Source organism: Gossypium arboreum, chromosome 10 (genome assembly GCF_025698485.1).
Source record: "Gossypium arboreum isolate Shixiya-1 chromosome 10, ASM2569848v2, whole genome shotgun sequence".
NCBI lineage: Eukaryota > Viridiplantae > Streptophyta > Magnoliopsida > Malvales > Malvaceae > Gossypium > Gossypium arboreum.
Window position 1 is genome coordinate 71,834,170 of NC_069079.1, and position 72,089 is coordinate 71,906,258.

A 72,089-nucleotide genomic window follows, 5' to 3' on the forward strand; every position below is an offset into this window, starting at 1 on the left:
TTAGAAGTCATTCTTTATATATACAGATTCGTTATTGAGTCTAGTTTTAATAGAAACAAACCTTGTAGTTATTGAAATTCTGTATGGAGAGATATCTGATTCGTAATACACAGATGTCAGAGCAGTTGAACCCTTAAATAGGGGAGACTTTAACTAATAAACTGTACTAATTGGCCCAACTAAAAATTCTAGAAAAAAACTAGTAAATAGATATATGAGTCTAGATTTAGGAAAAATTTACATATCTTGATTTTGAGTTTCGTAACTCTAGATATGATTTTTCTTGTAACTATGATGCAGGTAGCTAGAAAGCTGTGAATGTAGAAACAAATGATTTGAAGTTCTTAATTTGATAAATTATGTTCGGTAACCCCTCAAGCTCGACTCCGGCGATGGTTTCAGCATGGGGGCGTTACATTTGGTGGTATCAGAGCAGGTTTAGTCGGTTCTCGGACTACGTGTTGTATGTACGGATTTTGCTAAACATGCCATATGTATGAATTGTGATAGTGTGACGACTTCTGACCTTTTTAAATGATTTTATATAGTACATGGATCTGATCCAGCTATGGCAGATGAAGTAGAGAGTAATGCGCCAGCCCAAATGAAGGGCGCACGACTAAAACCCACCCCTACTTGTTGGTCGGGGAGGAGGAGAAAGGGATCGGAAGCCTTTCTCCAAATGATGAGTGCATGGTACATCGAGTTCGTTTCAGACGAACCCAAATGTACGACCTCCCCACCTCCCCAATTCCTCAACCTATGCCTCCGATGCCTCGGGGAGTGGATATGATAAAATTTCACGAACCCCGTTGATAGAATTAAGTAAACAAGGGGTGAAGAATTTAGAGCAAATATTGATGATGATGCGAGAAAGCGAGTTTCGGCTTGAAAATTCTATCCGGTATTTGATGAATTATCTTGTACACCGAAGAATGTTTGAAATGTGCTACATCTTTGTTGAGAGATTCAACCTATAATTGGTGGAAGACTTTGATTTGGTGGTACCGAAAGAGAGGGTAACACAGGAATTCTTTCAAGAAGAGTTTCAAAGAAATATATTAGTGAAAGATTTATTGATCGAAATGTAAAGAGTTTCTTGAGTGAAGTAAGGTAATATGACAGTCTCGAATATGAAAGAGAGTTTGTTCGATTGAGTAAGTATGCAAGGGAATATGTTCCTACAGAAGCCAAGATGTGCCGACGATTTGAAGACGGGCTTAACGAAGACATTAAGTTATTTGTTGGGGTCCTTGAACTAAAAGAAATGGTGGTACTTACCGATCGAGCTTGCAAGGCTGAAGAATTACTGAAGGAAAAGAAAAAGGTAGAATCTGAAACACGAAATTGGAATAAAAGACCAATGAGTAATGTACCCTCACAGCAAACCGGAAAGTCAAGAAATATGAATCCTCGTTCCCAAGTTTTAGCTGGGAAATCATATGGAAATTTTAAGAAGCGAAATGTGGGTCCTAAATCTTAGACTACTTCTGCGGCTGATACGAACCGTCTCGGGAAGAGTCGAGTCGTATGTAGATTGCCCGATCGTCTACGAGAAGTTACGTTAGGATTAGTTGAGTTGAAGGTATAGTCAGAGTAGAAAGAGGGGTACGAATGGAATGGTAGGAACGAAAGGGTAGGAACAAAATGGTATGAACAAATTGGTCGGTTTAGGTTCGATTAGGTAAAGAAGAAAGAACGGGTTTGAACTACTAAAGGTACTTTCAAGAACCAAATATCGAAATGGTATCGACCCATTGATTTAGCCTTTTGAGTTCGGTTATAGGTTTGGTAAGGGAAACCTCGACCCACTATCTAACAAGATAGGAACCTCGGTATGTTGAACGCCACACTACGATTAGTGATAAGTTCGGGTACGACAAAGAACACGGTTGACACAACTAGAACACTAGGAACGCCAAACGAATCTTTGAACGAAATATAAGAAAAGTTTGCCTCACGATTTTGGCAGCATAACATTAACAAAAGTTTCAAAAGTCCTTTACATGGAAATTGAACAAGTATTTATAGGCCTAAGTCTAGGTAGCTGATTGGCCTTTCATGCTTACACATTAATTAAAGAAAATTCTAGAAAAATGATCCTTAATGTGCATGTCTAGATTCGGCTATGGTAATAGGAAATGAATGAATCTTCATGCTTAAGAAAACTCAAAATGAATGCATGATGTCCAATGGTCACTTGTAGGTTCGGCCAACCTTGTTAAATGAAGCAATGTTTGGCCAAAAAGTGTGAATTAATTGTGGACACTCCAAGGGCCATCATGTGTGTGAAACCGAATGTTGAAGAGTCTTCTAGTGTGAACAAGGTGAACCGAACAGTCTTCCCATGTGAACATAGGTGTGAACAAATTAAGGAGAGTCATGGGGAAGCTAATTGGCCAAGCTATCTTCATGCATGTGTGAGTGCCCTTTGGCCTAATGGTCACCTTGGAGAATGAAGAGATAGCACACTATACATGAATGGAAACATTCATGAACCTTAAAGACATTGAATATGGTCAAACATGCACTTGGCCGAACATGCACCTAAGAGATTCAAGCCCCCCAACCGTCCATGCACCTTCAAAATTCATGCTTGCTTTTAATCTCCATATGTCCATTGCGTACCTACAAGAAATGTGAACATAATTAATTCAAACTAATGTGAACACAAATATCAACATTAAATTCGGTTATGACAAATTTAATTATCATCAATAAACACTTTTAAGACATACTTAATATAACTAATGTGAACTAAATTTAATATGTAGGATATTAATTAACTAATTATTGAACTTATTAATTAAAAAGTCAATAGTAGTCAAATGAATTCAAAGTGAACTCCATGAGCTGATGGTTAATTCATGAGTTAAACCAGAGCTGGGCCTCAACTCGTGAGCTGATAATGAGCTGGTGTGGAGCTACATGGGAGCTAACTTGAACTGAAGGTGAGCTCGGTGAGCTGAAATGAACTTGTAGAAAAGTTCGGCATGGATTTCCAAAATGGCCACTAACTGGTTCGATAGGTCTAGCATTGACATCATCCCACATCTTTGAACTAAAGCTATAATGACTTCTTTAAATTGTTTTGCACGAGCCCTTGTGATCGGCCCTTGAGGTAGCACCATCGGATCTCGGCTTGGACTTGGCTTATGGGAAGCCGTGATCGTATCAGCGGCTAGTGTGGGAAATACAAGATTTGTTAAACCCGAGTGCCAGTGGTGTGGTAGAAATCATTTTGGTCCGTGCAGAGCAAATGAATGTTTTCAATGTGGTTCTCCGGATCATTTTATTAGAGACTGCCCAGAGAGAGCTGAAAAAGAAAAATTTTAAAATGTAAAAGCTAGTGGTGCAGACTCGAGGGGAAGGTATTCAAGAAAAGCTGGAAGTGAAACAAGCAGTAAGAATGTAGCCAGAGATGCAGCAGTTAGATCTGAAGGAAGAGCTCCAGCTAGAACTTATGCTATTAAAGCGCGTGAAGATGCCTCCTCACCCGATGTGATTACCGGTACATTTTCTCTTTATGATACTAATGTTATTGCTTTGATTGATCCCGATTCTACTCATTCATATGTATGCATGAAACTGGTGTCTAGTATGAATATACCTGTTGAGAACACAAAATTTATGATTAGAGTGTCGAATCCACTAGGCAAATGTGTGATAGTTGATAAAGTATGCAAGAAATGCCCTTTAATGATTCGGGGTCATTACTTTCCGGCCGACTTGATGTTGTTGCCGTTTGATGAATTTGATGTTATTTTGGGTATGGATTGGTTGACATTGCATGATGCTATAGTAAATTGCAAAGAAAAGGTTATAGAATTAAAATGTGAAAGTGGTGAAATCTTGCGGGTTGAACCAGACAAATCAGAGGCAATATTTAGTATGATTTCCTCGATGTCGGCTCAGAGATATTTGAGAAAGGGTTATGAAGCTTATTTGGCATATGTAATTAATACAAAAGAAGTTGAAAAGAAAGTTGAATCAGTGCCGGTTGTGTGTGAATTTGCGGATGTATTTCCAGAAGAATTGTCGGGTTTGCCTCCAGTCAGGGAAGTAGAATTTGATATAGATTTGATATCGGAACAGCTCCGATCTCGATTGCTCCATATAGAATGGCACCAATAGAGTTGAAAGAATTAAAGTCGCAGTTGCAAGAGTTGACTGATAAAGGCTTTGTGAAACCAAGTTTTTCACCTTGGGGTGCTCCCGTGTTATTTGTGAAAAAGAAGGATGGTTCTATGAGATTATGTGTTGATTATCGGCAGTTAAACAAGGTGACAATCAAAAACAAGTATCCATTGCCGAGAATTGATGATTTGTTTGATTAGCTAAAAGGAGCGACATGGTTTTCAAAGATTAACTTGAGATCTGGGTATTATCAGCTGTGAGTGAAAGAGTCAAATGTGCCTAAAACTGCTTTTAGAACAAGGTACAGTCATTATGAATTTTTAGTTATGCCATTCGGGTTGACAAATGCTCCTGCTGTGTTTATGGACTTAATGAATCGCATATTTCGGCCATACCTGGACAAATTTGTTGTGGTGTTTATAGATGATATTTTAATTTATTCAAAGGATGAGACAGAGCATGCTGAGCATTTGAGGATAGTTTTGCAAACTTTGAGAGATAAGCAGCTGTATGCTAAGTTTAGTAAAAGTGAATTTTGGCTCCGGGAAGTTGGATTTTTGGGTCATATTGTTTCAGGTGATGGTATACGGGTTGATCCTAATAAAATTTCAGCCATTGTTGATTGGAAACCACCGAAAAATGTAATTGAAGTTAGGAGTTTCTTGGGGCTAGCTGGGTATTATCGGCGGTTTGTAAATGGATTTTCTATAATTGCGGCTCCTATGACTAGACTACTCCGAAAGGATGTTAAATTTGAATGGACGGAAGAATGTCAATAGAGTTTCGAAGAATTGAAAAAGTTATTAACTGAAGCACCAGTGTTGATACAACCCGAATCAGGTAAAGAATTTGTGGTGTATAGTGATGCTTCTCTAAATGGTTTGGGGTGTGTACTCATGCAAGAAGGAAAAGTGGTGGCTTATGCTTCGAGGTAGTTAAAACCTCATGAGAGGAATTATCCTACTCACGATTTGGAATTGGCTGCAGTGGTGTTTGCTTTGAAAATTTGGCGACATTATTTGTATAGTGAAAAGTGCCGACTATATACTGATCACAAAAGTCTTAAATACTTGATGTCACAAAAAGACTTGACTTTGAGACAGCGAAGATGGTTAGAGTTATTGAAAGATTACGAGCTTGTTATTGATTATCATCCGGGAAAAGCGAATGTGGTTGCCAATGCTTTAAGTAGAAAGTTGTTGTTTGCTTTGAGAGTTATGAACACTCAGTTGAAAATGTCAGATGACGGTTCGATTCTAGCAGAGTTAAGAGCAAGACTGATGTTTTTACAAGAGATTTTTGAAGCTCAGAAAAATGATCAAGATTTGCTAGCCAAGAGAAAACAGTGTGAAGCTGATATGGGATCAGATTTCAGAATCGGTTCTGATGGTTGTTTGATGTTTAAAAATTGGATTTGTGTACCGAAAAATGATGAGTTGATTCAAAAGATTTTGCATGAAGCACATAATGGTTGTTTGGCGGTTCATCCGGCGATCTGAAAATGTATAATGACTTAAAGAAAATGTACTGGTGGAGTGGAATGAAAAGAGATATTTCCGATTTTGTATCAAAGTGCTTAGTTTGTCAACAAGTGAAAGCTGAACACCAAGTACCTTCAGGATTACTTCAGCCTATTATGGTTCCTAAATGAAAATGGGATCGGATTACTATGGATTTTATATCAGGGTTGCTGATGTGATCCGGCCCGGGTAGATGAGTCGAATTCACGTAGTTGCCCGATCGTAGTTCGAGAGAGTCGTTCGTGACTCGGATTTTAGTAATAAAAGTAAAATAATGGATTAGAATAAGCGGAAGGTTTCAAGAAGGGTAAGTTTAGTAATAGGTTCAGTTATGTGTAGCAAAGATGGGTGATGGATAAATGGGTCAATTTGGTTACAAGAAAATAATTTGAAGGATGGGAATGGAAAACGAACTTAACGTCAGGAATGATTCAACACTAAGAAGTGTCACCCCGGTTCCTATATTGTTAAGGTGAAAAGATGGATAGATGGATAGGTGAACGCCACACCAAGATTGGTGATAAGTTCAAACAAGACGATTGACGCCACTAGCACAAGCCAGATAAGTCTTTCGAAACTTGTACGAGATATGAGAGGAAGCAACCTCACAAGAACAAATGTTCATTAACAATTTTGGCAAAAAGTTCCTTACAATTGAAAGAAAACAAATACTTATAGGCACATAGATGACCATTCAAATTTGGCATCTAGGTGTTCACACAATAATAAAAACATTCACACTAATGTATTAAAATAGTTCATAAATTCAGCAGATTCATGAACTAGTTGAATGGACACTTTCTTCCCCCTAAGTGTGTGCATGAATGCTTAATCATAAAGAAAGGCTTCAAGTGACTTGTATGTGCACCAAAGGTTGCATTCATCTCCTTGGGACGTTCATGCACTTGTATGGAATATGTATCCTCATAATTAAACTCTTTAATAGCATGTAGGTTCATAAATGGCAGCATGAACCTAGTAAATTCGTTCTCCCCTTTGTGCATACACTTAATTCAATCAATGTGTTGAATTATTGAGTTAATTCCTTCCTTTGGACGTTCTCGAACCCATCCATGCATGTGTAGTAGCTTATAGGTCAATTCAAAGTGTGAACAGCTACTTCTTGGCCGAATAAGTGCCTTGGAAAGTTAGGAGACAGCCACCATACATGCACTTAAGCCATTCATGCATTCTATCATCCCATGCATTTGATCCATTCATGGACCAGCCTTTAATGTCCATACATGCATTCGACACATGCATGAATTTGTAGAAACCTTGCATCTAGACGTACATGCACCAGCATTTAATACTTCTTCATTCATGAGTGTGGAATGCCCAAAAGAGATGTTTCTTCATCCATACATTGTACCGTCCAAAGGGATGTACCTACATGAAATAAACAAGTCATTAAGATATCTCATGGACACTCATAAATTCGGCATGATGTGAACACATTAATGTCATGCATTAATTCAGCTATGTGAACATAATCAATTTATGTAATGACTATGGCATATTAATAACAAATATTAATATAAGACAAGTTTAATGCTTCAATAAATATGTGCAAATTTTTATTTAATGCATTAAAGACAAAACCAAGTTTAAACTAAAATGAGCTAAGCTTTAGCTCGTGAGCTAAAGTTGAGCTAAGGCTAAACTCCTAAGCTGAAGTTGAGCTAAGGTTTAGCTCGTGAGTTGAAAGTGAGCTAGGAGTGAGCTCGGTTTAGCTCAGGCAAGATGGATTGAGCTCGAATAAGCTGGATTTGAGCTGGACGGAGCTCGTGGAGCTGGAAACGAGCTTGGATCAGCTTGCCAACATGTCATTGCTTGGCTTGACAGACTTGCTCGATAAAGTTCGCGGGGCGTGCTCGTATCATTTCCCCCCTCTTTTAGGCGACTTGTCCTCAAGTCAAGCTGTTTATCCATGGGAAAACTTTGACTCGTGCATGGTTTTCCTCAATCAAATGGGATGGAAGATGTCACACAAACCTGAAAAATTCTTACCATATCCGGTAAAAAGAAACTCAAAGGAGTCAAATTCAAATGTGTTCGATAGTTCATAAAATATTCATTCAATCGAACATATGCCAAAAATCTCAATTGGACAACGCAAGCATACATAAATTTATCAAAGAGTTTCGTTAGACCATCGTTATAAACATGAAAACTAAGTTGGATCAAGGGATAATTGGTTGAAAATGATGGTAGGCACTTAAACACATTATTCCTCATCCAAAACATTTTAATTTCTTTAATCGAATATAGTAACTCATTTGGTCCCTTGTCATGCAAGGTATGCCATGGCCAAAGGTATGCTAACTCTTCCTTTCGTTTTTGAACAACATGAGGGGAGTCTCCAAATTCTAACGTAATAATCACATCATCACAATGCCAAAAGGAAAAATCCATCACATCAAAGTATAAATAATTTCCAAACAACCAATCAATGGAATTTTCAACTTCAATCGAATTGAGCAAAGATATTTGAAAATTTTCAGATGACTTACCTTGACGAATATGAAGAGAAGACAATTGAGGATTGGATTTACCTTTCTCGGTCAAAATGAATCTTCTCTCTTTGGATAGATAACGTAAGACAAACCTATTACTCCGATAAATTTGAATAGGTGGTGATGCACCATGACATGTCTTGCTCCTCGAGGGGTGGAATTCACAAAAATAAGACTGGTTAGTATTATCGAAAACTATGGACTTAAATGGAAAAGGAAAGTTACCATGGAAATTTGATTCAATTCCAAAAACATAGGTTGGCCTTACCTTCTCAAAATGAAACGAAAATTTCAGATGTGGCCAAACAAGGTGATTAATAAATGAATCAAAATTGAAACCCAAATCATTGAATTCTACCTTCTTATCAAAAGTTCAAACATCAAGCAAACATAATTTGAATGTAAATGATGCAAAGCGCTTAATGTTTCCATAAAATGAATTCATGTAGCAAATACCAGGCTTGAACACACGAACTTGATCATTTGATTTAGTAGGCAACATGTTAAATAAGGAAAATATAATCAACTCATCGCATGATTCAAATTTCACTCGTTCAATCAGACTTGAAAAATTGGCACAACCAAGAATATTCATTTTATCACCAAAGAAATGATGCAACATGTTATCATGCAAGTAAATCAAAGGAAACTTAAACATGCAAATACTCGAACAATTTTGCATCGTAATTTCTACTCGAACAGATAGATCAAAGCATGGAAATCTTGCACAAAATTTTAGAGATTTATCTTGAAGAACAAAGTCAAACAGATCAATTACTTCATGCAAAAATCTTTTAACGCATATATCGAGCAAAGAAGTTGTGTTCATGCAACCTTTCAGAAATTCAAATCCATCACAAATCATTTGAATAGGTACGTTTAAACAGAAAGATGAATTCAAAGAATTTTTATAATCAAACAAATCAAAACGTGAAAAATTGCTATCACACACATTCACAATTTGCACAGGATGAACCAATCCAACAGAATCAACAAAATTGTTGTTATAAAACATGTCATAGGAAGGAATCTTCATGACATCTTTTGAAACAACATCGTTAACATTAGTATGTGAACAGTAATTAACCAAATCAAAAGATGGAAGATTTTCAAAAATAAGGCCATAAAAATCTATTTGAGCAACTTTGTATTCAAACGACCTCGAATCAATAAATAAGGAATCCTTACCTTTCTTACCTTCAATTGCAAGGGGGTGGCTGTCATTCGTGAACTTACCTTTTTCGAACAACCTAAAACACCTCTCATTTGGAAGGTAATGTAGATGGAATTGGTCGCACAAACTTCTAGGAACCTGAAAAGTTAATTCACAAGAAGATCGAACAGGTGGGTTAGTAGAAATAATCCTCACTTGCTCACTTGTTTTCTCACTCAATTCTTTTGTTTCAATTTCTTTTTCATCTTCTTTTTCACTCTCAGATTTCTTTTCGTTCTCTTTTTCAATCTCATTTTCTTTTTCATTTTCTTTTTGCTTTTCAAAGGCTTTTTCAAAGGCTTTTTCAAGTTCTCTCAAGATTCACTCATTTTCTCTCTTACTTGCCTCTTGCCTCTCTTTTCTTTTTATTTCGTTTTCTTTTTCTTCTATTGCTTTTTCTTTTCTTTTCTTTGTTTTCTCTTTACAAAAATGTACAAAAGAATGATGAGAATACAAATCTTGTTCGAAAGATGAAGAACTATTTGCGTATGATTCACAATCAAAACTCTGTGAAGAATACTCCGAGTAAGATTTCTTTGAAGATCTAGTAGGAGTATGTCTTTCTCTTCGAACGCCATCTTGGAATGAATCAAAATCGTAATCGGCTTCTCGTCTTCTCGAATTTCTTGATGAAAAGGACTTTCGATCAAGTCACTTCTAATTCATTGATGAATATGAGTCATAGTATGAATCTCTTTGTCTCGAAGTAGATGACGAAAAGGAATCACGATTGGAACTTTTTTTCAGGTAGTAGTCAGGGGTATATCTCCGTGGGGTTCTTGGTTCCGTTTTACGACTTGAAGAAACTCGATCACTTTGGTCTCATTTAGTTGCCATTCTTCGCATTTCTTGAACCAAGTATTGGTATTCCGATTCGGTGAACTCTTCGCGTGACATGATTTTTGTTGCTAAAAAGAAAATGTTAGATCACAAAACAAAATAAATAAAAAAATTAAGCACCTCACCACAAACCTCACAATTTCGCTCGGAAAGAAGAAGAAAAAAGGTGTCATTCCCGCTCGTGTTTACACTCGTTTGGCTTTTACCTCCACTCGAATGATCTTACTCGCTCTAGCCTTTTACCACTCAAGCTTGCTCTCGTAACCTCATATTTTGTTTCTTTCGACTTGTCTTGGTGCCTTGGGGTCGGTTTCAAGATGGTTACAAAGGTTAGAATGTCACGGTGTACGGGTAGGCTAAAAGAAAAATAGTCTTTGGTGTAGTGTGGCGTTTTGGGAATGGGGTGCAAAGTTGATGACAAGAACACTTTGTCGATCGGGTCAAAATATAAACAACAGAAGAACTTGATCACTTCACTTTTTTTTGTCTTTTTTTTAATACTTCACAATATCACTATTACAAGAGAGAGAACGAAAATTACAACTTGAATTTTTTTTAATTCAATTTTTTTTCACAACGAACCTAGTTCGATCTTGATACGAACGTCGGCGCCTCTCGATTTACAAGCTCTGATACCAAATGATGTGATCTGGCCCGGGTAGATGAGTCAAATTCACATAGTTGCCCAATCGTAGTTCGAGAGAGTCGTTCGTGCCTCGAATTTTAGTAATAAAAGTAAAATAATGGATTAGAATAAGCGGAAGGTTTCAAGAAGGGTAAGTTTAGTAATAGGTTCGGTTATGTGTAGCAAAGATGGGTGATGGATAAATGGGTCGGTTTGGTTACAAGAAAATAATTCGAAGGATGGGAATGGAAAACGAACTTAACGTCAGGAATGATTCAACACTAAGAAGTGTCACCCCGGTTCCTATATTGTTAAGGTGAAAAGATGGATAGATGGATAGGTGAACGCCACACCAAGATTGGTGATAAGTTCAAACAAGATGATTGACGCCACTAGCACAAGCCAGATAAGTCTTTCGAAACTTGTACGAGATATGAGAGGAAGCAACCTCACAAGAACAAATGTTCATTAACAATTTTGGCAAAAAGTTCCTTACAATTGAAAGAAAACAAATACTTATAGGCACATAGATGACCATTCAAATTCGGCATCTAGGTGTTCACACAATAATAAAAACGTTCACACTAATGTATTAAAATAGTTCATAAATTCGGCAGATTCATGAACTAGTTGAATGGACACTTTCTTCCCCATAAGTGTGTGCATGAATGCTTAATCATAAAGAAAGGCTTCAAGTGACTTGTATGTGCACCAAAGGTTGCATTCATCTCCTTGGGACGTTCATGCACTTGTATGGAATATGTATCCTCATAATTAAACTCTTTAATAGCATGTAGGTTCATAAATGGCAGCATGAACCTAGTAAATTCGTTCTCCCCTTTGTGCATACACTTAATTCAATCAATGTGTTGAATTATTGAGTTAATTCCTTCCTTTGGATGTTCTCGAACCCATCCATGCATGTGTAGTAGCTTATAGGTCAATTCAAAGTGTGAACAGCTACTTCTTGGCCGAATAAGTGCCTTGGAAAGTTAGGAGACAGCCACCATACATGCACTTAAGCCATTCATGCATTCTATCATCCCATGCATTTGATCCATTCATGGACCAGCCTTTAATGTCCATACATGCATTCGACACATGCATGAATTTGTAGAAACCTTGCATCTAGACGTACATGCACCAGCATTTAATACTTCTTCATTCATGAGTGTGGAATGCCCAAAAGAGATGTTTCTTCATCCATACATTGTACCGTCCAAAGGGATGTACCTACATGAAATAAACAAGTCATTAAGATATCTCATGGACACTCATAAATTCGGCATGATGTGAACACATTAATGTCATGCATTAATTCAGCTATGTGAACATAATCAATTTATGTAATGACTATGGCATATTAATAACAAATATTAATATAAGACAAGTTTAATGCTTAAATAAATATGTGCAAATTTTTATTTAATGCATTAAAGACAAAATCGAGTTTAAACTAAAATGAGCTAAGCTTTAGCTCGTGAGCTAAAGTTGAGCTGAGGCTAAACTCCTAAGCTGAAGTTGAGCTAAGGTTTAGCTCGTGAGTTGAGAGCTAGGAGTGAGCTTGATTTAGCTCAGGCAAGATGGATTGAGCTCGAATAAGCTAGATTTGAGCTGGACGGAGCTCGTGGAGCTAGAAACGAGCTTGGATCAGCTTGCCAACATGTCATTGCTCGGCTTGATAGACTTGCTCGATAAAGTTCGCGGGGCGTGCTCGTATCAGTTGCCGTTAACTCCAGGGAAGAAAAATACCATCTGGGCAATAGTTGACAGACTGACTAAATCGGTTCATTTTATTCCGAAGACGCATGATTATTCTCTTAATAAGTTGGCTGAATTGTATATCCGAGAGATTGTTAGACTTCATGGGATACCTTTGTCAATCATTTCGGATAGAGATCCAAGGTTTACCTCACGATTTTGGCAAAAGTTGCAAGAGGCATTAGGTACAAAGTTAAATTTCAGCACTACCTTTCATCCACAAACTGATGGACAATCAGAGAGAGTAATTCAGATTCTTGAAGACATGCTCAGATGTTGCGTATTGGAATTTCAAGATAGTTGGGAAAGGTACTTACCATTGGTAGAATTTGCTTATAATAATAGTTATCAGACGAGTTTGAAGATGGCACCTTATGAAGCTTATGGTCGTAAATGTCAGACGCCATTGTATTGGACTGAACTCAAGGAAAATTAGATTTATGGAGTTGATTTAATAAAAGAAACCGAAGAAAAGGTGAAAGTGATTCGAGATTGTTTGAAAGTCGCTTCAGATAGAGTAAATCTTATGCGATTTGAAACGAAAAGAAATGGAGTTTCAAGTTGGTGATAAGGTATTTTTGAAAGTGTCTCCATGGAAGAAAGTCCTTAGATTTGGACGAAAGGGCAAGTTAAGTCTACGTTTTATTGGACTGTATGAAATAATTGAAAAAGTTGGACCGGTAGCATATCGGCTAGCGCTACCACCTGAATTAGAGAAGATTCATGATGTGTTTCACGTATCTATGTTACGTCAGTATCGTTTAGATCCTTCACATATAATTTCACCGACAGAAGTTGAACTACGACCGGATATGACTTATGAAGAAGAACCGATTAAGATTTTAGCTCGAGAAGTCAAACAACTAAGAAATAAAAGTGTTGCACTTGTGAAAGTGTTGTGGCAAAAGCATGGGGTAGAAGAGACTACATGGGAACCTGAAGAAACTATGAAAACCAATACCCACACATTTTACGGTAAGATTTTTGAGGACGAAAATCCTTAAAAGGGGGGAGAGTTGTAATATCCTGAATTAGGGCTTAATCGGAATAGTGGTTTCGTGACCACAAATCCGAGATAGAAATAATTATTTTATAATTATTTTGATGAATATGATATTATTGCATGATTGTGTGAAAATTTCGTGATGAAATTTTATGCCTAAAGTGCTTAAATTGAAAGTAGGGACTAAATCGAATAAGTTGCAAAATTTGCATTCTAGAAGTTTTTAGTATGAAATTGCATTGAAATATTAATTAGGAGGTCTTAAATAACAATTTGACCAATTTCTAAGTCTATGGAAAAAATTGGACATGGATGGAATTTTGGAAAGTTTAGTAGTAAGGGCATTTTGGTCATTTAGTTATTAAAATGAATTAAAACAAAACTAAAAGCCAATTTTGTCCATCTTCTTCATTAGGCTGAAATTTCAAGGGTTCTCCATAGTTAGGGTTTGTTGCAAGCTTCCAAGCTCCATAGTAAGTGATTCCAAGCCCGCTTTTAATGTTCTTTACGCTTTTGGAATCCTGTAGCTCGATTAAGCTTATGTTAGCAATAATTCAACCTAGGGTTTATATTTGGAAAAATACCCATAGGTGAAATTTGTGTATTTTGATGTTTTATGATAGAATATGGGGTTTTAAATTATGTTAGACAACTTGTGCTACTCGGTTTTGAGTGAAAACGAGTAAAAGGGCTTAATCGGCAAAAATACCTAATAGTCACAAGTATATGTTAGAGTAAGAATTTGATGTTGCCATAGGAGGGAAAAATGATCAGCATGTTATAAAACATAAGAATAAGGAATAAATTTTAATTCCCGAGCCTAGGGGCAAAAGTGTAATTATGCAAAAGTTTAGGGGCAAAAGTGTAATTTTTCCAAAGTTCGTATTAAATGCTGTTTTGATGAATGTATGTATTAAATAAGATTAATTTGGCATTATAGATCAAGAGAAACGAGATTCAAGTCGCGATCGAGGAAAAGAAAAGATTGTGGACTAAATTGCAAAATCTTTATATTTTGGTACCAAGGTAAGTTCATGTGTAAATAATGTAGTATAATTGTTATTTTTAAGTTATTGATGTTAATTATATGATATGCTGATTTTTATTATGAAATATATGCTTTGTGGTTATTTTCAAATAAAATGCAAATTATGTGTATTAATTGTTAAATATAAAGTACTACCGAGTATTGGTTTTGGTATTTTACGGAAGATGGCAAGGATATGTGTTCGAGGAAAATCCCGTTTGAACCTTAGGAATAGATTAGGATACAAGTGACATGTCACTAGTGATACGATCCGCCTCAGGGTGACGAAGCACCATGACAGCTCGTGCTTTTTAAAGGGTTACATTCGCAAAAATGTAAAAGGTTAGTTTCAATAGGAGGTATGGACAGAAAAGAAAAAAATAAATCATCATTGAAATTTGATTCAAGTCCCAAAGCATAAGTCGATCTTACCTTCTCAAAATGGAACGAAAATTTTAGATGTGGCCAAACAAGGTAATTAGTAAACGAATCAAAATTGAAACCCAAATCATTGAATTTCACCTTCTTATTAAAAGGTCGAACATCAAGCAAACATAATTTGAATGCAAATGATGCAAAGTGCTTAATGTTTCCATAAAATGAATTCATGTAGCAGATACCAGGCTTGAACACACGAACTTGGTCATTTGATTTAGCAGGCAACATGTTAAATAAGGAAAATATAATCAACTCATCGCATGATTCAAATTTCACTCGTTCAATTAGACTTGAAAAATTGGCACAACGAAGCATATTCATTTTATCACCAAAGAAACGATGCAACATGTTATCATGGAAGTAAATCAAAGGAAACTTAAACATGCAAATACTCGAACAATCTTGCATCATAATTTCTACTTGAACAGATAGATTAAAGCATGGAAATCTCGCACAAAATTTCAGAGATTTATCTTGAAGAACAAAGTCAAACAGATCAATTATTTCATGCAAAAAACTTTTAACGCATATATCGAGCAAAGAAGTTGTGATCATGCGACCTTTTAAAAATTCAAATCCATTACAAATCATTTGAATAGGCACGTTTAAACAGAAAAATGAATTCAAAGAATTTTTATAATCAAACAAATCAAAACGTGAAAAACTACTATCACACACATTCACAATTTGCACAGGATGAACCAATCCAACAGAATCAACAGAATTGTCGTTATAAAACATGTCATAAGACGGAATCTTCATGGCATCTTTTGAATCAACATCGTTAACATTAATATATGAACAACAATTAGCCAAATCAAAAGATGGAAATTTTTCAAAAGTTTAAAACCTTTATGAGTAATTTTTAAATCAGGCGGCCTTGACTCGATAAACAAAGATTCCTTACCTTCCTTACCTTCGATTCCAATGGGTGGTGGTCGTCCACGAACTTACCTTTTTCAAACAACTGAAAATGCCTCTCATTTTGAAGGTATCGGAGTTGGATTTGGTCGCACGGACTTTTAGGAACCTGAAAAAAAAGATCACAAAAAGATCGAGCAGAAGTGTTAGTAGAAAGAATCCTCGCTTGCTCACTAACATCGTTTTCACTCGATTCTATTTCTTCTGAATCACTCGTTTCTTTTATCTCAATTTCTTTTTCCACTCTTTTTTCTTGTTCACATTCTTTCTCTTTTTCACTTCTCTCGATTTCTTTTAGAATCCAATCATTTTCTCTCATGATCATCTTTTGCCTCTCTTTTCTTTCACTCTCTTTTTGTTCTTTTTCTTTTTCAACGGCTTTTTCAATGACTTTCTCAATCTCTTTCAAGAATCTCTCATTTTCTCTCTTACTCGCCTCTTGCCTCTCTTTCATTTCTTTGTCTCTCATTCTTTCTTTACAACTTGAAGATAATACAAGTGAATCAGCATGATAAGTATTTTGTTCGAAAGATGTGAAATCATTTAGATAGAGTTCACGATCAATTCTTCAAGAATGAGTCTTCGTGGATGCATACGAAGAGTTACTTGGGCTCCCTCGTTCGTTATCTTGAAAGACCTTAGACTCGAAGCTTTCTTTCTTTCTACTCGAATTTCTTGTCGAATAGGTATCACGATAGAAATCTCTTCTCTTGTAGTCATCAGATGTGTGTCTCCGTGATGTTCTTGACTCCTTTTTCTGACTTGGAACAATTTGCTTTCGTTGAACTCTTGCTCGATGGTCTAGCTTTTCTTGGACAGGCTTGATTTTTCGATCGAGCATGCACTCCATCTCTTTCAACAAATATTAAAATTCAAAGGCTGAAAACTCTTCTCGAGACATGATTAATAGATGAAAAGAAAATGAATAAAACAAACAGAAAATGAATACCTTACCACAAACCTCACTAGTCACTCACAATAAAATTTGAATGGCACTCACACTCGTGTTTGCACTCAAGATCGGCTTTTCAACACTCTAATGCTCTCACAACACTCGTGCCTTTTACCTCTCTTTACCTTTCTCGTGATTTCGTAAGTAGATTCGCCAAGGCTTAACCTTAGTCTAGGTGGTCGGTTTCAAATGGGTAACAAGGGATGATGTGATTTACAACTGGGTAGGCTTACAAGAAAGAGAATAATTCGGGTATAGTGTGGCGAAAAGGTCAAGGATGGAAGTGGATGAGAGGGTAAAGGTTTCAGGATTGAAAAATGGAGAAGAAGTAAAACTATGTTCAAATTTTCAGATTTTGTTTTTTTTTTCAGAATTTTTGTTTGAATTTTTTTTTTGTTTTTTTAAAACTTACTTGATGAGTCACAAACTATTCCTGGAGTAATTTTGAATACTCGTACTCCTTATTTTTGTAGCTCTGATACCAAATGATACGATTTGCCTCGGGGTGAGTCGAGTCGTATGTGCGTTTGCCCAATCGTCTACGAAGAAATAGGGTTCGATTTGTTCAAAAGGATGTTTTAACGTAAATAATGGCGAAAACTATGTAAAAGGATTCAAAGATGGGTTTATAGATATGAAGTTTATGTAGATGGATTTATGGATATAAAGTTTTTGTAGGTTTGGTTATAATGAAATGAAAAGATGGATTGGAATGGAAATGAAAATGATCTCGAAAACAGACACAAACCAATATTAGAAAATATTGACCCAAATGTTTATAAGTTTTCAAGGTGGTCGAATGGAGAATATGAGAACCTCAACCCTCTACTTAGCAAAGTAGGAACCTTGGTATGTTTGAACGCCACACTACGAGTAGTGATAAGTTCAGTTTTCAACAAAGAAAATGGATGACACAACTAGAACACTAGGTAGCCAACAAATCTTTGAACGAAAACAGAGAAAAGTTTGCCTCACAAATTTGGCAGAATATCATTCAAAATGTCCAAAAGTAGTGTCCCAAAAGGCTTGGTTACAAGAATTTATAAGGCTAAAATGAGCTAGCTGAATGGTCACATAGTAAAGTGCTATTAAAGGGCTAATTATAAATTAAAGACTTTTGAAATTCTAGAGTCAATAACTCCTCTCTTCAACTAGCTGAATTAATGTCCTTAAAGGCTTGAAAATGACTCTTGATTTTCCCTTTGGCTAGTTGAATAGACTCCAGCCACTTTAATGAAATTTGCAATGCATAAATTGTCCATTAAGTAGCAAAAAAATGTTGGGGTATTTGAACAATCTGCTACCAGATTTTAAAGGACATGAAATGCTCCTTTAAACTCTCTTTAATGATGCTTAATGCTTCCTTTATAACAGCCCCTCTTTTGTAACCAAAATAACTTGAAAAGTCTCCTTTATTGAATGCGTAACACCTTTGTGAATTGAAAAGTCACCTGCAATTAAAACATATGTAACCATCACATTTATTCAATTATTAAGCTTTAAACAAATTAACAACTACGTAAATAAATGAACACACACTTATGCATCATTTATTCCAACAACTAGTTAATTAAAAGAAGTATTTAATGAACTTTAACTCATGCACCAATAAATTAACCTAGTAACTAGATTAATTAAAGAAGCAACTCATTAAATTAAATTCATCAAATAAACTCATTTAATTAAACTAAGATGAGTTGTATTAATGACCAGCAACTCATTTATTAAACTAAGAGGCTTAAATGCAAGTATTAAAATGCAAACTAAATGCAAAGCTAAAAGAAATAAATAAAAGTTCAATTTAGTTGGAGCGGGTTCAAGGAGCGGAAATTGAGCTGAAATTAGTTTGCAAAATGTTGCAAGGACACTTTATTAAGCTGGTCCCAACTCGATCTATTTCTCCAACCAAAGCCTCGCCCCAAACTTGATTAACTAAGGCGAAATGGCCTCCTTGAATTGCTTAGCTCGAGCTCGTGTAATTGGTCCTTGAGGCAGCACCATTGAGTCCTTGCTCGAACTTGATGCACTCCAGTCGCGATCGTATCATTCCCCCTCTTTTAGGCGACTTGTCCTCAAGTCGAGCCGTTTATCCATGGGAGAACTTTGACTCATGCATGGTTTTCCTCGGTCAAATGGGATGGAAGATGTCACACAAACCTGAAAAATTCTTACCACACCAATAAAAAGAAACTCAAAGAGTCGATTCAAATGTGTTCGATAGTTCATAAAAATTCATTCAATCGAACATATGCCAAAAATCTCAATTGGTCAAAGCAAGCATACGTAAATTTATCAAAGAGTTTCGTTAGACCAACGTTGCAAACATGAAGACTAAGTTGGATCAAGGTATAATTGGTTGTAAGCGATGGCGAGCACTTAAACTCATTATTCCTCATCCAAAACATTTCAATATGTTTATTCAAAATAACAATTCATGGGAATGTACACATAAAGTGTACCATGGCCAATTGAAACTAAATCACTCTTTCGCTTATTAACAACATGATTTGTGTAATCACTTTCCAATACAAACGGATCACTACTAGGCCAAAGACAACAATCAATCACAACAAGGTACAAACAATTTCCAAACATCAAACCATCAAAAGATTTTCAACAACATTGAATAGAGTAAAGGTATTTGAAAATTTTGTAAACTTTACCTTGTCGATCTTGAAGAGAAGAAAATTTATGTTCAGTTTTACCTTTTTCAAACAAAATGAATCTTCTCTCTTGCACAGATAATGTAAAACAAACCTTTATCTCGATCAACTTGGGTGGGTGACGAAGCACCATGACAGCTCGTGCTTTTTAAAGGGTTACATTCACAAAAATGTAAAAGGTTAATTTCAATGATGATTTATTTTTTTCTTTTCAGTCCATACCTCCTATTAAAACTAACCTTTTACATTTTGTGAATGTAACCCTTTAAAAAGCACGAGCTGTCATGGTGCTTCGTCACCCACCCAAGTTGATCGAGATAAAAGGTTTGTTTTACATTATCTGTCTAAAGAGAGAAGATTCATCTTGTTTGAAAAAGGTAAAATCGAACATAAATTTTCTTCTTTTCAAGATCAACAAGGTAAAGTTTACAAAAATTTTCAAATACCTTTACTCTATTCGAATGTTGTTGAAAATCTTTTTGATGGTTTGATGTTTGGAAATTGTTTGTACCTTGTTGTGATTGATTGTTGTCTTTGGCCTAGTAGTGATCCATTTGTGTTGGAAAGTGATTACACAAATCATGTTGTTAATAAGCTTAAAGAGTGATTTAGTTTCAATTGGCCATGGTACACTTTATGTACATTCCCATGAATTGTTATTTTTGAATAAACATATTGAAATGTTTTGGATGAGGAATAATGTGTTTAAGTGCCTGCCATCGTTTACAACCAATTATACCTTGATCCAACTTAGTCTTCATGTTTGCAACGTTGGTCTAGCGAAACTCTTTGATAAATTTACAATACGCTTGCTTTGACCAATTGAGATTTTTGGCATATGTTCGATTGAATGAATTTTTTATGAACTATCGAACACATTTGAATCAATTTTTATGCTTTCTTTTATTGGTCAGGTAAGAATTTTTCGTGTTTGTGTGACATCTTCCATCCCATTTGACCGAGGAAAACCATGCATGAGTCAAAGTTCTCCCATGGACAAACGGCTCGACTTGAGGACAAGTCGCCTAAAAGAGGGGGGGAATGATACGATCGCGACCTGGAGTGCATCAAGTTCGAGCAAGGACTCAATTGTGCTGCCTCAAGGACCAATTACGCGAGCTCGAGCTAAGCAATTCAAGGAGGCCATTTCGCCTTAGTTAATCAAGTGTGGGCGAGGCTTTGGCTGGAGAAATAGATCGAGTTGGGACCAGCTTAATAAAGTGTCCTTGCAACATTTTGCAAACTAATTTCAGCTCAATTTCCGCTCCTTGAACCCGTTCCAACTAAATTGAACTTTTATTTATTTCTTTTAGCTTTGCATTTAGTTTGCATTTTAAAACTTGCATTTAAGCCTCTTAGTTTAATAAATGAGTTGCTGGTCATTAATACAACTCATCTTAGTTTAATTAAATGAGTTTATTTGATGAATTTAATTTAATGAGTTGCTTCTTTAATTAATCTAGTTACTAGGTTAATTTATTGGTGCATGAGTTAAAGTTCATTGAATACTTCTTTTAATTAACTAGTTGTTGGAATAAATGATGCATAAGTGTGTGTTCATTTATTTACGTAGTTGTTAATTTGTTTAAAGCTTAATAATTGAATAAATGTGACGGTTACATATGTTTTAATTGCAGGTGACTTTTCAATTCACAAAGGCTGTTACGCATTCAATAAAGGAGACTTTTCAAGTTATTTTGGTTACAAAAGAGGGGGCTGTTGATGTGATCCGGCTCGGGTAGATGAGTCGAATTCACGTAGTTGCCCGATTGTAGTTCGAGAGAGTCGTTCGTGCCTTAGATTTTAGTAATAAAAGTAAAATAATGGATTAGAATAAAGTGGAAGGTTTCAAGAAGGGTAAGTTTAGTAATAGGTTCGGTTATGTGTACCAAAGATGGGTGATGGATAAATGAGTCAGTTTGGTTACGAGAAGGAAAAGTTGAAAGATGGGGAATGGAAAAACGAACTCAACGTCAGGAATGATTCAACACTAAGAAGTGTCACCCCGGTTCCTATATTGTTAAGGTGAAAGATGGATAGATGGATAGGTGAACGCCACACCAAGATTGGTGATAAGTTCAAACAAGATGATTGACGCCACTAGCACAAGCCAGATAAGTCTTTTGAAACTTGTACGAGATATGAGAGGAAGCAACCTCACAAGAACAAATGTTCATTAACAATTTTCGCAAAAGTCCCTTACAATTGAAAGAAAACAAATACTTATAGGCACATAGATGACCATTCAAATTCGGCATCTAGGTGTTCACACAATAATAAAAACGTTCACACTAATGTATTAAAATAGTTCATAAATTGATGATTCATGAACTAGTTGAATGGACACTTTCTTCCCCTAAGTGTGTGCATGAATGCTTAATCATAAAGAAAGGCTTCAAGTGACTTGTATGTGCACCAAAGGTTGCATTCATCTCCTTGGGACGTTCATGCACTTGTATGGAACATGTATCCTCATAATTAAACTCTTTAATAGCATGTAGGTTCATAAATGGCGGCATGAGCCTAGTAAATTCGTTCTCCCCTTTGTGCATACACTTAATTCAATCAATGTGTTGAATTATTGAGTTAGTTCCTTCCTTTGGACGTTCTTGAACCCATCCATGCATGTGTAGTAGCTTATAGGTTAATTCAAAGTGTGAACAGCTACTTCTTGGCCGAATAAGTGCCTTGGAAAGTTAGGAGATAGCCACCATACATGCACTTAAGCCATTCATGCATTCTATCATCCCATGCATTTGATCTATTCATGGACTAGCCTTTAATGTCCATACATGCATTCGACACATGCATGAATTTGTAGAAACATTGCATCTAGCCGTACATGCACCAGCATTTAATACTTCTTCATTCATGAGTGTGGAATGCCCAAAAGAGGTGTTTCTTCATCCATACATTGTACCGTCCAAAGGAATGTACCTACATGAAATAAACAAGTCATTAAGACATCTCATGAACACTCATAAATTCGGCATGATGTGAACACATTAATGTCATGCATTAATTCAGCTATGTGAACATAATCAATTTATATAATGACAATGACATATTAATAACAAATATTAATAGAAGACAAGTTTAATGCTTAAATGAATATGTGCAAATTTTTATTTAATGTATTAAAGACAAAACTGAGTTTAAACTAAAATGAGCTAAGCTTTAGCTCGTGAGCTAAAGTTGAGCTGAGGCTAAACTCCTAAGCTGAAGTTGAGCTAAGGTTTAGCTCGTGAGCTGAATATGAGCTAAGAGTGAGCTCGGTTTAGCTCAGGCAAGTTGGATCGAGCTTGAATAAGCTGGATTTGAGCTGGACGGAGCTCGTGGAGTGGAAACGAGTGGGATCACTTGCCAACATGTCAATGCTCGGCTTGACAGACTTGTTCGATGAAGTTCGTGGGGCGTGCTCGTATCATTCCCCCCTCTTTTAGGCGACTTGTCCTCAAGTCGAGCTGTTTATCCATGGGAGAACTTTGACTCGTGCATGGTTTTCCTCTATGAAATGGGATGGAAGATGTCACACAAACCTAAAAAATTCTTACCACAGCCGGTAAAAAGAAACTCAAAGGAGTCAAATTCAAATGTGTTTGATAGTTCATAAAATATTCATTCAATCAAACATATGCCAAAAATCTCAATTGGACAAAGCAAGCATACATAAATTTATCAAAGAGTTTCGTTAGACCATCGTTACAAACATGAAAACTAAGTTGGATCAAGGGATAATTGGTTGAAAATGATGGTAGGCACTTAAACACATTATTCCTCATCCAAAACATTTTAATTTCTTTAATCGAATATACTAACTCATTTGGTCCCTTGTCTTGCTCATGCAAGGTATGCCATGGCCAAAGGTATGCTAACTCTTCCTTTCGTTTTTGAACAACATGAGGGGAGTCTCCAAATTCCAACGTAATAATCACATCATCACAATGCCAAAAGGAAAAATCCATCACATCAAAGTATAAATAATTTCCAAACAACCAATCAATGGAATTTTCAACTTCAATCGAATTGAGCAAAGATATTTGAAAATTTTCAGACGACTTACCTTGACGAATATGAAGAGAAGACAATTGAGGATTGGATTTACCTTTCTCGGTCAAAATGAATGTTCTCTCTTTAGATAGATAACGTATGACAAACCTATTACTCCGATAAATTTGAATAGGTGGTGACGCACCATGACATGTCTTACTCCTCGATGGGTGGAATTCACAAAAATAAGACTGGTTAGTATTATCGAAAACTATGGACTTAAATGGAAAAGGAAAGTTACCATGGAAATTTGATTCAATTCCAAAAACATAGGTTGGCCTTACCTTCTCGAAATGAAATGAAAATTTCAGATGTGGCCAAACAAGGTGATTAATAAATGAATCAAAATTGAAACCCAAATCATTAAATTTCACCTTCTTATCAAAAGTTCGAACATCAAGCAAACAAAATTTGAATGTAAATGATGCAAAGTGCTTAATGTTTCCATAAAATGAATTCATGTAGCAAATACCAAGCTTGAACACACGAACTTGTTTAGGAATTCCAACAAGCAACATATTAGAAAAAGATATAATCAACTCACCACACGAATTATATTTCACTAGTTTAAACACACATGTTGATTTGACAAAACCGAGCATACCAAAATGCAAAGGTTCATACTTCAAGAGTATTAATCGGGAATGCAAATCACTACATGGAAATTTCGCACAAAAACTCAAAGATTGTTCATGAAGAACACAATTGCACATATCATGTAAAGATCTTTTAACATGGATGCCAAACAAAGAATTTTAACGAACATGCAACTTTTCAAACAGCAGATTTATCACAAATCAATTGAGCAGGCATATTTAAACATAAAGATTTAACACATGAGTTCAAAAGTTTGCGTGGTCAAACACATGAGAATTTTACGTGATGACTTTGATCAAACATGTTCAAAATTCGCTTAGAGAAAACTAATCTAATGTTGTCAACAAATTTGCCAATGTAGTAATCATCATAAGAAAAGTCAGTATATGGCACCTTTTAAAACAAATTCGTTAACAACAAGAAGTGAACAAAATTATCCAAATCAAGTGACTTTGATTCGATAAACAAAGAATCCTTACCTTCCTTACCTTCGATCGCAAGTGGGTGGTAGTCATTCGCGAACTTACCTTTTCGAACAACCTAAAACACCTCTCGTTTGGAAGGTAATGTAGATGGAATTGGTCGCACAAACTTCTAGGAACCTGAAAAGTTAATTCACAAGAAGATCGAGCAGTGGGTTAGTAGAAATAATCCTCACTTGCTCACTTGTTTTCTCACTCGATTCTTTTTCTTCCTAATTACTCATTTCTTTTGTTTCAATTTCTTTTTCATCTTCTTTTCACTCTCAAATTTCTTTTCGTTCTCTTTTTAGTCTCATTTTCTTTTCATTTTCTTTTTGCTTTTCAAAGGCTTTTTCAAGTTCTCTCAAGATTCGCTCATTTTCTCTCTTACTTGCCTCTTGCCTCCCTTTTCTTTTTATTTCTTTTCTTTTCTTCTTTTCTTTTCTTTTCTTTTCTTTATTTTCTCTTTACAAGAATGTACAAAATAATGATGAGAATACAAATCTTGTTCAAAAGATGAAGAACTATTTGCGTATGATTCACAATCAAAACTTCGTGAAGAATACTCCGAGTAAGATTTCGTTGACGATCTAGTAGGAGTATGTCTTTCTCTCCGAACGCCATCTTGGAACGAATCAAAATCGTAATCGACTTCTCGTCTTCTCAAATTTCTTGATGAAAAGGACTTTCGATCAAGTCACTTCTCGAATTATTGATGAATATGAGTCATAGTATGAATCTCTTTGTCTCGAAGTAGATGGCGAAAAGGAATCACGATAGGAACTTTTTCTTAAGTAGTAGTCGGGGGTATATCTCCGTGGGGTTCTTGTCTCCATTTTTCGACTCAAAGAAACTCTATCACTTTGATCTTGTTTTTCCAAATGATTTAATCTCTCGTGTATGTTCTTAGTGTTGGACTCCATCATTTTTCGCATTTCTTGTACCAAGTATTGGTATTCCGATTCGGTGAACTCTTCGCGTGACATGATTTTTGTTGCTGAAAAGAAAATGTTAGATCACAAAACAAAATAAATAAAAAATCAAGTACCTCACACAAATCTCACTATTTCACTCGCAAAGAAATATTGATGAACACTCCACTCGTGTTTGCACTCGTTTTTAGGCTTTTTTTAAACTCTCGAATGATATCACACACTCTAGCCTTTTACCACTCAAGCTTACTCTCGTAACCTCGTATTTTGTTTCTTCGACTTGTCTTAGTGCCTTGGGGTCGGTTTCAAGATGGTTACAAAGGTTAGAATGTCACAGTGTACGGGTAGGCTAAAAGAAAAATTAGTCTTTGGTGTAGTGTGGCGTTTTGGGAATGGGGTGCAAAGTTGATGACAAGAACACTTTGTCGATCGGGTCAAAATATAACAACAGAAGAACTTGATCACTTCACTTTTTTTTTTTATAATTTTCGTTTTTTTTTGTCTATTTTTTTTAATACTTCACAATATCACTATTACAAGAGAGAACGAAAATTACAACTTGAATTTTTTTAATTCAAAATTTTTTTTCACAACGAACCTAGTTCGATCTTGATACGAACGTCGGCGCCTCTCGATTTACAAGCTCTGATACCAAATGATGTGATCCGACTCGGATAGATGAGTCGAATTCACGTAGTTGCCCGATCGTAGTTCGAGAGAGTCATTCGTGCCTCAGATTTTAGTAATAAAAGTAAAATAATGGATTAGAATAAAGTGGAAGGTTTCAAGAAGGGTAAGTTTAGTAATAGGTTCGGTTATGTGTACCAAAGATGGGTGATGGATAAATGAGTCGGTTTGGTTACGAGAAGGAAAAGTTGAAAGATGGGGAATGGAAAAACGAACTCAACGTCAGGAATGATTCAACACTAAGAAGTGTCACCCCGGTTCCTATATTGTTAAGGTGAAAGATGGATAGATGGATAGGTGAACGCAACACCAAGATTGGTGATAAGTTCAAACAAGATGATTGACGCCACTAGCACAAGCGAGATAAGTCTTTCGAAACTTGTACGAGATATGAGAGGAAGCAACCTCACAAGAACAAATGTTCATTAACAATTTTGGCAAAAGTCCCTTACAATTGAAAGAAAACAAATACTTATAGGCACATAGATGACCATTCAAATTCGGCATCTAGGTGTTCACACGATAATAAAACGTTCACACTAATGTATTAAAATAGTTCATAAATTCGTGATTCATGAACTAGTTAAATGGACACTTTCTTCCCCTAAGTGTGTGCATGAATGCTTAATCATAAAGAAAGGCTTCAAGTGACTTGTATGTGCACCAAAGGTTGCATTCATCTCCTTGGGACGTTCATGCACTTGTATGGAACATGTATCCTCATAATTAAACTCTGTAATAGCATGTAGGTTCATAAATGGCGGCATGAGCCTAGTAAATTCGTTCTCCCCTTTGTGCAAACACTTAATTCAATCAATGTGTTGAATTATTGAGTTAGTTCCTTCCTTTGGACGTTCTTGAACCCATCCATGCATGTGTAGTAGCTTATAGGTTAATTCAAAGTGTGAACAGCTACTTCTTGGTCGAATAAGTGCCTTGGAAAGTTAGGAGACAGCCACCATACATGCACTTAAGCCATTCATGCATTCTATCATCCCATGCATTTGATCTATTCATGGACTAGCCTTTAATGTCCATACATGCATTCGACACATGCATGAATTTGTAGAAACATTGCATCTAGCCGTACATGCACCAGCATTTAATACTTCTTCATTCATGAGTGTGGAATGCCCAAAAGAGGTGTTTCTTCATCCATACATTGTACCGTCCAAAGGAATGTACCTACATGAAATAAACAAGTCATTAAGACATCTCATGAACACTCATAAATTCGGCATGATGTGAACACATTAATGTCATGCATTAATTCGGCTATGTGAACATAATCAATTTATATAATGACAATGACATATTAATAACAAATATTAATAGAAGACAAGTTTAATGCTTAAATGAATATGTGCAAATTTTTATTTAATGTATTAAAGACAAAACCGAGTTTAAACTAAAATGAGCTAAGCTTTAGCTTGTGAGCTAAAGTTGAGCTGAGGCTAAACTCCTAAGCTGAAGTTGAGCTAAGGTTTAGCTCGTGAGCTGAATATGAGCTAGGAGTGAGCTCGGTTTAGCTCAGGCAAGTTGGATCGAGCTTGAATAAGCTGGATTTGAGCTGGACGGAGCTCGTGGAGCTGGAAACGAGCTGGGATCAGCTTGCCAACATGTCAATGCTCGGCTTGACAGACTTGTTCAATGAAGTTCGCGGGGCGTGCTCGTATCAGCTGTTATAAAGGAAGCATTAAGCATCATTAAAAGAGAGTTTAAAGTAGCATTTCATGTCCTTTAAAATCTGGTAGCAGCTTGTTCAAATACCCCAACGTTTTTTTTGCTACTTGATGGACAATTTATGCATTGCAAATTTCATTAAAGTGGCTGGAGTCTATTCAACTAGCCAAAGGGAAAATCAAGAGTCATTTTTCAAGCCTTTAAGGACATTAATTCAGCTAGTTGAAGAGAGGAGTTATTGACTCTAGAATTTCAAAAGTCTTTAATTTATAATTAGCCCTTTAATAGCACTTTACTATGTGACCATTCGGCTAGCTCATTTTAGCCTTATAAATTCTTGTAACCAAGCCTTTTGGGACACTACTTTTTGGACATTTTTGAATGATATTCTGCCAAATTTGTGAGGCAAACTTTTCTCTGTTTTCATTCAAAGATTTGTTGGCTACCAAGTGTTCTAGTTGTGTCATCCATTTTCTTTGTTGAAAACTGAACTTATCACTACTCGTAGTGTGGCGTTCAAATATACCAAGGTTCCTACTTTGCTAAGTAGCGGGTCGAGGTTCTCATATTCTCCATTCGACCACCTTGAAAACTTATAAATATTTGGGTCAATATTTTCTAATATTGGTTTGTGTCTGTTTTCGAGATCATTTTCATTTCCATTCCAATCCATCTTTTCGTTTCATTATAACCAAACCTACAAAAACTTTATATCCATAAATCCATCTACATAAACTTCATATCCATAAACCCATCTTTGAATCCTTTTACATAGTTTTCACCATTATTTACGTTAAAACATCCTTTTGAACAAATCGAACGCTACTTCTTCGTAGACGATCGGGCAAACTCACATGCGACTCGACTCACCTCGAAGCGAATCGTATCAACTAGGATGGTTGAGCATCCGAACTCATTGAGTTGAGTCCGAGTTCACTTATGGATGCAAATGTCTGAACTCGTTGAGTTGAGTCCGAGTTCATGAAATGTAACTAGGCATCCGAACTCGTTGAGTTGAGTCCGAGTTCACTTATGGATGAAAATGCCCGAGCTCGTTGAGTTGAGTCCGAGTTCACTTAGGGGCGGGTTACATGATTTCTTGATTACATATGAGGCACTTATGTGCAAATTATCTGTGTATCCGAGTTGTATTCCGATGTGTTCAACGGGTGAAATTTCTAGTGAAATGGAAGAGCACTTAAGATGCAAGCGACGTTTTGGTAAGTGTTGTGAAATGGACACTTTGGACAGGTATGTTCTTAACCCTCGGGTTGAAAATAGATACAACAACGATAAGGTGGTAAGATGATGAATGATGTTTAGAAATGTGATATATGTTTTGGTGATACCATGCTAAAGTTGTTTGGTATATTTGTATTGTTATGTTACTTGTTATTTACATATGAACTTACTAAGCATTTATGCTTATTCCTCCTCTTTATTTCTTGTGGTTTTGAACAAGCCAGCTCGGGAATTGGGACGGTCAAGGTTCGATCACACTATCCAAAGGACTTTCATCCGGGTAAATGGCTTGTAAAACTTAAGTATGGCATGTATAGCAATATACTTATTTTGTGTAAATAATTTTATGATATGGCCATGATTGGTTGATAAAATGTTTGATATTGATAAGTCATGGTGATGGTTAAATTTAGATCACGTTTGATATCATGGAAGTTTAATAGGTTATCTAGTTCATAACAACTCATGAAAAGATGAAATTTGCCTTAAAATGAATATTCTCTGCAAAGAATGACATGAATTTGAAAAATCACTAAAAATAGTATAAATGGAATTAAATGATGAGAAATTATGAAATTGAAGCTTAATGAGTCTATTTTCATATTGATAAAAAAAAAACAGGCATATAAATTATACTTTATGAGATATTTGAAACCTTGTGAAACAGGGCCAGCGTGGTTTCTGGATCCTCTATTCTGACTTTAAAAATTCATAATAAATTGTAAAAAAATAATTATAAGTCATTCTTTATATTTACAGATTCCTTATTGAGTCTAGTTTTAATAGAAACAAACCTCGTAGTCATTGAAATTTTGTATAGAGAGATATCTGATTCGTAATACACATATGTCAGAGCAGTCGAACCCTGAAATAGGGGAGACTTTAACTAATAAACTGTACTAATTGGCCCAACCAAAAATTATATAAAAAAAATTAGTGATCCCTTGCTCTCACATTTGAGTAATTTACGGATCTTGATTTCGAGTTCGTAACTCAAGATATGATTTTTCTTGTAACTGTGACGCGGGTAGCTAGAAAGTTGTGAATGTAGAAACAAATGATTTGAAATTCTTAATTTGATAAATTATGTTCGATAACCTCTCAAGCTCGACTCCAGCGACGGTTTCGGGCGTGGGGCGTTACAATACCATCAAGATACCAAAACTCAACCAAGTCAAATGGCCATTTCAACATTGAAACACATAGGCCAACATTAACAAGAATACCTATACATGCCATTCTAACCAAAACCAAAACATCTGAAAATACCGATAGAACAGATGGATAGAGTGATATAGCTCCAACAAGCTTCCAACCCTATAACACCCATCACCAGTATTCAACTTCGAAATAGGGTTACGAAGCATTACCGGACTTATTATACAATTAAAAATACATTTCACATACATTTTCCAATTTCATGTAATCATCATTCAACATCATTACATTGTCCCTAATACGAGCCTATGAGGCCCAAAACATGCATTAGGAGTGGTTCGGGACTAAATCAATAACTCAAGAAATTTTTTAAAAACTTAGAAAATTTTAAAAAATACAAGGGCCACACGCCCGTGTGCCCCGACCGTGTGTCTCACAAGGCCAAAGTGTAACATCCCGAATTAGGGCCTAGTCGGAATAGTGGTTTCGGGAACACAAATCTGACATAGTAAAATTTATTTTTATCATATTTTTATGGTCTACAATTTCACGTGATGATTTCATGAAAATTTTGTTCGAAAATTTTGACGTTTGGGCACTCAATTTGGTTAAAAGGACTAAATTGTAAAAAGAGAAAAAGTTGAGTTCTACATGTTAAAGGTGTCTAATTATTATGAAATTTTAAATTGGAGGCCCTTAAATGGTAATTAGACCATTGGATAATTTGTTGGACAAAAATGGACTGAAATGGGTGAAATAGAATATTTTTAAGTTAGGGGTATTTTGGTAATCTAGTAATTAAAATGAATTAAAAACAAAATTAAAAGCCAATTTTTGTCCATCTTCTACCCCATGGGCAAAACGTGCATGGAGAAGACATAACTAGGGCTTTTCAAGCTTCCAAGCTCGATTGTAAGTCCGTTCTAGCCCTGTTTTTAATGATTTTTACGTTTTTGAAATCCCCGTAACAAGATCTACTCATTTCTACCCATATTTTGAGCTAGGATTTGTGTTTTGATGTCTAACAGTAGAAAATGAATGCTTGGTGTGTAATAAACGACTTTTACTAATAGATTTTTGGTGAAATTATTAAAAAGGACTGTTTTGTAAAAGTTATAAAACTTGTCATAAAAGTGTGATTTAGTGAAAATTAAGGGCTGCTATAGTTATGAAAATGATTTGGCTAGGCTTAAAATGCAAGGAAATTGGATAAAAATCATTTTACGAGCCTTAGGGCAAAAGTGCAAATAAGTGAAAGTTTAGGGGTCAAAATGTAAATTTATAAAAATATTTTTTGGACCCATATGAATAATGTGACTAATTAATAAGCTAAATGTGATATTATAGATCAAGGAAAATGAGATTCAGACATAAATTGGAAATGAATGAGATTATGGACTAAATCAGAATATATAGCCGTGCTCGCATTCGAGGTAAGTTTGTATGTAAATAATATATCGATTCTTTTTATGTTATTATATTTCATTATTATATGAGATGTGGTTGCCTATAGAATGATCATTTGATGTAAATTACGAATCAAAATAGACTATGAATAAGTTTGTTAAATGTTGAAAAGTGAGAAATTTCCCGGTTGAACCTTCGGAATAGAAATGATGTGAATGATCCATTGTAAGAACACATGTGTAGTACTATGTGCAGGCTACTAGGTGTTTAAGATGGTTGTAGGTCACGTGTATAGTATTAAGTGCAGGCTACTACGTGTACCAGATAGTTAGGTCGCATGTGTAGTACTAAGTGCGGGCTACTATACGTACCAGACAACTTCGATCACATGTGTAGTACTAAGTGCAGGCTACTACATGTATCAGATGGCTAGATCACTTGTGTAGTACTAAGTACAGGCTACTACGTCTACCAGATTGTTGGTCGCATGTGTAGTACTAAGTGCAGGCTAATATGCGTACCAGATAGCTTCGGTTACAAGGGTGGTAATATGTGCAGGAAACCGTGTATCTGTTATTATTCTGATGAGTTCAACGGGAAATCGACTATGTGAAAATACATGTGAACATGACCAGGTGATGAATAAGTGCAGGTATATGGTTGTGGAAATTTATGAGCAATGTGCTTGATAGTTGAGCGAACTTTCGGTGAGATAGAATAGATTAAGTGAAATTATGTAAGAGTAAAATTTGTAATAAAACAGTTTTGGACGGCAGCAGTTGTGTAACTTTGAAAAATCACCAAAAATCTTTGAAATCTAATTAGCGGTTGAATAAGATATGAAATTAAATATTTTTAAGTCTATTTTCATATGAAGGAAACGGTGTAAGTGAAAGAATTTCATATTATGAGATATTTGAATTTTTGTGAGACAAGGTTAGAATGATTTTGGAATCCCCTTTTTTGACTTGGAAAAATCATTAAAAATTGTACAAAAATAATTATGGGTTCTAATTTATATGATTAAATCATTAATGAGTCTATTTTCGAAAAAAAAAATGGGAACATTATCCAAATCTTATATGAACCTTTGTCCTACAACATTTCCTACCAACATCAAATATCCATTTTTGCAAGTTGACCCGCAACAACTGCTTCTAAGTTTAAATAGTCCTTTTAAGAACTTAGAGAGGAGGAGTGAGTGGAAAAAGGCAAGAGTGAGTGAGACTATTCGAGTGAGTGAAAGCCAAGTGAGTGTGATTTCTTTGTGAGTGGATAGTGAGGTTCTTTGTTGTGAGTTCCTAAAATGTCAAAAAGCCCGAAAAGAAATCCCAATGAGGGAGTTGGGATCTGACCTGTAAGAAACATTGAAGGAGGCATGCCAAATCTCACCTTTCAAGCACTTATGCGAGAGATGGAATGGTTATTTGATCATAAACTCAAACCAATCAAAGATTGATTATTTAGAGTCGAGACACGTGAACAATATGAGGCAACTCTGAAAGGTGCAAGACAAGAGCACGAGTGTCCAGTCTTAGATCCATATGAAGCGAGTGAGCAAGAAAGTGATCAATCATCAGCCCAAAGTGTACGACAACGAGGCTGCCAACGATATCGGGGTCCTAGAGATCAAGACCGTCTAGATTACAACCTTAAGAATATTAAGATGATGATTCCACCATTCCAAGTTAAGAATGATCCTAAAGCTTATTTGGAGTGGGAAAAGAAGATTGGGCTCGTTTTTGAATGCCACAATTTTTCGAAGAGCAAAAAGGTGAAACTTGCGGTAATTGAGTTTTCAGATTATGCAATTGTGTGGTGGGACCAGCTAGTGACGAGTCGAAGATGAAATGGTGAAAGACCTATCTCTACTTGGGCTGAAATGAAATCAGTCATGCGGAAACAATTTATCCCTTCATACTACCATCGGGATCTTTATCAACGACTCCAAAACCTTACTCAAGGTAATAGAAATGTTGAAGACTATTATAAAGAGATGGAGATAGCAATGATCTGAGCTGATATCGAGGAGGATCGAAAGGTGAAAATGGATAGGTTCCTTGCGGGTTTAAACCGTGACATCACCAACATAGTTGAATTACCACACATGTTGAAGTGATGGACATGGTCCACATGGAAATTAAAGTTGAAAAACAACTCAAATGAAAAGGATTTAGTTGATCTTATGCCAATCCATCCACTAACAAATGGAGCCAAGGAGTCAACAAACCCCCTGTTCAAACAAAAGAGCCAATTGTAGCAGCTAAATCGTATCAGCCCGTTGGTGTGTCAAGTCAGAATAGAAACGAGGAAGTGCCAAATTGCACGAGAGGCATAAAATGTTTCAAGTGTCAAGGTCGGGGGCACATAGCTAGCCAATGTCCCAATCGATGTGTTATGGTGGTAACGGCCGATGGTGAAATTAAATTTGAGGAAGAGGATGAAAATAAGCCTAAAATGTCATCTGATAAAGAAGAAGAAGAAAAAATAGAGTTACTGGTTGAAGGAGAAATTCTTGTGGTGAAGCGAAGCCTTAGCGTCCAAAGTGGTAAAACTGATCAACAAAGGGAGAATATTTTCCACACTCGATGCCACATTCAAGGCAAGGTATGTAGTATGATTATTGACGGTGGAAGTTGTACTAATGTAGCAAGCAACATGCTGGTGGAAAAGCTCAGTTTGGCCACGAACAAACATCCAACTCCATACAAGCTACAATGGTTGAATAATGGAGGTGAGCTTAAAGTAACAAAGCAAGCTGTGGTAGTGTTTACCATCGGGAAGTACCAAGACAAAGTGGTGTGTGATGTAGTTCCCATGCACACGGGACATCTCCTTTTGGGGCATCCATGGCAATTTGATAGGCGCGTGATCCATGACGGATATAAAAATCGATACACATTTAAGCATCGTGGCAAAAATCTAACTTTAGCCCTACTAACTCCAAAACAAGTGTACCAAGATCAATTGAATTGAAAGAAAACAAAGAAAAAGTACAAGAAAAAAAGATTGAAAAAGAGAAAGAAAAGAAAAATGAAAAAGGAAAGGAAAAAGTAAGGGAGAGGAGGTAAAAATAGGAGAGGAACAAGAAAGTCAAAAAGTAAGGAAAGAAATAATCACCTGAAAAATTTAAAAGGAGGGGGTTGAGTTTCGAAAACTCAGTGTGTACAACCCTCAATGAGTATAAAGAAATCATCAGCCATTTTGAGCCAGAGCCCAATTCAATAACGGTGGCCTTTGGGCCTTAGCCCATATTAGCCTTAGTTGGGTCGAAGCCTACATCGCAATAATATCACAATAATATCATACATGCAATGCTGTGCAACCCACCCCAATAATCCAACCGCTACACACCAACTCCGTCCCCTAGTACACATCATGTGGGGATATAAATATCGACCCACCCATTCGATACACATCAATGGTAGCCCGGTTGCGGTACTACCTTCATTGCAGCAAGCTGCTAATCAAATATTGGGCTTAATAGCCATCGATGGATCCATGGTTGTAAGCAACCATGTGATCCTCATATACTTCCTCCGTTCCATAATTTCCAACCCATATGCACCTAAACAGAATATCATATGAATGCAGCAGGTATACATGTAACATCCATAAATCTTACATTTAACATATAGGGGTATTTTAGTCATTTTGCGCCCTTAGGGGCATTCCGATAATTTCTCTTTATTATTGGTTTATTACCTATCTTAGTCCGTTAACAAGTCCCCCTTGGCTAAAGTGAACAGATACTATGCGCCAGGTAGGATTCCAGCGATGAGGAGGTGAGTTATTAAGATCGCATAAGTACCAAGCTCTCTCTAGATCCAATCCTAGACATGCATATACCCATTGCCACACTTTAACCCTATGACTTGTCCATAGTCACGATTAACTAACTAATTAAGTTTTATGTCTGTTTAAGCAGTTATCAGACACTAGGCCCAAACAAGGCCCACTAGGCCCAATCTCATTCATATGGCCCATCTAGCCCGAATCAAATCCAAGCCATGTAACCAACATGACTAGTTCATCACTTATTATCAAATCAACAAATTCGGTTATTTTGGGCCCACGGCCTGTCGGGCCTATTAGCCCAGTTTGGCCCAGATGGCCTAAGTACAGCCCAGATCCATGAGATCGCTTCGGGGCCTCTTTAAACGTATCAATTCCCCCCTTACGAGTGTACACGCACTCGCAAGACTATCGTAGCTGGACTTTCTGCTTTTCGCCATTTCAGGATTTGCCGATCTAACGTGTGTGCAGTGTATGTACATGCCTTCGACTTTATATCAAGCTATCATAGGGTAGAAGTACACACCTTATCATCTGGAGTACTAAGTATTCATAATCGCCCGAACCTATATTCAACATTATACTCCATTAGTCACATCTCATTAATTCAAAATAAATCCACTACTTACCAAAGAAAAACCTATACTTGCCTTGACTAGATTGATCGGCAGCGATCTGCCTACGTAACTTGAAATCTGATGTAGTCCCCTTTTCGCATCCAGGCAGAAAGTCCCTAACGACTGACACCTTACGTCGCTTAAACTTGGGATCCTCTACCCCAACCTCTCTGATAGAACCCCCTTTTTCCATCAACTAATACTTAGCCAGCGACCACACTCTTGAATGAGAGGGAGAAAGAGAAATAAATGGAGAAACCATAGGTTAACGAAAGTAATGGTAGAAATGAAAGAACTTAGAAATATTTTACAAAAGCCGAAGAAGATCTAATTCACTTACCGATCACGAGATCGCTTGCCAACAAGAAATCAACCCCCAAAGTGTATAAATCGACTCTTAAATGAAAAAAGAAGCAACCGGCTAAGTTAAATAGGGAAGAGGTTGATTTGATTAAAATAGGGAAGAAAAGATCAAGAGTTTGGCTTAAAGGAAAGAGGAGATGAAGGGTTTGAGATTACTCAGGTATTTGCAAAAAAAAAAAATAGTCAAGAGGTTGGAAGAAATTTCCCCCAAGAATATGCGACTGAAGCACTCAAAAACAAAAAATGCCCTTAGTTGCCCATACGAAACACAGATATATACTAAAAAAATACAAACCTACACTCCCCAATCGACTTAAACTCGTCAAGTTAAATTCCCTTCAATTTCTCCAATTTTATCACCATCATATCCACACTTAATCATTTTCCTTATCTCCACCGTAACCCTGATTTTAGCCAAAAATTGCATTCAAATTGCTTCCACTGAATGGAAATCCTTTCTTGCATTGCACAGCAAAATTGAATTCCCTTTTGCGTATGAAACCACTCCAACTCTAGCCCTCCAACTTCCCAACACGTTGCTGGCCACTGCACCGCCACCTATCTTGTGCTACCATTCGATCACAATTAACTATAAGGCTTATATGCCTAAGTCCCAGTTTCCTTAAAGAATAAAAATTTAAAACTTTGCCAGCCCTGGGATTCGAACTTGCAACCTCTCAGATCCATAGCATGCTTCTCACCACTGCCCCCAAGGCGCTCTTGTGCCCTATTTCCACCAAACATATTTATAAGGCCTAAACGTTAGCTTCCTTACTAATCATATGCGCAATAAAAATTTTTCCCAAGGCCAGGACTTGAACCTTGGACTTCCTACTTGCTACCAATGCCTTTTGCCACTAGGCCAAGCATTTCTTTATATCAGATTTTACCAGGCTTTATTAATAAGCCTTCCACCTAATTTTGCTAAAGCCCTGGATCGAACCCAGGACTTTTTCCACACTACCAACCCTTCTTAAATCACTTAACAATTAAACTAAACATGCAATTATAAAATATTTAAACACATTTAAGTTATTTAAGCCGCCTTCTAAGCCGCCTTCTAACCGATCCCAAACTCAAGGCCCATTGCTTCTAGGCCCAAAATTCAGGGTGTTACAATTCACCCTTCCTAAAAAAAAATTCGTCCTTAAAATTTCTAAATAACAAGGTAGTTGTGTATCAACTATCCCACTACACTACCACTGCGAACTCTGATCCTAATAATTTTAATATATATACAAAACATCCACCTATCGCAAACATTCTCAAGCACACACAAAATAAGTATTAAATTCAGATTCAAGTGTTTTAATACAATCTGATATCTAAGGAAATCCTATTGAATATAAATAATTAATAGCTTAAGACATATTGCAGTATAACAGTTCAACATAATTCAGTAGTAATAGAACTTACTTGGCTCGACGTCGGAGACCCGGTGTGCCACACAATAGAATCTTTTAAAACCACCTCAATATCATTTGTAAACAAATTTTAAAGCCCAAAAAACAAAGCCCATTTCACAGCCCGAGTTTTAAACTTGGCTCTGATACCACTAAATATAACACACCAAACCCGGCCTAGACGTTATGGCCGAACCTGACGTGTCACATTGAAGTGTTTTTCGAAAACCTTATTTTCATTGAAAACCCTTCTTTAAAATAAAAACCTTGAGTAAAATCTCAGCTTGTATTTGTTGCTTTCAAAGCGAGGTGTATTTAAAAAAAAATTCCTTCTTGTATGATAATAATTACTTTGTAAAATCTCTTTTCAGTTGCGGAAGCTTTATTTAAAACAAATGATCTATGAAAACTTGTCATTTAAAAATTAAGTTATGGAAACATAGTACTTAAAAAAAAGTTATGGTTTAGGAAAAACCATGTTCTACTTCTAACAAATATAAAGCATAAAAATAGTAATAATCCTAATTTGAAATAGTAACCAGAGGAAAGGCATTATTACACCCCAAATAAAAAATAATAATTTAAAATCAAAATATTAAAAATTACATAAAAGACTAAGTCTAAACTTTTTGTTAGTTGGCCACCTCCGAGTCCCTCCATCCGTCAAACCACCTATTGAGCATCACCTGAAAAATTTAAAATAAGGGGGTTGAGTTTCGAAAACTCAGTGTGTACAACCCTCAATGAGTATAAAGCAATCATCAGCCATTTTGGGCCTGAGCCCAATTCAATAACGGTGGCCTTTTGGCCTTAGCCCATATTAGCCTCAATTGGGTCGAAGCCCACATCGCAATAATATCACAATAATATCATACATGCAATGTTGTGCAACCCACCCTAATAATCCAACTGCTACACACCAACTTCATCTCCCGATACACATCATGTGGGGATATAAATATCGACCCACCCATCTGATACACATTAATGGTAGCCTGATTGCGGTACTACCTTCATTGCAGCAAGCTACTAATCAAATATTGGGCTTAATAGCCATCGATGGATCCACGGTCGTCAAGCAACCAAGCGATCCTCATATACTTCCTCCGTTCCATAATTCCCAACCCATATGCAACCTAAACAGAATATCATATAAATGCAGCAGGTATACATGTAACATACATAAATCTTACATTCAACACATAGGGGTATTTTAGTCATTTTTTGCCTTTAGGAGCATTTCAAAAATTTCTCTTTATCATGGGTTTATTACCTATCTCGGCCCGTTAACAAGTCCCTGTTGGCTAAAGTGAACAGATACTATGCTCCAGGTAGGATTCCAACGATGAGGAGGTGAGTCATTAAGACCGCATAAGTCTACATACATGCATATGGCCCACTAGGCCCAATCTCATTCATATAGCCCATTAGTCCCAAATCACATTCATATGGCCCATCTGGCCTGAATCAATTCCAAGCCATGTAACCAACATGACTAGTTCAATAACACCCCTTACTCGTGTTTGACGCTGGAACAGGGTACGAGGTATTACCGGACTTAATCACTAATCATCGTATAAAAACCAATTCATAATTAATAACATAATCAAGACTATCTGCATTAAATGACTTTATACAATAGAGACCTTCAAATAACATAGGTCAGTATTTTAAGCCAATTCCTAGCAACTTAATAACAATTAAGCGAGTCTCCATACATGCCAAAGACTTAAAATACTTTAAAACCTTTATATATCAATCAATAGTTTGATAGTGTGATTTAACCTTCGGCGACCTCCAACTCGATCTAACATCTGCGACACTATAGGAAAAAGGAAAGGAAGGGAGTAAGCATTATACCTTAGTAAGTATGTAAATATTAATAAAAAATACATTATCATACTTTAAACAAAGTCAGAATATGTTCCTGGAATATTACCATCACAAACACACATACTTTCACTATTACAATCATAAACAGGTTCAAAATAAGCTGTCTAGTAGAGTACCAGCAACTAAATTATTTATTTCTGGAGCTACAGAACTTCAAATTACAAACTGTTAATTTTCCTTGAAACTAGATTCACATATATTCTTACCATAAAATTTTCAAAATTTTTGGTCTTTCCAATTAGTACAGTTTATTCATTGAAGTTACCCCTGTTTCACTGCTTAACTATTCTGACCACTCTTCACTACGAATCAATTTTTGCCTCGTACAGAATTCAAAGGATGTTATAGTTTATTTAATTTGAAACTAGACTCATTAAAGATTTCAAGCATATAAATTATATCCAATAATTATTTTTGTACAATTTTTAATGATTTTTCAAAGTCAGAACAGGGGATCACATAGTCATTCTGAACTAGTCTCTCAAAAACTTAAATATCTCCTAATATAGAATTCCTTTGCTTGTTCTGTTTCTATGAAAATAGACTCATTAAGCTCTAATTTGAAATCTCATTCAGTCTTTGATTCAATTTATACTATTTTTGGTAAATTTTTAGATTCACGTCACTGCAACTATCTAGAATAGTTTTATTGTCACTTTGATCTTTCACACTTCAATTGTATTCATCCCTTTCCCATAACAATTTTTCCAATTTCCAATCACATATCGAGCATATTGCTCATAAGTTACACATGTATATACTTACACTTATCATCACAAAGTCATACACAATTTCATTTAATCGATTTCCCAGTTGAACACTTCGGAATAATAATAGATACGCAATGGTATGCACACAGCCCACCTTTAAAATCGAAGCTCTCTTGTACACATAGTGGACTTCACTTAGCACCACTCATGTGACCTAGCTCTATTGTACACATAATTTTGGCTCTCTTGTACACATGGTGAACACTTAGTACCACCCATGTGACCTAGCCAGTTTATCTCGTAGCTCTCTTGTCTACATGGTATCCTTCACCTGGAACCACACATGCGACCTAGCTACATATATCCCGTAGCTCTCTTGTCTACATGGTGTACACATAGTATCGCCCATGCGACCTAGCTACATCATAATGTCTAGTAGCTGTCTTGTACACATGATGTGCACTCAGCACCATACATGTGACCTAGCTACATACCATCTGTATCATCCAATCTTTCCGAAGGTTCAACTGAGATTACTCTCTCTTTCTAATACTTGATTCCATACTTCCAATAGTCACTTATGATTCAAAAATCAGCTACAATACATAAAATATGCTGAAATACAAAAACATAATAAAGATAATGTATTATTTACATACAAACTTACATACTTTCTCATTTCCATGTCGAATTAATATTGAACATTTAAATCATCATAATTATACTTACTTTCAACACCTCGGCAATCATAGTAAATATATCAATTTTACATTGAAACATGCATAAATTAATGCTTATTATACATATTAACTTACCTCGATACTAAAACGACCATTTTACCAACTTTTCTGATTTTTAATTTTTCTCCCATTCTAGATTCAAATCTCATTTTCCGGGATCTAAAACATCATATTTTACAATTCAAAATAGTCCTTAACTCAAACCTTGGCAAAATTATAATTTTGCCCCTAAACTTTTGCATATTTACACTTTTGCCCCTAGGCTCGGGAATTAAACTTCATCCCTTATTCTTATGTTTTATGACATGTTGATCATTTTTCCCTTTTATGGCAACATCAAATTCTCACTCTAGCACATAGTTATGAACAATAACAACTTTTACCAATTAAGCCGTTTTACTCATTTTTGCTTAAAACCGCTTAGCAAAAGTTGTTTAACATAATTTCAGCCTTCATATTCTAATATAAAACATCAAAATAAACACATTTCACCTATGGGTATTTTTCCAAATATGAACCCTAGCTTAAATTATTGCTAGAATAAGCTTAATCTAGTTACTGGGATTCCAAATTCGTAAAGAACTTGAAAAACAGGGCTAGGACAGACTTACTATTGAGCTTGGAAAGCTTGAAAACCCTATCTATGGCTTCCCCCATGCAAATTTCGGCCTCCATGAAAAAGATGAGTCAATTTTGGCTTTATTTTCCCTTTTTATTTCTTTTAATTACCAAATGACTAAAATGCCCTTAAGGCCTTTCTTTAAAATTTTGTCCTATTCATGCCCATTTTTGTCAAAATGAAATATAACGGTCTAATTATCATTTAAGGACCTCCTCTTTAAACCCCCATTTCAATCAAGTACTTATGAATTAGAACACATATTTTGCAACTTTTGCAATTTAGTCCTAAAAGTCCAATTAAGCACTTTATCAGTAAAATTACTTAACGATACTTTTACACAATATTTTAATCAATAAATAAACCTTAAAACTTAATCGAAATAAATGTTTTGACTTTGAATTCGTGGTTCTAAAACCATCATTCTGTTTAGGTCCTAAATCGGGCTGTTACAGCAACTTCCGCAAATAAGCCCTAATAGGCTAATTAAACATGCAATCTATAAAATTTCTTATCAATACTCTAACACATGCATCTAATCACTCGGTAAATCATAAAAATTTATCGAAATAAACTTTTCTATCTCAGATTTGTGGTTTCACAACCACTATTCCATTTCGGCCCTATTTCGAGATGTTACAAGTTCATCACTTATTATCAAATTAACAAATTCGCTTATTTTGGGCCCACGACCCCTCGGACCCATTTAGCCCATTCCAGCCCAGATGGCCTAAGTACGGACCAAATCCATGAGATCGCTTATGGGGCCTCTGTCAACATATCGATTCCCCCCTTACGAGTGTTCGTGCACTCGCAAGACTATCATAGCTGGACTTTCTGCTTTTCGGCATTTCGACTTTTTGGCATTTCTAGATTTGCTGATCTAATGTGTGTGCGGTGTATGTACACACTTTCGGCTTTATATCAAGCTATCATAGGGTAGAAGTACACACCTTATCACTTGGAGTACTAAGTATTCATAATCACCCGAACCTATATTCAATATTATACTCCATTAGTCACATCCCATTAATTCAAAATAAATTCACTACTTACCGAAGAACAACCTATACTTGCCTTGACTAGATTGATCAGCTGCGATCTGCCTACGTAACTTAAAATCTGACGTAGTCCCCCTTCTGCATCTAGGCAAAAAGTCCCTAACGGCTGACACCTTACTTCGCTTAAACTTGGGAGCCTCTACCCCAACCTCTTTGCTAGAACCCCCTTTTTCCATCAACTAATACTTAGCCAGCGATCACACTCTTGAATGAGAGGGAGAAAGAGAAATAAATGGAGAAGCCATAGGTTAAAGTAATAGTATTGGAAAGGATAAAGAAAATAGACTTTTAAGAGTGTAAAAATGAAAGAACTTAGAAATATTTTACAAAAGTCGAAGAAGATCTAATTCACTTTCCAATCACGAGATCGCTTGCCAACAAGAAATCAACCCTCAAGGTGTATGAATCGGCACTTAAATGAAAAAGAAGCAACGGCTAAGTTAAAGAGGAAAGAGGTTGATTTGATTAAAATAGGGAAGAAAAGATCAAGAGTTTGGCTTAAAGGAAAGAGGAGATGAAGGGTTTGAGATTACTCAGGTATTTGCAAAAAAAACAAAGCAAAACAAAAGAGTCAAGAGGTTGGAAGAAATTTCCCCCAAGAATATGCGACTGAAGCACACAAAAACAACAAATGCCTTTACTTGCCCATACAGCACACGTATATATACTAAAAAAATACAAACCTACACTCCCCAATCGACTTAAACTCACCAAGTTAAATTCCCTTCAATTTCTCCAATTTTATCACCATCATATCCACACTTAATCCTTATCCTTATCTCCACCGTAACCTTGATTTTAGCCAACAATTTCATTCAAATTGCTTCCACCAAATGGCAATCCTTCCTTGTGTTGTACAGCAAAATTGAATTCCCTTTTAGGCATGAAACCACTCAAACTCCGGCCCTCCAACTTCCCAACACGTTGCTAGCCACTACACCGCCACCTATCTTGTGCTACCATTCGATCACAATTAACTATAAGGCTTATATGCCTAAGTCTCAATTTCCTTAAAAATAAAATTTTAAAACTTTGCCAGGCTTGGGATTCGAACATGCAACCTCTCAGATTCATAGTATGCTTCTCGCCACTGCCCCCCAGGCGCTCTTGTGCCATATTTCCACCAAACATATTTATAAGGCCTAAACGCTAGCTTCCCTACTAGTCATATGCACAATAAAAATTTTCGCCAAGGCCAGGACTTGAACCCTGGACTTCCTGCTTGCTACCAACGCCTTTTGCCACTAGGGCAAGCATTTCCTTGTGTCAAATTTTACTAGGCCTTATTAATAAGCCTTCCACCTAATTTTGCTAAAACCTTAGATCGAACCCAGGACTTTTTCCACACTACCAACCCTTCCTAAATCACTTAATAATTAAACTAAACATGCAATTATAAAAAATTTAAACACTTTTAAGTTATTTAAGCCGCCTTCTAACCAATCCCAAACTCAAGGCCCATTACTTCTAGGCCCGAAATTCAGGGTGTTACAGTGCGAGTGGCCTCGAGGTGGATCAAGACAAGATTAAAGTGATACAATAATGGCCACGTCCGACCAATATCAACCAAGTTAGAAGCTTTCATGGCCTTGCAAGCTTTTATAGGATTTGTACTAAAATTTAGCACTCTTGCTGCCCCATTGACCGGTATTATCAAAAAGAATTCTCCTTTCATTTGGTCTGAAGAACAAGAATCTGCTTTTGTTAAAATCAAAGAATTTTTAACTAATGCTCCACTTGTGTTTACTGGATTTTAACAAAATTTTTGAAATAGAATGTGATGCTTCTGGTATAGGAATAGGTGTGGTTTTAACACAAGATGGGCGTCCGGTGGCTTATTTCAACGAGAAACTTAACAGAGCTACGTTCAACTATCCCACCTATGACAAGGAAATGAACACGTTGATACGTGCATTAGAGACATGGCAGCATTACCTTTGGCCTAAGGAGTTCGTTATACACACGGACCATGAGGCTTTGAAGCATTTGAGAGGGCAAACCAAGCTCAACAAATATCATGCAAAATGGGTCAAGTTCTTAGAATCCTTCCCATATGTCATTAAATATAAGCAAGGTAAGGAAAATATTGTTGCGGATGCTTTGTCACGAAGGTATGCTCTTTTAATCCGTTTGGATGTTAAATTGCTTGGTTTCGCTTCTTTGAAGGATTTCTATGCTGATAATTCTGATTTTAGAGAAATTTACAAGTTATGTGTGTAAGGTGCATATGATAGGTACTATCAGTAAGATGGATTCCTTTTTTGAGAAAATAAGTTGTGCATACCCCAAGGATCAATTAGAAACGTGCTGGTTCATGAAGCGCATAGTGGGGGTTTAATGGGACATTTCAGCATTGCCAAAACTTTGGTCATTCTTCAAGAACACTTCTATTGGGCAAAGATGAAACTAGATGTGGCTAAAGTGTGCAATCACTGTATTGCTTGCAAGAATGCGAAATGAAGGATCCAGCCACATAGACTCTATACACCATTGCCATCCTGGAAGCACCATGGATGGATATTTCTATGGATTTCATTCTAGGCCTTCCTAGAACAAAGAACGGCAAAGACTCTATGTTTTTTGTAGTTGATCAGTTTCAAAAATGGCTCATTTCATTGTGTGTAACAAAACTGACGATGCTTTGAATGTTTCTAATCTATTTTTTAGGGAAATTGTTGTGCAGTTGCATGGTGTTCCGAGGACCATCATTTCAAACCGAGACACCAAGTTTCTCAGCCATTTTTGGAGGACTTTATGGGGAAAGCTTGGCACCAAGATGTTGTTTTCAACAAGCCATCCCCAAACCGACGGCCAAACTGAGTTGGTAATCATGTTTTGTCAACACTATTGCGTGCTATTATTCAAAAGAATTTAAAAACTTGGGAGGAGTGTCTACCCCACATCTAATTCCCATACAACCGATCGGTACACTCAGCTACCAAGTATTCACCATTTGAGGTAGTGTATATGGATTTAATCCCTTAACTCCATTAGATTTGTTGCCTTTACCTTCTGATAAGTTGGTACATGTAGATGGAAACAAAAATGCAGATTTTGTGAAATAATTGCATCAGCGAGTTAGGGATAATATTGAACGAAAAATTGAGCAATATGCTCGTAAAGTTAATAAGGGATGTAAACGAGTGATATTTGAACCCGGTGATTGGGTTTAGATTCACATGTGTAAGGAGAGATTCCCAATTCAAAGATGATCCAAACTTTTGCCAAGGGGAGATGGTCCTTTTCAAATTTTGGAGAGGATTAACGATGCCTATAAGTTAGACTTACCTGGGGAGTATGGGGTTAGTGCTACTTTTAATGTTGCTGATTTATCCCTTTTTGATGTAGGTGATGGTTTGGGAACAAATAGACTTGAAGAGGGGGGAATGATGCGACCCTAGCTTGAGAAGTTACCACCGAACCCGTTGAGCTGCCACAAGGACCTATAATTGGTCATAAGCTAAAAGGTTTCAAGATGTGTTAGCAAGTTATGTTGATCGAGCTTGGGAAGAGCAAGTAGCCGAATCCATTGATCATGCTTGGACCAGCTCAATAGGCATCCCTTGCAATTTATTACAAGCTAAACTTTAATTTATTTAAATTATTTTAGTCAATAATTGAGTTGTTGAACTTTATTAAACTCATCTTAGTTAATTATTTGCTGGACTTATTTTTATTAAACTCTTTTAGTTAATTAATAGCTAGAATAAATGTTTATCTTAGTTTATTTAATTGCTAGAATAACTTATTGTTAAATATGTTTATTTACAGTTTATTAAATCAAGTTAAGAGTTAAAAGTGTTTATTTTAGTTTGTTAACTAAGTTTATTAAGTATAGTGTGTTTAAATGTGTTTATTAATGCTTGTAGGTGAATTTTCAGCTGGAATAAGTCCAAGTGAGCTGTTATAAAGTGTTAATGCGGCTGTTACATTACTTAAAGAAGAGCATTATTCATCTCTTAAAGGAGTTGTTACATCATTTAAAGGAGAGTATTATATATCCTTTAAATTCAACTGTCTTTTCTTCTTCTTCAAGTGCTCAAATATATCAATAAGTTACTGCTGTCTATTCGACTGCTCAAGAATGAAACCTAAGCATTCAAATTCATTTAATCAGCTAAATTGGAGCAATAACTCATATTGATGGTGTAACACCCCAAACCCGGCCTGGACGTTATGGCCAAATCTGGCGATGTCACATTGAAGTGTTTTTCGTAAAGTGCAAAATTGTTAAAAACCCCTTTTATCTATTAAACCTTTTTGAATGACTTTGAAGATGATTTCAAGAATTATATTTTCAAAATGTAAGTCTTTTTTTTTTAAAACGTTGTTTCTTGCAGAAGCTCTTAAATCAATTACGTATTCGTGGTATTTTTGAAAATATTTATCCTTTTGAAAACTCGTGTCTTTTCCCTACTGCTAGCAGTATTAAAGCAAAAGAAATATAAATCTCCAAATTAGAAATAAAATCCAGAGAAGCCTTATTACATAAAAATACCCAATTTAAACTACTTATAAATAAAAGGCAAATGTGGAAGCATGTGCAGTTGTGTGGCCACCTTCGAGTCCGTCACAGCATCGATCCGCCTAAGGATTACTTGCACAGATAAGCAGAAAGGTGAGTTTACAAAAAATCAGTATGTAATCCCTTAATAAATAAATAGTCAAACATACAGTGAGCAAATACAGTCTAGGCCTAAGCCCATATCAGTAATAGTGATAATATCAGTTTCGGCTTTAACCCATCTCAATACAGAAACAATCATGTGTTTGGGCCTTGGCCCATTGCAGTAACAGTAAATAGAGCAGTAACAGTAATCAGTGTAGCCAATGAATCTTTGAACGAAAATAGAGAAAAGTTTGCCTCACAAATTTGGCAGCATAACATTAACAAAATGTCCAAAAGTTCTCTCCATTCAATAAGCTGATTACATATATTTATAATGTCAAAAAAGGCTAGTTGAATGGTTACTTTTAATGAAGCTAATAATGAGCTCTGATGAAAATTCACAACTCTTGAAATTCTATCCCAAGTAACTCCAGCCTTCAATGTGATTTACTTCTTCAATTAAGTTGCTTTCAAAGTCTTTTGAAGTCTCCATGACCAACCGAAAAGACACCAGCTTCTTTGATGGAGAATTGAATGCATGTAGTGATTACTCATGAAGCAAATGGTTATAGAAGATGAAACAAAGATGCTGCCTAATTTAAAGAAGAATAATGCTCTCCTTTAATTGATAAAAGAACTTCTTAATGATGTATAAAGCCTTTTTGTAACAGCCCCCTCTTTTGTAACCGAAATCTCTTGAAAAGCCACCTTATTCCTACACTCCAGAATAGCACCGGTTGTGGCACTAAACAGTATTTGTAACAAAGCTGCTAGTATAATAGGCTTAAAGCCATCAGTGATTTGCAGTAGAGTTGCCAGTACAATACACTTCCTCCAATCATAATAATCCTATCCCCATGTAATGCAACACACAGTCATGTCATGTCATATCATAGGGGCAAGCTAAAATATATAAATACCTCACATAGGGGCAAAACAGTCAATTTACCATGTAGGGCATAACAGTGATTTTACCATATAAGGGAAAAACAGTCATTTTATTAATTTGGGGTATACTTACCAACCCAACAGTAGGTCCACAATTGTCTCGGGCGACCCGTGCAACCTTAATAGTCAAATAGTGAACTACACAAAGCGTGTGTGGCCCACAAAGCCCAAAAATGGCCTTGGTCGTGTGAACTACACAGCCTGGCCTAATAATCTCCACACGTCTGTGTGGTTTACCTTGTGGGGCCCACACGGCCCGTTTCGACCCAATGTGGCCCAAAACGGCCAAAGCCCATGAAATCGCTCATAATAGCCTCTGCTATCAGATGCCCATGTTTTACATGTTTGGTTTTCCACTCGAGCGAGCGCACGCTCGTGTAGCGTCAATAGTTGTATTTTTTTACTTTTGCCGATTTACAATTTGGACAGTGTTTACACACCTATTTACAGAAAATACGCACGCAGTCCTTGAGCATTCCAAACCTTGATCCAATCCACAAACATTGAATTAGTCATGAGGTAATCAAGTTAATACTACTCCTCTTCATACCACTTATCCTCACACACCTTGTTTTGAATCCCCCAATCCTTTACATTCCTAAACCGTTGATCATGAATGATTTTCCCCCTTCTTTGGTTATTATCTGCATATCAACCAAATGTATTAACCTTGATCATATTGTTCGCACAATCTTTTGAACCAAGTGTAAACCACTTACCGAAACATAAACTAATTATGGAGAAGGGAAGTAATCGATCTACCTCAACACAACACCCTACGCGATAGAGGCAGAGGCTTAGCACATACCACCCCTAACAAATAACGGTAGTAAAGAATACACTAGATGGAAACTATTAACTCGGCAAAAAGAGTAGAAAAGAGAGCTTATTGCAAACAGAGTTACCTTTGATCGAGTGCAGAGAGAGATTAGACCGCTACAATATCATTGAATAACCCTTCACTTCTCAAAAAGTTCCAGTAACTAAAAGAACTCAACAAACAAGAAAAGGTGAAAACTCTAACATTATTCGGCCAAAGTGGAGGGGTAGAGGAGAGAAAAGAGAATCGATTTGATAGAAGGTTTGTGGGGAAAAGTAAACCTGAATGGTACTCAAAATAAGAAAAAATGAAAGCATTCCCTAGCACAATCAGTCACAAAGAAATAGAAATGACCGAAATGAGATGAAGAGAAAAGAACCAAAATGTTTTCTCCAAAACCAGAAATAGAGTACTTAAACTTACTCCAAAATCAAAATTCCTGAGAGCCACCAGTTCAAAAATTGGCTCCCTTTCCCACTCCTATCAAATTCAAAATTTGGCAACATGCAAATCTTACATTCGGTATGCTACTTCTTCTCTCCTCAACCTCCCTTGATTTCCTCCTAAAATCTCTCCTAAAATCCCTCAACTAATCTCAACTACTCAGTTCAAACTCCACTCCAACACCTATTATTCAGACTTTTAATGAAACACAAACTCTAGCCGTCCAGCACTACAAAATTTTAATCCCTTTGCGCATGCATGGAATCGAACCTCAGACCTCAGCGTAACAGTCCGATTTAGACCCTAATCTGAACAGTGGTTTCGGGACCACGAATCTGAGTCAAAAAATATTTAAAAATTATTTTCTATGTTTATTTTGTATGAATTTATATCTGTGAAATTTTCGTGATTTGATTTTGTCGTTTAGGTGTCCGATTAAATAAAAGGACTTAATCGCGTAAATTGAAAAAGTGGGTAGTTTATTTTGTAAAGGGCTTATTTGTTAATGGCTTTCTAAATGGGAGCATTTAATGAAATTAGCCCATTATATATGATGTTGGACGGTAATGGACTTAGGTTATATGATATTATTATTATTTCATTAAAGGTAGTTAGGTAAATTAGTAATAAATTTAATATATGTTAATATATCATAAAAAAATAAGTTATCATCACATTTCTTTCTTCATTCTTGCACCGAATATAAACAAAAGAAACAAAGAAAGAACAAGGGATAGGTTTGGCCATCTTGCAAGCTAAATTCAAGGTTCGTTCATTGTCAGTTTTTGATAATTTCTACGTTTTTGAGATCATTGCTTCGAGTACTACAAAACCCAAGCTTTAATTTTTGATTTTGGTGAATATTTTGAGTTGTGCCATTGTTGATAGCTTGTGATTTTTGTTGTTTGATGATGAAAAATGAAAGATATGGTTTAGATTAACATATTTTGTATTGGAGTTTTTAATGATTTTGAGTAATTAGGACTTAATTGCAAAAATAATAATTTGAGGGACTAAAATGTGAAATTGATAAAATATATGGACTTGTATGAGCATGGGTACTATTTGGCCTAACATGGGTGTTGTGAAATTTTGTGTTTTGTGCAATAAGGACTAAATTGTAAAAATTATAAATGTTAGGGGTAAAATGGTAATTTTCCTATTTATGAGTTTTTGGACTAAATTGAATGAAAATATGTTTGAATGAGCTTAATTTGAATATGTTTAGATCAAGAACCAAAGAAATCGAATTTGGATCGGGGAAAAATGAAAGTTGTCGACTAGCTACCTGATTCCATTTTTATATCGTCCGAGGTAATTTTATAAGCAAATAGACGGGTTTATTGATAGTTTAATGTTATAATTACATGCTGTTATGAAATATTAAGATTAAATTATGCTATAGTCGAATGTGTTTGAATATGGTTACCACAGTTTCGACTTTGATTCGACTGAGATACGACATCTGAAAACCCCATATGAACCTTAGGAATAGTTAGGATACATATGTCATGACATAGGATTCCGATATATGTGTGCGAGTAAGTCCATGGCATCGATTTGTGATTTTGATATGTGTTTACGTGTAAGAACTGTCTGGGACAGTGGCATCGATATGTGGCTACATGTAAGACCATGTCTGGGACGTTGGCATTGTATGAATTATATGATTATCTGAGTGTCCTATCCAATTCTGAATGGTTCATCAGCCAAAGGCAAATTGTGATCGGATGTGTTAAATGAACAAAAGAAGTGAAAGCTATGAATTAGCTTGCTAGTTATTAATGGTAAGGTTTGTATATGACTTGTTTGATAATATAAGTTATATATGATATAAAGCATGAATTTCCATGTTTTAAATTAAGTGTATTCAGCTTGAACAAGTGGTGTGGATATTGTGAAAATGATCCTTGGATATACATTAATATGTAATCATGTATATAATAGGCTATGGTTATACTTTGTGTATGTGATGTTTTAAATGAATTCTTGAGCTTATATAAATATGTATACTTGTGAAGTGGATTACATATTGATAATTTAACTTAGGAATCCGATTGATATTTGGCTAATACGTTCATGGAAGCATTCGGCCAAGGTAGCTTTGCACATGGAAATGTAGTATTTTATCAATTTGTATATGTTAATGAGTTGTTTATTTGCTTATAGCTTACTAAGCTACGATAGCTTATTCTGTGTTTTATGTTACTCTGTTTTATAGATTTTGAAGTCAAGCTACAAGTTTGGGGATTGTTAGCCAAGCTTATCACACTATCTACTATTTTGGTACCTTTAAGCTAAACTTAAATTATGGCATGTATAGGCTAATTTTGAGATTGAATATTTTGGAAATGCTGTAAATTAGCCATGCGAAAATGGCTTAATTATTTTTCTTGACTTGATTTCAATTTTGTGATATCCCGAATTAGGGCCTAATCTAAATAGTGGTTTTGAGACCACAAATTTGAGATAGAAATAATTATTTTATGTTTATTTTGAGGTCTATGATATGATTGCATGATTGTGTGAAAATTTCGTGAAGAAATTCTATGCATAAAGTGCTTAATTTGAAGTTAGGGACTAAATTGAATAAGTTACAAAATTTGCATTCTAGAAGTTTCTAGTATGAAATTGCTTTGAAATATTAATTAGGAGGTCTTAAATAGAAATTTGACCAATTTCTAAGTTTATGGACAAATATTTGGACATGGATGGAATTTTTGAAAGTTTAAAAAGGAAGGGCATTTTGGTCATTTTGATATTAAATGAAATAAAATGGGAAAAATAACACAAAAATGATCATCTTCTCCATAAGTTGCTGCCAAATTTTTCTCTCCACCATAGCTAGGGTTTCAACACTTTTATGCCTTGATTGTAAGTGATTTCTATGCCCGTTTTTAATGTTCTTTACATTTTTGAAATCCTCGTAGCTCGGTTTACCTGTTTCTACCAATATTTTAAGCTAGGGTTTATATTTAAAAATTTACCCACGAATGATATGCATGAATTTTGATGTTTTATGGTAGAATAGCTTGAGATTGTGTTAAACAACTTTTGCTAAGTGATTTTACGCAAAAACGACTAAAATGGCATAATTGGTAAAAATACCTAATGTTCATAAGTACATGTTAGAGTGAGAATTGGATGTTGCTGTAGAAGGGAAAAATGATCAGCATATCATAAAACATAAGAAAATAGGATGAAGTTTAATTTACGAGATTTAGGGCAAAAGTGTAAATATGTGAAAGTTTAGGGGCAAAATTGTAATTTTTCCAAAATATAATTTTGGCTTTCATATTTTGGGAATATGGCATGTATAGCATTATAATCCTTTTGTGTATATAATCTTATGATATGGCTCATGGATGGCATGGAAATGTTTGAGAATGATTAGCTATTGGAGTGGCTAATCGAGATTATATTTGATAACACGTATGCTTTATGTGCTAACTAATCTATGAAAATCCATAAAATGGTGAAATTGGCTATAAAACAGAATCACACAACAGCAGTGATGTGAGTTTGAAAAATCACTAAAAATAGTAGAGATAGAATCAGATGATGAATAAATATATAATTGAAGCTTAATGAATCTATTTTCATGTGGAAGAAACAAAATAGGTAAAAGAGTTGTATTTTATGAGATATTTACGTTTTGATGAAACAGGGTCAGAGCAATTTCTGGATTCCCTATTTTGACTTTGAAAATTCACCATAATTTGTGTAAAAATAATTAGGACTCAAAATTTATATGTATGGATTCCTTATTGATTCTATTTTTAAGTGAAACAAAGGTCATAGTCATTGGATTTTTGTACAGAAAGAAATTTGATTCGTAGTGCACAGGGGTTAGAGTAGCCGAACCCTGAAACAGGGGAGACTTTAACTAATAAACTGTACTAATTTTCCTGACCAAAAATTCTAGAAAAAATATTACCAGATAGATATATGAGTCTAGTTTCAGGAAAAATTTACGGATCTTAATTTTGAGTTTTGGAACTCGAGATATGAATTTTTAAGCGACTGTGACGCAGTTAGCCAGCTTGTATGGAAATTTTAAAAATAAATTGTTTGAGCTGTTTAATTAATGAATTAAGTCCGTTAACACCTCGTGGTCGACTCCGATGATGGTCTCGGGTATGGGGGCATTACAAATTTAGTTGTGGTTGAGGTCTATTTTGGTTGAGATGCCGTATGCCATGAATATATATATATAAATTGTGCTAGGTGATTAAATATCAAGTTTAGTTTTTTATCTTAAATGTGACATGATAAAAATCGATCATAAGTTAATTAGATAGCTATGTTTGTGTTTCATATTATTAAGCAGTATGTATGTGAATTTAGTTGCTATGTTTAGTCTCAATCTGCATGTTTTTGGTTAAAGCAGTTTAACAAATTTATTTGCTGGTAAAAAGATAATGGAAGCTTATATACATAAGTGATCCTAGGTATAGAGATTCGCCCATGAAATAGTATTAGTATAATGCATGTTTATTAATTGTGTGATGGAGGATATTAAATGTGGCATTATTTAAATGAGGGGCAGCTACGATCTAGCTCATTTAGTTTGTTAATGAAGTGACAAAGAATGCATGTGGTTCATGATTATCCTAGTCGACTACTTGATATATATATATATATTTGATGTTTAAATGTTAAGTACAACTTGGCACTTGTTCAAATGCTCACCTTGCATGAATTCATGATAAATAAGTAATACATAAATGTTTTGTTCTATATTAAGCCTATACCAAGAACGCAATAATAATATACATTTGGCTTGTTTGATAACATGTGTATTCGGTTATATAGTGCATAGTTAAAGTTATGGAATTTTTATAAGTCATGAAACTGAGTAGAGAAGATAGAATATGCATGATATAAACTTTGCAGTACATTTATGCATTTAAACTATGAAATGCTCATATGGCATTTGACTTGCTATTTTATTTAAGTTTTGTTTTCCTTGAATATCTGTTAAGAGTTTATGATTATGGGAGCATATTACCTTATTCATATGATTATAGAAAATGATAAACAAATGTAAGTTGTGAGTATGTATTGCAATATATATATTTATTTTATTACATGTGAAGGACGATCTATTATTTATACCTATGAAGCGAAAATGTTTTCATAAAGAGATGTGTTATTTTATAATTTAAATTTTGAGTAACTCTTGAGACTTGTGTTCACGATTAATTATATAATTCATATATATTTGTTTAAGATTGTATTTTATTTTGTAATACCTTGAGAAAATGTCCGGCGACGGACCTAGGTTAGGGGTGTTACATCAAGTGTAGATGACACGCCACTTATCCCCTAAACCAGCAGGCATTTTTCTATCATGTTTTACCCATATTTAATTTAAAGCTTATTGCCTAAAGACAGTGCTTATTCCTTTAAAAACAAAACTTTTTGCACCTACCCAGGCTTGAACCCTAGACTTCTTAGACACTTCCCAAGACACTTAACCACTGAAGCAGATACACAGTTGTGTCACTTTCTTGCACAACTAAACATTTATGCGCAGCCTCCTAACTGTTCCCATGCTCAAGACCTAATACTTCTAGGCCTAAATCAGGGCGTTACAGATGGTTGGAGTTGCTTAGGCTTAGGGGAGTTCCAGGGTTGTGTCTATTGAGTTGCCAAGAGTTATGCTTATTGATTAAGCTTTATTTCAACCATTAATAGCTCATTTAAGTTGATACTTGTGACTATTTGACTAGCCTTTATCTAGCCCTATAAATATTTGTAATCAGCTCATTTGAAGAGACTTTTGCCAAATTATATGAACAAGTGTTCTTTTGTAAGATTTCCAATTCTCATAGTTCTTTTCGAGTCTGACTTGACTTATCAAGCATAGCTTGTGGTGTCAATCTTTCCTTTGTAAATCGAACTTATCACCTTTTGGTGTGGCGTTCATTATACCTGTGGTTCCTACCTCTTTAGGTATATAGGTCAAGGTCCATCTACCTTCATCATTTTTCACCTTAAGCAATATAAGTCTCGGGGCAATACTCTTTATAGTATTGAATCGTTCTTGAAGCTTGAGTTCTATTTTCCATTCCAACCAATCTAGCAACTATCCTTTTAATTCTTTTGTTAGCCGGATTCCCTATCCATTGCTTAATTGTCTTTCTTTTCAACCTTTGTTTGTAGCCATTGCCTATCTTTTCCATTCCTTTTTGAAACGAATCAAGTCTTACTCAAATTCACGATTGGGAAAACTAAACGACTCGAGTCATCACCAAAATGAGTTCATATCAATGAGTCATGTCTCTTCATTGGAATTTGATGTAGTTGAAAAGGCATGTCAATTCTCCTTAATGAAGACTTAAAGTATCCTTAATGTGTTTAATTGATGTCCCTTCAGCTCCCTTGTAACCACATGATAAAAGCTTGTGTAACATCCTTTTAAATGGCACCATGATGAAGACATAAGACTCCAAAAACGTTCAGAGTTGAAGAGTCCCTTTTGGTCCTTTGAATAGTCTCCTTAATGTTCTTTTAAAAGCTTTGAAACTGTCCAACTATGAAGAGTCTTTAATCATATGAAAAGTGATACAATCCGACTACGTGATGAATCGAATTGTATGTAAAATGCCCAATCTTCTACTAGAAGCAATGATAATTTAGTTTAGTGAAATTGATATGGAATGCAATTGTTATGAAAAATTAGTAGTTGGTTTAAGCACATATGGTATGAAAAAGGTAAGGTGGAAAAGAAGGAATTTATTTTGTTTCAAAATAGTAAGATGTGAAAAGAAAGAATTAGTTTTGGAACTAAATGGTTAAGAAAGGAAAATGGATTGAACAAAAGTGCAAACAAGAACCAATACCAATTTGGTATCGACCCGTTACTTATAAGCCCTTTAGTTCAGTTTAAGAGTGGTTAATGTGACCTAGACCCACAATCTAGCAAGATAGGAACCTCGGTATGTTTGAACGCCACACTACGTGTAACGCCCCAATTTTCGGGAATTCTGTGTATGTTGGCAAAATTTAAAATTTCTGAGTTCTGCCTGATTGGTGTAGGTTTAATTATGTTAGTGGGCCTCTAGAAGGCCCAAGCTTTAGTTAAAACTAGGTAATTTTAGTTAATTTTAGTTCCGTAAGAAAAAGGGGTTTTGGTTAACTAGGCTTTTAAGTATTAATTGGGTAAAATAAAACACAAGGAATCAGGTGGCAGAGTGGCATGTGACGCCACTGGGAAGGCTATAAAAGTGGCGTGTGGATGCTAGGGAGAACCAAGGTTCAAGTCACAATGAGAGCATAATCAAAGGAATTATTTTTTTATGAGTAGGAGTGGTAAGTAATGGAACTCAAGCAAAAGACTGTCAAGAGGAGTTTAAGTTGTTCAGGGGATTGGGTAAAGGAGGGATAAGGGGAGAAAATAAAGGAATCTGAGTATGAAGTAGGAGTTCGTCGTATAGGGGACTCTGCAAGTGCACATTCGGCTAGGGCACCTTATGTTGGGAATTTCGGCATTGGGTCTAGGGCTGCCGAATTCTTTTGTATTTCGGGGTTAGGTTATTTACTTTGTTCTGCCAAAAATTAGGTTTCTCTTCTCTTCCCTTTTGTTTTTGCTAAAAATCGAAGACTACACCTGTGCCGACTTCATAACCACAAAACCAAATTCTCTGCTCATCTCTTCTTCTGCTCATCTTTTCTTTTTCTTTTAGCCGAACCTAAACTGTGCCGTTTTCTCCATAGCCGAATACTACCTCTTTTCTCATCCTTCTCCTTCTTCTATCTTCTCTTTTCCTCATAATCGAACTCATACCCTTCCTTCTCTATCGCCTCCATTATTGTTACCATCTTCCATATTCTCTAAGAGCCAAATCTTGTGGTAGCCGAACTTCTCTTCTCTTACTTACTTATAAAAACCGAAATCTATAAACCTGTGGTGGAGGAAGCTAAAGCTTGGGTTGCTGGAATCTGTTTCTTCTCACGAGTACGGTAGATCAGGGTTAGGATCGTGGATAGGCGCACTCTTTTAAGCCGAACAACGATAGGTAAGTTGTTGATGTAATTTGCGTTAATCAGACATGTTTTAAGAAAAAGCCGAAACCCTTAAGGGGGTGGCTAACGTTTGGACTAAGGGCATTATGCCTCTTTTTTTTTTTAATGTGTAAGCATTAGCGTGGACAAGGGAGAGTGCAGTGAAGGACTTGAAGACTATTCGGTTGGATCCTTGGATCTAATCCATATTTCGGCAAGAAGGTAAGAGCAATAGGGTTTTTAGCATGGTTGGCCGAATGTGGTAAGGGTAACATACATAGTTCCTTTTCGATAGTTAGATTAACGTGTTAGAAATCCAATTGTAGGCAGTTCGTGTGTGGATCTCGTCAGCATATCGTTGCAAACAGGTGTGTAACTGACACCCTCTTATAGACTAGATAGCAAAAGCCGAAATGTCGAAATGCCGAAAAGCCGGTATTTTGAGAACATGCGAGTGTGCGAATAATCGTGAGATTAATAGTTTGATGTATATGGTAAATTAAAGTGATAAGACTATAAAGTGCACGATTCCGTGCATTTTGATGTTTTTAGGCTTAATGGGCCAAAATCGGGATAGTGGGCCAACGGGCCAAACTCAGTAAGAAAATGCGATAAGAGTTCCTAGTCGTACGTAAATGGCTATGTTATGCATGAAAACCTTAAGATTAGTTAAGTTACTTGAATACCCCTATGTACGGAAAATTACTGTTATACCCCTGGTGCAAAATTACCATTATACCCCTAGGGTTACTTTTGACTGAAAAGTATGATGATCTGATCCTGTTTGATGTATGCCATGATTGTATATCTGTTGCATTGGGACATAGGTTATATTATGGAGGAAGCGTCCTGGTGGCTATGCCACAATTATCTGATCTGGTGGCTCCGCCACATATATCTATTCTGGTGGCTCTACCACGATTATCTGTATCTGGTGACTCTGTCACATTATCTGTTCTGGCAGCCATGCAGCATATTTCTATGGTGTGTAGTGGTTGGGTGGGTCGAGTAGTCTCCCCACATGGTGAAAGGTTGGTATGGAGGTGCATATGGTTTGATATGGGTTGGGTTTTGCATAAACATGTAATATCTGTTCTGATCTGTTATGGGCCTATGGGCTATATTCTGACTTCTATTCTGGGCTAAGGCCAACTTATTCTCTTTCTGTGGTTTCAGCCAATATAGGCTATGGTTGGGTTAATTTACACACTGAGTTTCCCCAAACTCACCCTTTTATTTTCATCCACGCAGGTAATCCCCAACTATATTAGGCTTGGAGCTGTAAGGGATTCGGAGTGGCCACACGTTCTGCAAGTTGATTTTATTCTGGTGAACTGGGCATCCTTTTTATTTACGTTTAAGGTTTTGGGTTTTTAAAATGTAATAAGGCCGCTTAATTATTTTCTTTAATGGTTTTAATATGTTTTATTAAGGTAGGTATTACTTATATTTAGCTGTTGGAATTGGATAGCTTAGGTCGTGTTTTCAAAAACAGTAATTGATTTCAAAATAACACGACAACAAGCAAAGCTTCCGCAATGAAAATAGTTTTCCAAAATTAATCATTTTTCCAAAATTAATCACTTTTCCTACAAAGGACTTAATCAAATTGGTTTCCTAGAAATATACATGACGTTAAGGTGTGGCAATGGCGGTGTGCATGTCTAGGATTGGATCCGAAGGGAGCTTGGTACTTAAGTAGTCTGATGGACTCACCTCCTCTTTCCTAGTTTCCTACCTGGTGCACAGCTTCCATTCACTTTAACCTACAACAAAGTTATCTTTTGAAACACTAAGTAAGTTCTTCTAGATCAACAATACTAAAATGTTTTGAACGCTTCGATGTGTCATGTCGGATTCGGCCATAACGTTTGGGCCGAGTTTGAGGTGTTACATTTAGTGGTATTAGAGCCAAGTTGCAACAACTTGGCTGTGGAATGGGTTTACAAAAACAAAGATTTTCGAAAACAAAAATTTCATAAAAATTGAAAAAAATCTCGATTTTCAAAATTTAGATCTTTAGAAGGTGGCATTCCAAATCTCCGGCCCAAGCCTGTAAGTATTACTCTAAACTTTTCTGAATATTTTCTTGAATTATCTGTCTGTACTGAAACCCTATTGGGATACCTTAGATAGGATGATACTGAAACCATGGGAAAATTTGATAAGAGACTGAAACTGTAGCTAGACTTCGATTCTGCGAAAACAAACTTTGAATTACTATCTGATTTATAAAACATCTGTAATAAACACTAGAATATTGAATTAATGCATAAAAATTCGTAATCAAATAATACGATATGAGTACAAGAGCCGCTCGTGGAAGAGGTCATGGACGGGGTCGAGGAAGTGCTCGAGTGAGATCTTCATCTTTGGGACATATGTCGACGTCGGATGCACGTGTACCACCGGCAACAAAGGTGGAGTCTCATGACCGCGGTGCCGGGGATGATGCCCTGTCACAGGCAATGCTTCGTGTTCTAGAAAGGGTTGCCGGGGCAAGTACGGGCAATGAAATTCGAGGATCTATTTTTGAACGACTTCGGGCTAACGGAGCGGAGATCTTTAAGGGTGTGTCTGGTGTAGCCTCGAATATGGCAGAATATTGGTTGACGGCCACAGAACGGATTATGGACGACTTGGACTGCTCTGTGGAGCAGAAGTTGAAGGGAGCCATATCGTTGCTACAGGACGAGGCCTATCAGTGGTGGCCCACTGTGAGAGAAGGGACCCCAGTTGATAGGGTAACTTGGGAACTATTTCAGACGGCCTTTAAAGGGAAGTATGTTGGGGCGAGTTATGTGGACTCCCGTAGAAAGGAATTCTTGAATCTGGTGCAAGGAGGTAAAACAGTTGCTGAGTACGAGGCTGAGTTTCTGAGGCTGAGCCGGTATGCCGTGGGCATAGTCCCTACGAAATATGAGCAAAGTGTGCGCTTCGAGGATGGTCTTAGAGATGACCTTAGGGTGTTGATTGCTCTGCAGAGGGAGCGAGACTTTGCGGTCTTGGTGGAGAAGGAAAAGATAGCTGAAGAGGTGAAGCGTGCCGAAAAGCAGAATCGGGAGAAGGATCAGAACCATTTTCGGAGGGGTTCAGGACCCTCGTGTGGAGCAAATAGAAATGTTAAGAGATCAAGAGTGGAGGAACCAGTTCGAGCAGTGCCGATAAATGTGGTTAGACCACCAATCTGTGGAGACTGTGGTAAGGTACATTTGGGCGAGTGTAGGAAACGTTTTGGTGCTTGTTTTCGATGCGGGTCTATGGAGCATAGAGTTAAGGACTGTCCTCAGAGAGCTGATCAGGCTCAAGTTGCTTTACAAAGGGTTGCTCAACCCATGAAAGGTGGACCACAACCACCGAGAGGACGTGGACAATGTAGGGGCGGAAATGGAAATGGTCGAGGTCGAGGGCACTGGCAGGGTGCGAAATGTCAAGCTTGATGACCCGGCGTTGGTGTATGCAGCTCGTCGTCGAGAGGAGGGCGACTTTTGACGTCATAAGCTGCACGCGTTTTGGTTTCTATCATGCCGTATACTGCTTTGGTGGACATTGGATCTACTCATTCCTATGTTGCATGTGCCATATCTGGGTCGTTGGGTGTGCACTCTGAGAAGATTGTGAGTGGGGTATCCGTGCTAAGTTCGTTGGGTCACTCGGTTAGGGTAGGCAAACTGTATAGGGATGTACCTTTAGAAACTCAAGGTAGGATTTTCCCTGGAGATCTGATGGAGTTACCGTTCAGAGAGTTTGATCTCATCCTGGGAATGGACTGGCTTGTTAAGCATAAGGCAACTTTGGATTGTGCTGCTAAACGAATGGTGTTAAGGACCACAGAGGATGAGGAGGTCATGGTGATAGGTGAGCGAAGGGATTATTTGTCCAATGTGGTGTCGGCATTAAGAGTCGAAAAGTGGATTCGGAAAGGTTGTGAGGCCTATTTGGCAATTGTAAGATAGTCAGAAGAGGAGGGACTGATAATGGATAAGGTTAGGACCGTACAAGAGTTCCAAGATGTTTTTTCGGAAGAGCTTCCAGGATTGCCTCCGAACTGAGAAGTTGAGTTTGGAATCAATTTGTTGCCTGGAACGGCGCCCGTGTCCATCACACCGTATAGGATGGAACTGAAGGAGTTAGTGGAGTTAAAGGCACAAATTCAAGAGTTGTTGGATAGGGGCTTCATTAGGCCAAGCATGTCTCCATGGGGAGCACCGGTGCTATTCGTGAAAAAGAAGGATGGTACGATGCGGGTGCATTGATTATCACCAGTTGAACAAACTGACGATTAAGAATAAGTATCCACTGCCAAGGATTGATGATCTGTTCAACTAGCTTAGAGGAGCTTCTGTATTTTCCAAGATCGACCTTCGATCTGGATATCATCAGTTAAGGGTCAAGGAGGCTGATATCCATAAGACGGCATTCAGGACTCGGTATGGTCATTACGAGTTTCTGGTTATGCCATTTGGACTGACAAACGCTCCTGCAGTGTTTATGGATCTGATGAATCGTGTGTTCCAACCATTCTTGGATCAGTTCATAGTCCTCTTTATTGATGATATCCTAGTATATTCTGAAACGGAAGCGAAGCATGATGAGCATCTCCGTATAGTGCTGCAAGTATTACGGGAGAAGGAACTTTATGCGAAGTTCAGCAAGTGTGAATTTTGGTTGAGGGAAGTAACCTTCTTAGGACATGTGGTCTCTGCTGAGGGGATTAAGGTGGACCCTCGGAAAATTGAAGCGATTTTGGAGTGGAAGCTGCCTAGGTCAGTGTCGGAAATACGGAGTTTTCTAGGATTGGCAGGATACTACAGATGTAACACCCTTTACCCGTATCCGAGGCCGGCCTAAGGTACGAGGCGTTACCAAACAAACATACAAACATTAAACTAAAATACGAGCCATAAAATTTTATTCATATTTCAAAGCGTTCATTCTCTTACACATAGTCCCTTATTTGAGTCTACGGAGCCCAAAACATACTTTAGAAAGGGTTTGGGACTAAATCGAGAACTTACGAAAATCTTGGAAATTTCATGCTTTAAGGCTCCACACTCCCGTGTCCCAAAGTCGTGTTCCATACATGGCTGAGACACATGGTCGTGTCTCTGCCTGTGTGGAATATACCTAGGCTATTTTCCAAGCTTTGGTCAACCTTGATCTCTTACACACTTATACAAAATCAAAAGCATATAACATGGTATTCATTAATGATTAAACATCCTCAATTAAACCACAAACATAGCATTTGTATGTCATCATACATGTGTCTCTCATACTCATTTTACCTTGTTTATTATAGTACCACTTATACATTTATACCAAGATTATCATCTTACCAAATATCTTCACTTAATCATCAAGCATTCATATTTAAAGCTAGATCATATCTTTATAAAATACCACGATTCAGATCATGAGAATAACATGTTTGCTCTGAAACATTTCAATTCAATTCCATACCCAACAAGCATTACATTGAGACTAGTCATATATATATATATATACATGTCATGATACATAACATTCTCTTTTGTTTTCTTATAAACACATATCATTTATTTCATTATATCAATATTTCATATACCATAGTTTCCATATATTCCACATATATTTATTTTCCTCCTCCTCCTCTCCATTCCACATTCTTAATGTATATAGCATTCTTGTAAGTACGATTTCACAATTTACTAATAAATGTTCACATCAAACTGTCCACACGAGTCATAGTCACTTAATTATTTATAATTCGAGCTACAGAGCTCCTAATTAAGATCCGTAAATTTCCCCTGAAACTAGACTCACATATCTTTCCACCATAAAATTTTCATAATTTTTAGTTTAGCCAATTAGTACAGTTTATTCATTAAAATTTCCCCTGTTTCACTTTCTGACAGTTCTGACCTCTTTTCACTAAAAAAATAATTATCTCACAATACAAAACTCGGATAATGTTCTTGTTGATTTATCTTGAAAATAGACTCATTATGGATTTTAAAAATATAATTTTGAGCCTCTAATTATTTTTCTCCAAATTTTTGTGATTTTCCTAAGTCAAAACAGGGGATCACGTAATCATTCTGAATCAGTCTCACAAAAACATAAATATCTCAAAATATAGAACTCCTTTGCTTTCTATATTTCTTTTATATGAAAATAGACTCATTAAGATTTAATTTGATATCTCATTCAGTCTCTTATTCAATTTATACTATTTTTGGTGATTTTTCAAAATCACGTCACTGCTACTGTCCAAAATAGTTTTATTGCTAATTCACTCTTTCACACTTTCTTTGTATTAACCTCATTTTAACATACATATCACAAATCATTTTCACCACATTTCATACATCACAAGTATAGGCCCATGATCACAAGGTCACCATAAAATCATCCTCATGTATAACTTACTTGTTTATAACCTTACCACATCCTGGTCACTTAATGAACACATCATTCACATAACCAAGTTCCTGCACTTATTCATCACAAAACTCACAAAGCAATACATAGAGAGTCTCCCGTTGAACACTTCGGATCAATCCTCGATACTTGGTGGTTTCAACACATAGCTCCACCCATCATATAGTTCGGCTCTCTTGTACACATGGTGAACACTTAGTACCACCCATGTGACCTAGCCAGTTTATCTCGTAGCTCTCTTGTCTACATGGTGTCCTTCACTTGGAACCACGCATTCGACCTAGCTACATATATCCCGTAGCTCTCTTGTCTACATGGTGTACACATAGTATCACCCATGCGACCTAGCTACATCATAATGTCTTGTAGCTCTCTTGTACACATGATGTGCACTCAGCACTATACATGTGACCTAGCTACATACCATCTGTATCATCCAATCTTTCCGAAGGTTCAACCGGGATTTCTCTCTCTTTTCCAACAATTTCACCAATCAAGTAATTATCCACAAACATATTTCCAATATTTTTATAAAATATCATAATACAAGTAATAGTGATATATTACTTACATATAAACTTACATCTCATTTAATATCAACGCAATAACATTAAATTACACATTGTCTTATTAAAAATCATATGAATTTACAATTTCCCATAATATCCATAATCATAGAAATCACATTTATGTATGATAATTCAATGCACTTCATGTACCATAAACATATTTTTAAATCAATTCATAAACTTGGCACCATAATCATTTAATTTAACATAATTCAATTAATTCACTAAATTTAACTTTCAAATATAAATTACAAGATTATTGTTGTATTATTATCATACCAACTTACATACTTTCAACACCTCGAGATCATAGTAAATATATCAATTTTACATTGAAACATGCATAAATTAATGCTTATTATACATATGAACTTACCTTGATATTAAAACGGCCATTTTACCAACTTTCCCAATTTTCAATTTTTCTCTCATTCTAGGTTCAAATCTCGTTTTCCGGGATCTAAAACATCATATTTTACTTATTTAATTAATGTACTATTCAAAACAGTCCTTAACTCAAACTTTGGAAAAATTACAATTTTGCCCCTAAACTTTTGCATATTTACACTTTTGCTCCTAGGCTCAGGAATTAAACTTCATCCCTTATTCTTATGTTTTATGACATGATGATCACTTTTCCCTTCTATGGCAACATCAAATTCTCACTCTAACATATACTTATGACTATTAGGTATTTTTACCGATTAAGCCCTTTTGCTCGTTTTCACTTAAAACCGAGTAGCACAAGTTGTCTAACATAACTTAAAACCTCATATTGTATCATAAAACACCAGAATACACAAATTTTACCTATGGGTATTTTTCCAAATATGAACCCTAGGTTGAATTATTGCTAGCATAATCTAAATCAAGTTACCGAGACTCCAAAAACGTAAAGAACTTGAAAAACGGGGTTAGAACGGACTTACAATTGAGCTTGGGAAGCTTAAAAACCCTAGCCATGGAGTCTCCCTTGGTATACACGTCCATGGTGAAGAAGATGAGCAAAATTGGCTTTTAATTTTGTATTTTAATTCATTTTACCCCTAAATGACCAAAATACCCTTACTACTAAACTTTCCAAAAATTCCATCCATGTCCAATTTTTGTCCATAACTTAGAAATTGGTCAAATTTCTATTTAAGACCTCCTAATTAATATTTCAAATTAATTTCATAATAGAAACTTCTAGAATACAAGTTTTGCAACTTATTCAATTTAGTCCCTAACTTCGAATTAAGCACTTTATGCATAGAATTTCTTCACGAAATTTTCACACAATAATGCAATCATATCATAGACCTCAAAATAATCATAAAATAATTATTTATATCTCAGATTTTGTGGTCTCAAAACCTCTGTTCCAACTAGACCCACTTTTGGGCTATTACAACAGAAGGTTTGTGGAAGGTTTTTCTGTGACGGTAGCACCTCTGACAAAACTCATAAGGAAAGGAGTACCGTTTGTATGGACTGAGAAGCAGCAGGAAGCTTTTGAGAAGTTGAAGAAAGTTTTGACTGAAGCACCTCTGTTAATTCAGCCAGAGTCTGGGAAGGATTTTACTATGTACAGTGACGCATCACATGTAGGATTGGACTGCGTGTTAATACAAGAGGGTAAGGTGGTTGCATATGCATCACGATAGCTTAAGCCTCACGAGGGAAACTATCCTACTCATGATTTGGAGTTGGCAGCAGTGATATTTGCACTTAAGATTTGGAGACATTACTTGTACGGAGAAAGGTGTATTATATACACAGACCATAAGAGTCTTAAGTATTTGTTAACTCAGAAGGAGCTAAACCTTAGGCAAAGGAGATGGATTGAGTTGCTTAAGGATTATGACTGTTCGATAGAGTATCACCCAGGCAAGGCTAATGTGGTAGCCGATGCTCTAAGTCGTAGAACTATATCTGATCTGAGAGCAATGTTTGCTCGTCTGAGTCTGTATGATGATGGAAGTCTATTGGAAAAATTGCAGGTAAGGGCAACCTGGGTGGATCAGATTAAGGAAAAGCAGTTAGAAGATGAGTCATTGGTCGCTCGTTTTCAACAAGTTCAGGAAGGGAAAACTTTTGAGTTTGGGTTAAATGGCGAAGGAGTTCTGTGCTTCCGAGGAAGAATTTGTGTTCCGAAGGACTCTGATTTGAGGCAGACAATATTTAAGGAAGCTCATGGGGGACTTTGTGCCATGCATCCTGGAGGGAACAAGTTGTATCACGACTTGCGAGAATTGTACTGGTGGCCTGGACTTAAACGAGAAGTAATGGAGTTTGTAGGGAAATGTCTGACATGCCAGCAAGTGAAAGCTAAGCACTGGACTGTTGCAGCCAGTGAAGATACCACTTTGGAAGTGGGAGAGGGTAACCATGGACTTTGTGAGTGGGCTGCCTTTGACACCATCGAAGAAAGACTCGGTGTGGGTGATTGTGGATAGGTTGACCAAATCAGCCCATTTCATACCTGTGCGTACTGACTTCTCACTTCAAAAGTTAGCCAAGTTGTATGTGGCGGAGATTGTGCGACTTCATGGAGCCCCAGTTTCGATTATCTCTGATCGGGATCCTAGATTCACATCTCGGTTTTGGAAAAATTTGCATGAGGTTTTGGGGACGCGATTGAACTTTAGTACGGCTTTCCATCCCCAAACTGATGGTCAGTCGGAAAGGGTTATTCAGATTCTGGAGGACATGTTGAGGAGATGCATGGTTGACTTTTGAGGTAGTTGGGAGGATTACTTGCCGTTGGCAGAATTTGCACACAATAACAGTTACCAGGTGAGTATTCGAATGGCACCGTATGAAGCACTGTATGGACAAAGGTGTCGTACACCTAGTTGTTGGACTGAACTAGGAGAGCAACAAGTTCTTGGACCAGAGTTGGTAGCTGATACTGAGGGTAAGGTCAGAATAATTAAGGATCAGTTAAAAGAAGCATCTGATAGGCAAAAGTCGTATGCAGATTTGAAGCGTAAGGAGATTGAGTACTCAGTAGGTGATATGGTCTTCTTAAAGGTTTCTCCTTGGAAGAAGATATTAAGGTTTGGTAAGAAGGGCAAGTTGAGTCCGTGGTTCATTGGGCCTTATCAGGTTTTGAAGTGAGTAGGCCCAATGGCTTATCAATTGGAATTGCCTCTAGAGTTAGCGAGGATTCACGATGTTTTTCATGTCTCCATGTTAAGGCGTTATCGTTCAGACCCTGCTCATGTCGTGCCAGTTGCAGAAATTGAAGTTCAGACTGATTTGACCTTTGAGGAGGAGCCTGTGCAAATATTGGCTCGAGATGTTAAGGTTCTCAGAAGGAAATCTGTCCCGTTAGTGAAAGTGCTTTGGCGTAATCATGGCAGAGAGGAAGCTACTTGGGAGCTAGAAGAGGCGATGCAACAGCAATATCCTCATCTGTTTGGATCAGGTAAATTTCGAGGACGAAATTTCTTTAAGGAGGGTAGAGTTGTAACGCCCCAATTTTCGGGAATTCTGTGTATGTTGGCAAAATTTAAAATTTTTAAGTTTTGCCTGTTTGGTGTAGGTTTAATTATGTTAGTGGGCCTCTAGAAGTCCAAAGCTTTAGTTAAAACTCGGTAATTTTAGTTAATTTTAGTTTCGTAAGAAAAAGGGGTTCTGGTTAACTGGGCTTTTAAGTATTAATTGGGTAAAATAAAACACAAGGAAGCAGGTGGCAGAGTGGCATGTGACGCCACTGGGAAGGCTATAAAAGTGGCGTGTGGATGCTAGGGAGAACCAAGGTTCAAGTCACAATGAGAGCATAATCAAAGGAATTATTTTTTTATGAGTAGGAGTGGTAAGTAATGGAACTCAAGCAAAAGACTGTCAGGAGGAGTTTAAGTTGTTCAGGGGATTAGGTAAAGGAGGGATAAGGGGAGAAAATCAAGGAATCTGAGTATGAAGTAGGAGTTGGCCGTATAGGGGACTCTGCAAGTGCACATTCGGCTAGGGCACCTTATGTTAGGAATTTCGGCATTGGGTTTAGGGCTGCCGAATTCTTTTGTATTTCGGGGCTAGGTTATTTAGTTTGTTTTGCCAAAAATTAGGTTTCTCTTCTCTTCCCTTTTGTTTTTGCTAAAAACTGAAGACTACACCTGTGCCGACTTCACAACCACAAAACCGAACTCCCTGCTCATCTCTTCTTCTGCTCATCTTTTCTTTTTTTTTAGCCAAACCTAGAAACCCCACATTGTGCCATTTTCTCCATAGCCTAATACTACCTTTTTTCTCATCCTTCTCCTTCTTCTATCTTCTCTTTTCCTCATAATCGAACTCATACCCTTCCTTCTCTATCGCCTCCATTATTGTTACCATCTTCCATATTCTCTAAGAGCCAAATCTTGTGGTAGCCGAACTTCTCTTCTCTTACTTACTTATAAAAATCGAAATCTATAAACCTGTGGTGGAGGAAGCCGAAGCTTGGGTTGCTGGAATCTGTTTCTTCTCACGAGTACGGTAGATCAGGGTTAGGATCGTGGATAGGCGCACTCTTTTAAGCCGAACAACGATAGGTAAGTTGTTGATGTAATTTGCGTTAATCAGACATGTTTTAAGAAAAAGCAAAAACCCTTTAAGGGGTGGCTAACGTTTGGACTAAGGGCATTATGCCTCTTTTTTTTTGAATGTGTAAGCATTAGCGTGGACAAGGGAGCGTGCAGCAAAGGTGATACGAGCACGCCCCGTGAACTTTATCGAGCAAGTCTGTTAAGCCGAGCAATGACATGTTGGCAAGCTGATCTTAGCTCGTTTCCAGCTCCACAAGCTCCGTCTAGCTCAAATCCAGCTTATTGGAGCTCAATCCATCTTGCCTGAGCTAAACCGAGGTCACTCCTAGCTCACTTTCAACTCACGAGCTAAACCTTAGCTCAACTTCAGCTTAGGAGTTTAGCCTCAGCTCAACTTTAGCTCACGAGCTAAAGCTTAGCTCATTTTAGTTTAAACTCTGTTTTGTCTTTAATGCATTAAATAAAAATTTGCACATATTTATTTAAGCATTAAACTTGTCTTATATTAATATTTGTTATTAATATGTCATAGTCATTACATAAATTGATTATGTTCACATAGCTGAATTAATGCATGACATTAATGTGTTCACATCATGCCGAATTTATGAGTGTTCATGAGATATCTTAATGACTTGTTTATTTCATGTAGGTACATCCCTTTGGACGATACAATGTATAGATGAAGAAACATCTCTTTTGGGCATTCCACACTCATGAATGAAGAAGTATTAAATGATGGTGCATGTACGGCTAGATGCAAGGTTTCTACAAATTCAGGCATGTGTCGAATGCATGTATGGACATTAAAGGCTAGTCCATGAATGGATCAAATGCATGGGATGATAGAATGCATGAATGGCTTAAGTGCATGTATGGTGGCTGTCTCCTAACTTTCCAAGGCACTTATTCGGCCAAGAAGTAGCTGTTCACACTTTGAATTGACCTATAAGCTACTACTACACATGCATGGATGGGTTCAAGAACGTCCAAAGGAAGGAATTAACTCAATAATTCAACATATTGATTGAATTAAGTGTATGCACAAAGGGGAGAACGAATTTACTAGGTTCATGCTGCCATTTATGAACCTACATGCTATTAAAGAGTTTAATTATGAGGATACATGTTCCATACAAGTGCATGAACGTCCCAAGGAGATGAATGCAACCTTTGGTGCACATACAAGTCACTTGAAGCCTTTCTTTATGATTAAGCATTCATGCACACACTTAGAGGGAAGAAAGTGTCCATTCAACTAGTTCATGAATCTGCCGAATTTATGAACTATTTTAATACATTAATGTGAACATTTTTATTATTGTGTGAACACCTAGATGCTGAATTTGAATGGTCATCTATGTGCCTATAAGTATTTGTTTTCTTTCAATTGTAAGGGACTTTTTGCCAAATTTTTTATTGAATTTAATCTTGTGAGAATTTTCTTCTCTAAACTTTGTTTGAGACTTTGTTGACTTATCTACCTAGTAGTGGCGTCAACCCTATTTCTTTCACCCTTATACCGAGGTTCCTACTTTGCTAAGTAGCTGGTCGAGGTTCTATTATTTTCATTTTCGCCTTGAAAGCCTATAAGCATTTTGGTCGATATTTTCTAATATTGGTTCGTGCTTGCTTTTGAGTTCCTTCTTTCCATTCTTTCATTTACTTTAAACCGAACCTTAATATTCATATTTTAAACCCTTCATTTGAACCCCTTGAATAGCTTCCGCATAATTTATTTAGAAACATCCTTTTTGAACAAACCGAACGATACTTTCTCATAAACGATCGGGCAAACTCGTATACGACTTGACTCCCCCCGAGGCGGTTCGTATCAGAAGGACTTGAAGACTATTCGGTTGGATCCTTGGATCTAATCCATATTTCGGCAAGAAGGTAAGAGCAATAGGGTTTTAAGCATGGTTGGCCGAATGTGGTAAGGGGTTAATACGTAGTTCGTTTTTGATAGTTAGATTAACGTGTTAGTAATCCAATTGTAGGCAGTTCGTGTGTGGATCTCGTCAGAATATCGTCACAAACAGGTGTGTAACTGACACCCTCTTATAGACTAGACCAGCAAAAGCCGAAATGCCGAAATGCTGAAAAGCCGGTATTTTGAGAACATGCGAGTGTGCGAATGCTCGTGAGATTAATAGTTTGATGTATATGGTAAATTAAAGTGATAAGACTGTAAAGTGCACAATTCCATGTATTTCGATGTTTTTGGGCTTAATGGGCCAAAATCGGGATAGTGGGCCAATGGGCCCAACTCGGTAAGAAAATGCGGTAAGAGTTCCTGGTCATACGTAAATGGCTATGTTATGCATGAAAACCTTAAGATTAGTTAAATTACTTGAATACCCCTATGTATGGAAAATTACTGTTATACCTCTAGGTGCAAAATTACCATTATACCCCTAGGGTTACTTTTGCCTGAAAAGCATGATGATCTGATCCCGTTTGATGTATGCCATGATTGTATATCTGTTGCATGGGGACATGGGTTATATTATGGAGGAAACGTCCTGGTGGCTATGCCACAATTGTCTGATCTGGTGGCTCCGCCACATATATCTGTTCTAGTGGCTCTGCCACGATTATCTCAGATCCGTGACTCTGTCTCATTATTCTGCTCGCAGCCATGCTGCATATTTCTGTGGCATGTAGCGGTTGGGTGGGTCGAGTAGTCTCCCCACATGGTGAAAGGTTGGTATGGGGGTG